Source organism: Furipterus horrens, unplaced genomic scaffold (genome assembly GCF_987537825.1).
Source record: "Furipterus horrens unplaced genomic scaffold, mFurHor1.1.pri manual_scaffold_2, whole genome shotgun sequence".
NCBI classification, from domain to species: domain Eukaryota; kingdom Metazoa; phylum Chordata; class Mammalia; order Chiroptera; family Furipteridae; genus Furipterus; species Furipterus horrens.
In genome coordinates this window covers 63352085-63424173 of record NW_028327172.1, presented here as the reverse complement: position 1 = coordinate 63424173, position 72089 = coordinate 63352085, and the positions used below count along the sequence as shown (strand labels likewise).

Genomic DNA, 72089 nt, shown 5'->3' with positions numbered 1-72089 from the left:
GGTTGTTTCTGTGTCTCTCCATGTTAGATGCTTCTTCTTGTTTGTTTTTGTTTCTTAGATTTGTCTGCTTTGATTTCCCACCTTCATGGTATGAGATTCTATATAGGAAATCTGGGGTTTTGATGGTGCAGTCTGTTTGATCTCCTAAGCTAGATGCTCTTGGGATGCCCTTTACACTGTTTGTTTAAGCTGTCTGGTTGTATTTCAGTTACTCTTTGGTGGAAATTTCCCTCTGGCTAGTTGATTGAGGGTCACTCTGCCCACCTTGTCTTGAGTTCTTTTGTGGAGGTGCTATTAAAACATAAACACACAACCCAGACAAGAAACTCAGACCCTCTAAAATATCCCCCACTCACAATCCAATCACACTATCAGCAGCAAATGAGCCAGTATTAATATAGATGTAAAGAGGTTAAGACTATTATACTATATAAAAAACAGATAAGAGTTATTTTAACTGAAAGATGGTTTTTGAGAGGGAAGATGGTAGAATAATAATAGTAGCAAGTAGGGTCAAGGCTATGCAAGACAATAAGTAACATTTACATTTTATGTTGAAAAGGGAGAGAAGAATGAAGAATGAAGTGAGAAAGTGGAAGTGTATAGTATTAGGATTATATAGCAGTTATAAGTTATATATTTAGTGTGAGAGGGAGGATAAACAAAACAGAATAACAAAAAATTAAAGAAGAAGAATAGGAGGGAGAGAAGGTAGGAAACAGATTAATGAAAGAGCTCTTCCCCAGTACAACCTTTGAGCACTGTCTTTTTTTTTTTCTGGATCCTCCCCTGGGCAAAATTCCATGGGTTTCAAATCTTATTTTTTAGCTGGATATCTGTGAAGAGATCTAGCTGGATTCTGAAGCTGCTATTCTCTCACTCATGGGCCTGCCACAGCTCTCTTCTGTGAGCCACACTGAGTTGAGTCCACCCAACTGGTCCTGCGGCACCCTCCAGTACTCCTCAGGCTTGTCTAGTAATGTTATTCTGCTGGTGAGCCAGTGCGCATGCCCATAATCCCTACCCATCCTTGGGCCCTGTCTCTGCTCCTCCTCCAAAAAAGTTTCTGTGTTGCCTCCAAGCTGCAGCACTGGCCTACGTCCCTGCCTGGCAGAGCCTTGTTGTGTGCCTGCGTGTATAGAGTTGCCTGCCTGGGGTCCCTACCAAGTGTGGGGTTCTGCCACAGCTTTCCCATATGGGCCCCTCTCCATGGCTCAGTTCCACATTTTTGTTTGGTGGAGCCTTGGAGCGTGCGCCCCCAGGATGCAGGGTTGCCAGCTCAGGGGGTCCCCACCAAGACTCAATTCACACAGTTTCTCACAGTCTGGGCTGTTCTCTGTCTTCCCACACTTCCAGCTGTTTCAACCAAACCTTCTCGCTGACTCCCTTTGGGACTTTGCTGGTCAGGGCGCCTAAGGCAGGGGGAAGTTTCCAAGCAGATCCCACCTCATGAGCTGATCAGGAGCTGCCTCTTTCAGGTGCAGTGAGGCAGAAGTGCCAGTCAGAAAAGCCCATTGACTCCACTTGGAGAGCGTGGGCTGAGCTTTCTGCCCTCTTTCACACTGCTCCCACACTCCTGTCCCTATTCACCCTATCTGAAATCCGCACTCACTCACTCCTCTCCGTGTTTGTACTCCAAGTCCTTCCACAATGGGAGCAAGCAGACAGCACTGCTTTCTACTCTGCCACCATCTTTTTTCCTCCCATATTACTTTTATGATACTGTTTTTCACATTTAAATATTTGCATCCTCTGGAATTTATTTTAAATGAAGTTAGTAGGGATTCAAGTGCTTTTTTCTCCCAGATGGTTACCTAATATATTTTATTGAATATGAGATAACAGATGAATTTCATAATTCTGAGTATAATACTTATGATTTATCACAGTGCCTACAAGTGTAGCAAATGCACAGTGGTATAATAATAATAGGACCAATAAAAATAATAATGGCAATAATACTGACTCTAGTTGCATGGTGTTTAGTATATGCCAAATACAATTCTAAGCATTTGACACAGATACTACTGGATAATTTTTTCTATTCTTAAGAATTGGTCAGATTCACTAAAATGATTAATGCAATAAGCCAGGTTCTTCCTGCACTTCAGGATGACCTGGTTAAGATATGAATAAAAGCAAAGAGAATGAAATTGCTCAACTTGACAGTGGAGTTGGGAGAGCCCCCGGAATTAAAATAATTTATTCATTTAAGCAAATAAATAAATAAATAGTTCAGTTGGTATTTGCTGATTACAAGGCTTTGCACTAGGAAAATGGGATAAAGACTGGATATGGTCAGTCGAGGCACCACAATTAGAGAAGTCACAATTAGAGTTTGCATGTGTCCAGGACCACAGATGTTCAGCCAGTACACACACACCAGAACAACAGCATCAGCTGCCTTTATCCTGATGGCCACGTATATCTATCCTGATTGGCTAATGACAGAGCTATCTTGTTAAATATTTTGAGTATAACCATAATGTTGGGTGCTATGGTAATTCTCCTTCTCCCTAAGTCACCACATGTAATCATTTGAACACATGTCTATTTTATCATCCATATATTTTCTTATTCTGTTCTTTCCTCACTTTCTCCACTGCTACTGCCTTAATTCTTGTCCTCATTATCTCTAATAGAGACAACAATAAGAGTTCCTCAGCTAGTCTCTCTGATTCCAGTCAACCCTTTTTCTAACCCAGCATTTCCAACTGGTGTGCTGCAAGAAATTTTAAAACATGCAATACCTGACTATTTAGTCAGGGATACTGACCTCTTTTCCCTTAGATTGTCAAATTTAAAAAATGACAACGTCCAACACAACAATAGCCATCTGGTGTGAATGAATGAAAATTATACCTATTTTTTGTCAGGTCAAAGAAATGAAGTATCTGTGTCTAAGAACTCTTTAAAACCCCCTTTAATTCACCATTTAGTGAATTCTGTATGTGTCAAACATTATGCTAGCTTCCAATAAGATAAATTCCTGGCGTCAAAGCTTTTACACAACAGTTAGGAATAACATGTGCTCTTTTTCTCCCATGGGAGAAGGTGTGAATTCCAAAAAGAGCAGATATGAAGATGTGTTAAGAGTCTCAGCTCAGCTTATCACAGGAGAGTAAATGAGGAGACATTAATGATTTCCTGTTTGCTACACAGCATTGCTCTTCCCTGAAAATTACTTTGTCATTACAATTGGTAGTTGAGGTATGAATCAGAGTGGAGAACCAAAGGCTCTGTGAAGACAAAATTTTTTCACCTAAATAGGAGCATGGCTTATACTTTGTTCTTTTCACTTTGGAGTGAACATTAATGATCTTTTTCTACTGCTTACTGGGAACCTAATTATAATTTGCTCTAAACTGTTGTAAAATTGTAAAGTGAAGATTATTAAAGGGAGTGGAGAGATTTGAATGACTTTGTAGAAAATGAGTAAATGCATTCCTACTTTCAAATGGAAGAACTCAGCTCCAGGTACAGCAATGACTTTATTTTCTCTACCTTCTGAGGGGAAATTTCAGGCTAAGGTAATCAGCCAAATTAATGAAACATTTCTTTCTTTCCTTCTTTCTTTCTCTCTTTCTTTCTTTCTTTCTTTCTTTCTTTCTTTCTTTCTTTTTTTAAATCCTCACCTGGGGATATGTTTATTGATTTTTGAGAGAGAGGGAGACAGAGAAAGAGAGAGAGAGAGAAACATTGGTGATCAGTTACCTCCAGTACATGTGCCAGTTGGGGATCAAACCCACAACCTAGGTATATTCCCTGACCAGGAGTCAAACACTCAACCTTTTGGTGTATGGGATGAGGCTCCAATCAACCAAGCCACCTGGCCAGGGCTCAACAAAACATTTCTTCAACATATATGATGTTTTCAATAGCAAGTCCAAAAAGTTGCCAGGAAGTTAGTTCAGAATCTGAATTTACTGTGAATCTCACTTTATCGTATAACATTTACAGTTGGTCTTTTGAGATGTCTACATAGTTTTTCTTCAGACAGTGTCTCTTCCTCCCTGAAATACTAATTGAACCACTCCTACTTAATGACCATAATGATACCTAAGCAAATTTCTAAATTTCTTTTTTTTTTTTTTTGGTATTGGTAATATTTTTTATAAGTTAAATTTCATTCATCCACTATACATTTTTAATTTATTAGCATTATGCATCTTCATGCCTCTAAATTTCTCTTACTTTTCTGATCTCAATTAGGAAATGCCATACAAGCCAATAGCTTTTAGAGACCAGTGGCAGGGAAATATATTATGCCCTATCTCCTTGGCAGAAGAATGCCTGAAAATTCAAAGTACACTAGAAATTTGCCTAAAATGAAATATTAAGTTCACCTAGGGCTGCCTTGCTTTTACTGACATCCTGTTAGTTTAAGGACAGATCCAACCTGATTGTTTTCTAATTGCTCCATGGTTATTGGAGCCAGATAAATCAGACATTAATTATATGACATACTAATGTGATATGATGTTAATTCAAGAACTTGCATTTGACTTATAAGTTTAGCCTCTATAGTGAGATTCTGAGCTTCATGAAGGCAAGAATTATTTTAAATGTTCTGTGATTGATCCCCTCTCTGGAGTAACTAGCAAGGAATTAGTACTTAAAAGAATACTTAGGGTCATAGAATTGAGGAGCTAAGAGGGACCTTGTATATCATCAAGGGCAGTGTTGTTCAATAGAAATAAAACATAATCTACAATGAGAATCACATATGTAATTCCAAGTTTTTACATTTTAAAAATCCAATAAAAGTGAAACTAATTTTGATAACATTTTATCCAAGCCAATATATCCAAATATTATCATTTTAATACATATTCTGTTGGGGACCCCCGACCCACAGAAATCCCCTGGTGTTGCGGACGAAATGAAGACTTCACAGGCAGCTTGTGCTAGGGGAGAGAAGACCAGCAAATGTCTGAGTGACAAATGCCTCGACTGCACTCCAAGGTTTTTTATTGAGTGCAGGAAGCTTAAGGGCATATAGCATGCACATAAAGCTCATCAACCAGTGTTAAACAGTTCATTTGAGTTAAAGTTAAAACCTCTGCTCCTGGTACAATAAAGCGATCAAGTGAGATAAAAGAACAGGGCAAGCTTCAAAGGCCATAAATCATTTTCTCATGGCCCGATTCCCACCAGGGCCCACTGGCTATAGCATCAAAGCACATATGCACCCAGCTTTCCTGGTTTTCCGGTCAGGTCTTACAGGCTTCATTTCCTTCACCTGGTCTGTGCAGGGCTCCAAGTCTCAATACTTTCCCAGGGCGACCCTGACAATATTCAATAGAAATTATGAAGAAAGTATTTTACATTCTTTTTTTGTACTAACTCTTCAAAATCCAGCACCTGTTTTGTACCTACAGCACCTCTCAATTTAGACTAGCCATATTTCAAATGCTCCATAGTCACATGTAGTGAGTGGATTTCATAGTGGGCAGCACAGGTCTAGAGTCTAATCCCTGTACTTTACAGATGAGACAACAGAGATTCAGAGAGGTGAAGTGACCAGTCAGTTGATGAGCTAAAGAGAAACACCAGAGATGAGATTGCATAACCCGAAATAATAGGATTTCCCTACTGGGAAAGTTGTAACTTTTCCCACTTACTAAGACCACACAACACCTCTCTTTTCTCCCTTCCCATCAGATACCCTAACCCAGGGATCTGGATAATGATGATAAAGTCTCTAACTTCAAGTATAAGCAAGCAATGTTTTCCCAGGAACTGACTGTTTTGCCCTACTCCACACACAGATAAGATAGGGTCATTTACTAATGAGCAGGTTGCCCTAACCATTTTCCAGATACGCATTCTTTGATATACTGACTAGTTTGTTTTTGAAGGTAAATATAATTTCAAAACATTCTTTATATTAAGGTTTCTCTTGCTGCACAAAGACAAAAGTTCATGTGTTCCTCTTCACTGTCTTGCTCCTCAGCCAGTCAAAATTAGGGAAGTCAATAGTCAGAAAAGTAAGTGAGAAAGTTTCCAAGAGGTCAAAATGGAAAGGGCAGGGTGGAGGTGAGAGGTGGGTCTTGCATTTTAAAATTTATTTATGCAGAGCCAACACTTGTCAGGGGCAGAAGAAGCACCATTATTTCTTCTTCTTCTCTTTCTCCTCCTCCTCCTCCTTCTTCTTCTTGTGACGGGAAATATTGCTTCATGTAACACATCTATGGTTACAAAGAACTTTTGTTCACGTGATCTCATTTTACTTTCAGACAATTGTAAAGTGGAACTTTTGTCACATTTCACAAGGAGCTGCTGCTCAGAAACAATGCTATCACCTTTGGCCATGTTTCTAGTACCAGACCCGAATTAGGGGACTCCCCTTCTTCAGTTACTGCATTGCTCGCGAGAGAATTCAAGTGAGAGACCACATATTGGGGAAATAAGATAGCAAGTTTATTTATGAAATACACTTGAGCATGAAGCTGTAAGTGGGCACCCAGCTAGTCTGAGTACACTGACTATTGGGATTTTAGGGGTTTTATGCTTGTAGCCAGCTACTAGTTTCCTCTTCCTCCTCCCTTTTCCAGACTGTGGGATTAATACACAGTTTCAAAGGTTTTCTTTCCCAGATAGTGGAAATGATACATACAGAACCTCAAGGGTTCCCCTCCTCCTGTTCTATCATGATTTTTCTTGTGATTTTCAGAACACCTAACAATCTTATCAGACCCGACTCAGGACTGCTGAATTAATTGGTGAGATATCTCTCCTTTTGTTTCTAGCCTCCTGTTTCAAGTTCATTGTTACCTTGCATGGGGTGGGGGCTCTGTTTTATTTCCCCTCTGGATGCTCATTCCTAACTATTACCTAACACTTTCATTGTTGGTTTTTGAGGGACTATGTTCTTTATCCTCCTCCCCCCATTATTCCTTCTCAAGAAAGGCTTTTCCTCTTTATTTCTCTTTAAATACAGCTGTCATGGGCCTCTCCCTTTCTCCTCATTAGATGCTATACCCTCATTAGATAACCTCCTCTACTCATGGTTTTGGCCATCACAAATAAACTGACATCTGCCAGTTCTGTTTGCACCTGATCTATATACACACACTCCTGCCTAAAACCTCAGGTTCACCAAGCATGTCCCAAATGAGGAGCACTACTAGCAGTCCCAGGTCCAGAGAGAGGCCAGCAGGGACTGCTCGAGGGAGGAAGCCAGGGTGCAGCAGACAGGACTGGCAAAAGCCACTGGAGTACAGAGGTATGTGAATCCTAAACACTCAGTTTTATTTTTCAATATTTTTATTTTTTTTGATTCCTATTTTAAATCTTTTTATATGTGGTCTCAATTTCAAGTTCCTTCAAATTTTTCTTTGACAGCAAGAGATGTTTAAAATATAATTCTGTATGATGATCACAAGAATTCTCTGTGGTAGACAAGCCAAGTATTATTAGTCTAACTTTACAATTCAGTGACTCATTCACTGATTTGTTCAAACACTTATTGAGCCCTTTTTATTTGCCAAGGCTCTGGATATCACAATGATTAACGCAAATTCCCTCAAGGAGCTCACAGTCTAATGGTAAACTACAGAGTGAACTGAGGCACAGGGTGGTAAATGATTTACCCAGTGATGTAGAATTAGCTAAGCACTTGGAAATGAGAGCTGGAGAGAGGGCAGGATACAACAAACATGTAAGTAAACTGCTTTAGTTGAAGAGCAGGACTACACACAGAAACACGTTGCAGAATCTACTGTCAAGAAAGGTTAAAATAGTTTCCAAGTGCCACTGCAATTTGGTTCATGTCTTATAATCAATTAAGCTACTACCTGATGGCATTTATACACTTATCCCTAAAGGCATGGGCATGCCATCAGTCTACTCAGACACAATAACTATAGGTAGCTTGAAACCCAATTCCAACACTGGGGATCATACTGAAATTCTTTAATTAAACCCATGGACTTTAAATGTATACCACATTTATGATAGTTCTACATGTAGAAGTTTGGAAAAAAACTCTCCTAATCCTCATTCAGAGGATTCTCATAAGTTACAGATACCACAGAAATTAAGAGAATTTGTCTGTTAATTTCCACATGTACATAATTCTGGTTATACAATGGTGAAAAGATTAACTTGGACACATATAAGTAATCTTAACGTTATACAGGTAAATACAAAGACATCATATTTAGATGGCTGTGCACGCTCATCTAATGTATAGCAGCTAATTGCAGACATGAACTCGTGGAAGGCATGTGCTTTTGTGACAAAAACATGTGACCCTTGAAGGAAGGAGAAGAGTCCACAAAGGACTGTCCATTTCAGGCCTGACTGTCCACTTTAGTGATACTATTTGTGATGAAGTTATTTCAGTAGGCAGGATATCTATTTTACTAACAAAAAGCAGTGAATAATTATAAAGAGTTGTTTTCAAATGTGGAAACCATAAAATCCAGTAATCTAAGCAGTGAACTTCTCAAAGCCACACTGGCCTTAATACTGCTCCTGGCTGAGAATAGGGGAACTTCGTGGGTGATTTGTTGCTCTGAGAATCAAACCTGATGCATAATCATCCACATGGGATGTCCCCAAAACAATACATGAATTCTCAAATCCTATCAGTTGTTCACTTCAAGCAATTCTCCACTTTGCTATGGAGGATTTTCTTCTTTATCAGGGTTTTCTGGGTATTTGCTTTTAGATGAAGGTCCTAAACCTTCAGACACTTAACTACTTCAGTGATCTCCTTCCACTTCACACAAATAGAACCATCAATGGGCCTTTTGTTGCTCCCTATGTGCACCATGATAGAGTCTTCCCTGGAGCTGGAACATCCAGTCTGCTTCTGCTGGAGCTTTAACTGCAATAACTGTCTGTTCATTGATGGCTTGAATGCTATGAACACCTTGGTATATCACATATGCTAGTTAGTCTTTCATTTTCTTTGTTATCTGTTAACTCAAACAACTGCTGAGCACAATCCTTCATTAAGTCACCCAGAGCACCCTTCCATGGATGGTATGTCAGAAAGTTCCTCTTGCAGTTTCTTCTGCTGGGGCACTGCTCCAAAATTACTGAGGTCAGATCCTATCCATCAAATGCTGTTCTTAGATTTTTTTTCAACCAGGTCTATCCCAACTAAGACATTTGTGATGTTACATACTCTTTGTTTCTGTACTCCCAGGTTTGTGGCAGTCTTAAGTCAAGAATGCGCCCAGGAGCGTTTCTGACAAGATCCATAAATTTCTAAGTTAAATAAGCCAGTGATACCACAAAACAAAGTCTCCTCACTTTTCTTTTTCTCATGCACATCTATTGTGCATTGTTTTCAAAATTAAACTTTATTTTCAATGGCAGCAAGCCCTCCACATTGATGGAGTCATGGCACCAACAGTACCCTGCCTCCTCTGCTGGGTCCACGAGCAGGCTGAGCAGTTTCCCTGCTGGCCTCTGCTGACTCCTGAGCCCCAGCCAGCCGTCCCGCAACCTCACGCCCAGCCAGCTCTCCCGCCTTCTCCTGGTCGGGTTGGACACCCTCACCACGTCCCAGGGCCAAGCACAAACAAAGCTCACGGTATTCTCGGAGGTGCACCCCACTGGGCCAGCCGCGGCGGAACATGCCACTGCCCACCGTTCCAAGAGTTATAACGTAGACTGAAGGAAAGCAGAGTGACCCACAACTCTCAGGACACTTTGGCCACCAGCTTCACGCAGGCGCAGAGGAGGCATCTTAAGAGAGCCACCCTAGGGTTGACCTGTCCCTGGCATTAATGATATCAAGTAACGGTGTGGGTGTGATAAGTGGAGAGCTCAGGCACCCAAACCAGGATAATTACCATTTGGAACTGAGAAGAGCAACCTTTCTAGAGGATAATTTGTGAATATATTGCCAATAAGATTAAGATATGAGATTTTATTGAGAAACTGTACATTCAAACTATCAATAGATGCTAAGGCATGATTTTGGGCATTATAAAATAATGACAGACCATTCTGATGACTAGTGAGGAAACTAGGAAATAAGACTATGTCCACATTCTTGGTGTTTCTCTGGCAGTGATGGCACAACAAATCTGGTTACAGCCCTTGATGGTAGTACCACCTATTGCCCTCGACACACACACACAAAATATAAAGCCAGATCCCTAGGAACTTTTTCCTAAGGTTTCAAATTCTAAATTCACAAGTGAACCTAGTTTAAACATACCTTTTCTTGGAAGCCTCTCCATCTTCACCAGAACACAGGTGAGGACTCAGTCTTTTGCGCCCCACAGCCATCTGTCCTAGCTACGTTACTGCAATGGACTTTCCATCCTCCCTGTCCGTGGGTTACAGTCAACTGGTGAACTTTTCAAACTTATTAAAGCAAAAACCCCTAGACCAGTGATTCTCAACCTTCCTAATGCTGTGACCATTTAATACAGTTCCTCATGTTGTGGTGACCCCCAACCATAAAATTATTTTCATTGCTATTTCATAACTGTAATTTTGCTACTGTTATGAATCGTAATGTAAATATCTGATATGCAGGATGTATTTTCATTGTTACAAATTGAATGTAATTAAAGCATAGTGATTTATCACAAAAACAATATGTAATTATATACTTGTTTTCTGATGGTCTTAGGTGAACCCTATGAAAGGGTTATTCGAACCCCAAAGGGGTTGTGATCCACAGGTTGAGAACCGCTGCCCTGGACTAATTAAAACAAAATCTCTGTGGGTAGAACCTTCCTTGTCTTTGGTACTTTACTAAAAACAGAGATTAAGTCAAAATTTACATTCTGAACAATGAACTATATAGGCCTCTCTGTCTACCTTACTACTCACCATTACCCTCAGCTCTAGGAACTCTGGCAATCGGGCTCATGCCCTCAGAGAAGCCCAAGAGGTAAGACCCACAGATACTGATATTTGAAGGGCAGGAAGGGGCAGAGGCAAAAAAAAAAAAAAGTAGCTGCCTCAGCACCCTGTGGGCCACCAATCAACCCTGTTCACACACAGAGTTTCCAATCAGCTTCTTAGTGTCTCTTAAAAAAGAATGCACAGCCAAGAATTTCCCAACATTTAAGAAAAGAGTCTAATGTGAAAGCTAGGTGCCAAAACTTACAAACCACAAGAAAAGTAGAGGAAACAGAAAATGCAGAATGAAACTTGAAAAAAATTATAATGAAAATATTAAAGTCCTCAGAAATGAAGTATTCTTGTGTTCAAGAAACAAGGAGTGGGTGTTAAGAAAAAAAAAAGCACTAAGAAAAAAATATAAAGAGATAAACACATGCTAAAGTAGATATTTAAAAATCATAGAAAATTGGAGAGATAAAATTTGAGGACATTTTCTAGGAAATAAAACAAAAAAGATCATAGAGGAAAGATTAGAAAATTATTGGATCAATCCAAGAGATCTGATAACTAAATAATAACAGTTCTAGGGGAAGAACAATGGAGGGGGAAAAATTATCAAAGAAATAATACAGGGAAATGTTTTAGAACAAAAAGATTTGAACAACCAAGCATAAAGCTGATATGGAGTAGGTAGACACACCTCACCTCCTTGCACAATCATAAGAAGGATCACAACTAATCACAAAACAAAAAAAACAACTGGAACAGCAAGAATATAGAACTGTGTGGAAGTCTGACAATCAAGGACTTAAAGACAATATACATCCATACAGGTAGGAGGGGCAGAGACAGGGAGCTGAGGTGGAGAGGACATGTATGTGGCAGTGGCAAGATGGCAGTTGCAAGGTAGAGGCAGTGGCTGGCAGAATTGGTGGTCCCACATTTACATGTGGCAGATAAAAGCCAGGAGCAACACCTGGGGAGTGACTCCAGTGCAAGGCTAGACCATGCAGCCCAAGGTTCCAGTGCCAGTAAAATAAAGCCTAATAGCTTCTGACTGTGAAAACCAGTGGGGGTTGGGCAGTGGAAGAAACTGCCAGTCTCTCAGGAGAGTTTATTTAGAGGACGCCCACAGTCCTACAATGTACGCAAGCCCACTCACTCTGGGAACCACCACCAGGGAAGCAGGTGGAGGGGGGACCAGTCGCATGGAGGAAGCAAGTAAGTGACTGGAAAAGGGGCCAGTGCCAAGCAAGTGACATTGTTCCCTCTCTGACCTCTCTACCACATACTGTGCCACAAAGTGGTGAAATGGGTCACCCCACAGTGACAAATACCTAAGGCTCCACCCCTTACAATGTAACAGGTGCACCCAGACAGGGAGTCAAAGCAGTTCTATCTAATATACAGAAACAAACACAGGGAGGCTGCCAAAATGAGGAGACAAAGAAATATGGCCCAAATGAAAGAACAGAGCAAAACTCTAGGAAAAAAAAACTAAACAAAATGGAGATAAACAATCTATAAGATGCAGTTCAAAACACTGATTATTAGGATGCTCAAGGAACTCATTGGGTACTTCAACAATGTAGAAAAGACTGAGACAGAAATGAAGGCTACACTAAGTGAAATAAAGAAAAATTTACAGGGAACCAACAGCACAGTGGATGAAGCTAAGAATCATATAAGAAATATAAGGAAGAAAAAAGCATTTGATTAGAAAGCAATAAGGAAAAAAGAATCCAAAAAACAAGCATAGGCTAAGGAACCTCTGGGACAACTTGAAATATACCAACACTCTAATCATAGGAGTGCCAGAGGAGAAGAGAAATAGGAAGAAATCAAAAACTTATTTGAAAAGACAGTGAAAGAAAACTTTCATAATTTGGTGAAGAAAATAGACATACAAGTCCAGGAAGCACAGAGTGTCCCAAACAAGTTGAACCCAAAGAGGACCACACCAAGACACATTGTAATTAAAATGCCAAAGGTGAAAGATAAAGAGAGAATCTTAAAAGCAGCAAGAGAAAAGCAGAGAGTTACTTACAAAGGAGTTCCCATAAGACTGTCAGCTGATTTCTCAAAAGAAGCTTTGCAGGCTAGAAGAGACTGGCAAGAAGTATCCAAAAGGATGAAAAGCAAGGACCTACAGTCTAGATTACTCTATCTAGCAAAGCTATCATTTAGAATGGAAGGGCAGATAAAGTGCTTCCCAGACAAGGTAAAGCTAAAGAGTTCATCATCACCAAGCCCTTATTATATGAAATGTTAAAGGGACACATTTAAGAAAAAGAAGATCAACCTATGAACATTAAAATGGCATTAAGTTCAGAACTATTCTAACTGGTATAATTTCTACAGGGATTCTATCCATTGCACTTCACAGTTAGGTGAAATCAGAGAAAATTTCTTGAACTGTAGCAGTCTGCCACTGCCCGGTGAGGATGACTCTGTCCCGCAGAAGTCTCCAGATCGTGGTTGAAAGAAATAATCTGTCCCAGATACAGTCTTTTGTCTGGGAGGGGAAGGGAAGTGGAAATTTTCTCAAGAGGAGAAGAACTCTGAACTCCCTTTCCTCTTGCTTTTTATTATGTGGGTATACAGTCAGTATATTATGTGGGTATACCAACTAGGCTCAAACACTTCAGTTACTATCAACTTCTATGGATTACAGATATCAACGAAGGAACACAGTGATTGCTTTAAGTTAAAGTCTGCTGGACACTCTAGCATCAGATGATCACCAGGTGCAGATTTTCATAATTTTTTCTGTCTGATATTTTGGACATTTTGTTTATAATAAGCATGAGATATACAGAGCAGAGCAAGCTTCAAAGCATAATATACATTCTTTAAGCCTGATTTCCCACGGGAACCCTCAGTGCAATTATTGGGTCATGCCTGCCTCCAGCTTTCCCGGTTTTCTGGTTGAGACTTATAGGTCTTTTGCAAGGCCTAATTCACCGCGAGGCTACAATTCCTGACACCATACAAAGTGCTCCCCTACATTGAACAAGTTGTTTAGAAAGATGATGAATACAGATTTAAGCAAAGGGAGTAAAGATCTTCTCACTAGGGTAAATGGCTAAAGCATACAGATGTAATGAGAAAGCCAAGTGAGGGACAAGGGCTAAAGGGGATAAATAGAATGTAGGTAAGTTTTCTTTTAATAAGCCTGAAAACTAATGACTTAATGTTTAAACTTTATGTATGACTCTTGAGAACATTTCATTTAAAGTATAACATATTGAGAAAATGATTATCCACTAATCAAATGACAAAATCCAAGAAAAGTATTGCTATATTCAAAGAAATTTGTTAAATCTTTATTAATCTGCCTTGTGTTCTTATAAAATCTAAATGTTCTCACAGCATTTTTTTGGAAGTGTTATTAGAGCTAACATTTATTGGGTTCTTGCTATATTCCACACACTATTCTATATACTCACATATATTTCAGGTAATTTTTGCAACTATTCTATAAGATAAATCTTAATCACCCTTTTCATAGTTCAGGAAATGAGGCACAGAGAAAATAATTAAACTGCTTCAAGGTCACACGACAGGTCAGGATTTTAATCCAAGCTGAGTCTGTCTTTCCTATGCTATGTGGCACCTCTCCTTCAAAATAGTAATGGCAGTCAGACCAACTTTCCCTGTCAATAGACTCATTTGGTGGGAACAAACTTATGCACCAAAAGTGGCAGACACAGAAGGAAGGAGAAAAATGAGGTAGGGAAAATGGTATATTCCTTTAAAATATATAATTACTGGGAAAGTTTTATTAAATAAAAAGGATACTGCTTATGGTAACATCAGATAATTCACTATAAATATCATGTATATACAAGATCTGTCTAGAAGGTATACAGCCATTTAATATGAAAAATAGAGACAGTTATTGAGGAAGACACAAGATACAAGAAACATTGTACATAGGAAATGATGCCTCAGTCCTTTTCAAAGTAGGCACCTTGGAACCTCAAATAGTTCTCCCAATTGCCATCAGCTGCCCCATCATATTTTCCTGAATCTCATCAATGATCTGAAATCTCTTCCCTTTCAAAGGTGATTTTAGTTTTGGGAAAAGCCAGAAGTCACAGGGCGCCAAATCTGGGCTGTAGGGGGGCTGAGTCACCTGGGTGATTTGATGTTTTGCCAAAAAACTCTGCAGGAGACGTGATGCATGAGAGGGCGCATTGTTGTGATGAAGTTGCCAATCATCAGTTGCCCATTCCTGCAGCTTTCTGAATAATCCAAATTGTTTCCACAGAGGAGTGTTCAAGCTTAATACAAAATCTGATGTAGATTTATTGCTCTTCTCACTCAGTCATTTTGAATGCTATGGCCACACGATACACATGCTGACTAGTACAGTGAAGTCATCATTGTTCATGCACATTCCAGTCCACTCTCCTTGGCTGCCAGGTTACATTGATGTCATGTACACCATTCTCCTTATATTAACACTGGCTAGACTTTTCTCTGGACAGACATTGTATGTACATGAAAAAAAGGTGAAAGGGGCTTTGCTCAAGAGAAAAACTATTAGCAAAAGAGTGAAAAGTAACACACCTGCAGTAATACTCTGTTAAATTTAACTGTTTACCCAGAAAAAAACATTTAGCAAAGGAAGACATGTGCAACATTGAGAGCACAGAAAGCCTTAACTCAACAGAGAATTGTGGTGTTATTTTGGCAGAACTGCTTTGAATCTTGCCTCTGCCACTTATCTGTGTGATTTTAGGCAAGACAGTTAACTTTTCTGAGCACTATTTTTTTCTCATCTCCTAAATGCATTTAATGCCATTTCCCTCCTGGAGTTACTGAGGATTAAATGGGATGACCCATATAAAGTCTTCAGTGCAACGTTGGGCATAAGTAGGAGTACAGTAGTGTTAGTTGACCCTTCACCTTTGTAAGCTGATTTATAGGAAGCTGGGTTAAGGTGATACAAAATAAATAAATAAATAAACTAAAAGTAGACTTGCAACTTACGGGTAAATGCAGACAATGTGAAAATAGAAGGGGTTAAGGGCATTCATAGATCTAAGTGAAATACTGGCTAGTGGTTGACATATAGATTTCAAATTCCTTTCAATTTGCTCTTGCTACACCCTCCTACTCCTGCTCTCCCCGTTGAACCTTGACTACTAATCACACTTTTTAGATCTTCCCAAAGAGGGAAGAAAAAAGGGAATTCCAAACAATAGGGACTCGCATGCTTGTCTTAATTGAAATTTGGTGATATGATTCTAAGGTCATCTAAGGACTTTGAAGATTTTTTCCAACCTTGAAAATATAATACGGACCCTGGCTGGTGTGGCTCAATGGATTAGGTGCCAGCTTGTGAACCAAAGGATCGCTGGTTCAATTCAGGGCACATGCCTGGGTTGCAGGCCAGGTCCCCAGTTGCAGGTGGGCATGAGGCAACCACACATTGGTGCTTATCTCCCTCTCTTTTTCCCTCTCTTCCCATTTCTCTAAAAATAAACAAATAAATAAAATATATTTTTAAAAGAAAAAATACAACACTTATGTAAAAACCAATGCTGACTGTGTGCATTTTAACCCCCACAACTATGGTTTTGCTACTAGAGCCTTTGATGCATTTCAATATGGCAGAGCAGTTATTGGGGGGGGGGGCGATTTTAAATTTTAACCCATTTTCCACAACCTTCCTACCTAGTTTTTCTCCCCTCACAATATTTATTTCTTTTTTGTATTGTCAACATAAAGAAAACATCCAAACCTGAAATAATTTTTATGAGTTTACTTGAGTCAAACTGATTATAATTGCTGGGAAGCAAAATGTCAACAGATTCAGAAAGTGCTCTGTAAAATGGCAGTTTTGCACTTTAAAAAAAGTAAGTTACAATCAAAAGAGGAGGCATTAAGTGGGTTATATGAAATCCATTGGTGATAGATTAGAGAGGTGGGAGAAAGCAAAGCAGAGAAACTTCTGGGACTGAATAAAAAAAATAAAATTATAGACATTTACTTCTTTTACACTGGTAGATACCAGATAGTTAGCAATCAATTATTAACATAACAATAACAATGAGGGGATTTGTGGTCTCCTTCTCTGGTGCAGTGCCTGTGCTTTGAGAAGTCCAGAAAAAGGAAATTTGACATTCCAAAGGTATGTTATCATAGATGCAAAAAGACAACAGATAGGTTCAGTTAAGGTAAAGATTGACTTTTGTCAGGGAAGAGCTGAGCCTAGGACATGACTATGTGCTATGACCTGCTTTTAGTTAGAATGTTTTTTTAACTTCAGACCATCCTGTGTGGTTACCCTAGGTCTCAGGCCATCAGGTAGGCCTCAGGTAGGCCTCAGGCCCTTGAGCTTGTCAGGCTTAGCTTGTGGCCCCTTTTCATCCACAGTAGCTTCCTACTAATGTTATGGTTTCATTCATTCATTCATTCATTTAAAAAATACTAGGTGCCCACTAAATTCCAGGTACTCTTCTAGGCACAGGGGACTCAGTAATGAGTAAAATTGAGCCGCTGCTTCCATGGAGACAAAGAAAGGAGACAGAATAAACAAATAGATACATAAAAATATAATTACTGGTAATGGTAAGTGCTACAGAAAACAATAATAGTAATAATAATAATAATAGTAATAATAATAATAAAGCAAGTGGTAGAGAGTCATGGGAGACAGCTACATGCTTTAGCTTCATTTGCATACACTCCCAGATGCCCCAGGCTACAAGATTGTTCCAAGTTTTCTTGTCCTATCCTAGCCACCACTTATAGAGACTGCAGCCAAGATGTGCAAATGCAAGGTATGATGCCCCTACTATCCAGTGCCACTCGATCTTAATTAATCCCATAATCTGATACAAAGGGTGGAAACTTGACAAGAAATGAACATGTGTTAGGTTTGTAATCAAAAGAAAAAAAATCAAGCTTATATAAAAATATCAGAATTTATTACATCAAGATCTAAGAGAGAGTGTTCTCATGCTTTTGATGCTAAAATGCTCTCAATGACTGATGATAAAAGGAGACAGGCATTATTTGGATAAAAAGACAAATGGATAACACAAACTCTGAATACAGATAAAATTTGAGACACGTCTGCATTAAGTCACTCATAGGAGCATCACACATAGAACAAAATTTCCATACTAGGCAAATTCTACAACAGGCTGCAGAGGGAAACAAAGGGAAAGGTCTAGATAATCCACAAAAGTAGATAATTGGCAACCAAATAATTGGTTTTAAATCAACTAATAACTGCTTAACTGAGAATTGAGGCAGTATGAAGTGAAAAGCATGAGTCTCAAAGACAAATCAAGGTTCAAATTCCATCTCTACCCTTTAATGGTTGAGTGACCATGAACAAGTTATTTAATCTTTCTGAGTCTCACTTCCCATATTTCTGAAGTTAAAATATAATGATGCCTACTTGATAGGGTTACTGAAAGGATATATAGAGAATTTTGCTGTATCTGGAACATCGTAACTGTTAAATGAATAGTAGCAATTATTATTAAAAGTTTTCAGCCTCATGACTTCAGTTCAACTTTACTAGTCTTTTAAGATAATGTTAACATTAATATGCTACATAATATAATTTTTTCATTTATGGCCATTCTGACTGGTGTGAGGTGGTAACTCATTGTGGCTTTAATTTGTATCTCTCTGATTGCTAGTGAATGTTGAACATCCTTTCATATGTCTATGGGCCCTCTGTATGTCCTCTTTGGACAACTGTCTGTTCAGGTCCTTTGCCCATTTTTTTAAATTGGATTGTCTGTCTCCCTGATGTTGAGTAGTATGAGTTCTTCATATATTTTGGAGATCAAACCCTTGTCCAAAGTATCATTGGCAAGTATGTTTTCCCATACAATTGGTTACTTTTTCATTATGATGATGTTTTCTTTATCTGTGCACACCTTTTCAGTTTGATGTAGTCACATTTGTTTATTCTTTCCTTTATTTCCCTTGCCCTAGAAGATACATCGATGAAAATATTGCTGCATGGGATATCTGAAATTTTGCTACCTATGTCTCCTCTAGGACTTTTATGATGTTATGGCTTATATTTAAGTCTTTTTTCCACCTTGAGTTTATTCTCTATGGTATAAGTTGGTAGTCTAGTTTCATTTTTTGCATATACCTATCCAGATCTTCCAATACCATTTATTGAAAAGGCTATTTTCTACTCAATTTTATGCTCCTGCCCCCTTTGTCAAATATTAGTTGACCATATAGACCTGGGTTTATTTCTGGGCTCTATTCTGTTCCATTGACCTATGTCTGTTCTTATGCCAGCACCAGACTATTTTGATTACAGTGGCCTTGCAGTATAATTCGATATTAGGTATTGTGATCCCTTCTACTTTGTTCTTCCTTCTCAAGACTGCTGAGGCTATATGGGGTCATTTTTGGTTCCACATAAATTTTTGAAATATTTGTTCTAGATTTGGGAAATATGCCATTGGTATTTTAATAGGGATTGCGTTGAATCTGTAGATTGCTTTTGGTAGTATGGACATTTTAATGATGTTAATTCTTCCAACCCATGAGCATGGTATATGCTTCCACTTATTTGTATCTTCCTTAATTTCATCCTTCAGTGTTCTGTAGTCTTTGAGTACAGGTCTTTTACCTCCTTGGTTTAAGTTCATTCGTAAGTACTTTATTTTTCTTATTGCTATAGTAAATGGGATTTTTTTCCTAGCTTCTGTTCGTGCTGTTTCATTGTCGATGTACAAAAATGCCTTTGGGACTTCTGGCCAAGATGGAGGTCTAGACAGACATGCTGTGTCTCCCTCCACAACTAAGAAGGAATACAACTACCTCAAAACTAGAGACAACCAGAAGTTCCAAAAAAATCAAGCTGCATGGAAGTCCAACAAACAAACATATAGAGAAGAAATACTCATCCAGACAGGTGGGGGGTGGGGGGAGCCCGGGCAGAGAGGATGCGGTGTGGTGGCAGCAGCGGCAGCAGTGGCAGGCCAGTGTAAAGCCAAGTTACACATTTTAAAAAGTGGGGAGGGACGCCTGGGGAGTGTTCCCAGTTCCTGACCAGACCGCGCAGCTCATGCTCATAGTGCCAGGGAAAATCAAGCCTCATTGCTTCTGACTGTGCAAACCAGTGGGGGTTGGGGTGGAGGAAGAAACTGCCGGTCTCTCAAAAGAGTCTGCTTGTTTAAAGGGCCCCCACAGTCCTAGAACGACCACAGACCCACTCACTCTGGGAACAACAGCCAGGGCAACAACTAGAGAGGTGCCAGTCCCATACAGAAGTGAGAGAAGTTCCTGGAAAAGGAGCAACTCCTGAGCAAGCGGCATTGTTCCCTGTGACCCCTCTCCCACATACAGTGCCACAACGTGGTGGAATGGGTCGCCCTGTACTGATGGATACCTAAGGCCCTTACAACATAACAGGAGTGACAATTCCACCTCAGACACAGAGTCAAACAAACACAGGAGTCTGTCAAGGTGAGGAGACAGAGAGGTATGGCCCAAAAAGGGGAACGGATCAAGGTTCCAATGATAGAACTTAACAACAAGAAGATAGCCAACCTAACAGATGAGGAGATAGCCTACCTAACAGGTGCAGAATTCAAAACACTGGTGATAAAGATGCTCACAGGCTTGACAGATATGCTTGAGTACAGCAACGCATCAGGGAAGAAGTGAAGGCTATGCTAATTGAAACGAAACCAATGGTGAAGGGAAGGAAACCAAGGTTCAAATAAATGACTTGGAACATAAGGAAGAAAAAAAACAGTAAACCAGTACAGAAAGAGGAAACAAGAATTGAAAAAAATGAAGAGAGGTTTAGGAACCTCTGGGACAACTTTAAACATGCCAACATCTGAATCATAGGGGTGCCAGAAGGAGAAGAGGAAGAGCAAGAAATGGAAAGCTTATGTGAAAAAATAATGACAGAAAACTTCCCAAATTTGGTGAAGGAAATAGACATACAAGTCCAAGAAGCACAGAGAGTTCCAAACAAGCTAGACTCAAAGAGGGCCACACCAAGACACATCATAATTAAAATGCCAAAGTTTCAAGATAAAGAGAGAATCTTAAAAGCAGAAAGAGAAAAGCAGAGAGTTACCTACAAAGGGGTGCCTATAAGACTGTCAGCTGATTTCTCAAAGAAACTTTAAAGGCAAGAAGGGACTGGCAAGAAGTATTCAATGTGATGAAAAGCAAGGACCAACAACCAAGATTACTCCATCCAGCAAAGCTATCATTTAGAATGGAAGTGCAGATGAAGTGCTTCCCAGACAAGGTAAATCTAAAAGAGTTCATTATCACCAAGCCATTATTGTATGAAATGTTAAAGGGATTTATTTAAAAAAAAGATCAAAACTATGAACACTAAAATGACAACAAACTCACAATTATCAACAACTGAATCTAAAAAGTAAAAACAAAATCCAACTAAGCAAACCAGAATAGGAACAGAATCATTGGTATAGGGATCATTTGGGGGGTTATCAGCTGGGAGTGGGAAGGGAGAGAAATGGGGAAATGATGCAGGGATTAAGAAGCATAATTGGTTGGTACAAAATAGACAGGGGGAAGTTAAGAATAATATAGGAAGGGGTGAATCCAAAGAACTTATATGTACGACCCATGGACATGAACTAAGGGGGGGGGTGGATTGCTGGGAGAAGGGTGGTACTGGGCAGAGGGTAGCAAAGGGGATAAAATTGGGACTACTGTAAGAACATAATTAATAAAATATACTTTAAAAAATACATTTGATTTCTGAATATTGACTTTGTATCCCACTAATTTTCAAATTCACTTATTAGGTTGAGTGGTTTTTTGAGGAGACTATAGGGTTTTCTATGTACACTATCATGTCATTTGCAAATAATGACAGCTTTACCTCCTTCTTTCCTACTTGAATGCCTTTGATTTCTTTTTCTTGTCTGATCGCTGTGGCTAGAACTTCCAATACTAGTGGTGAAAGCGGACACCCTTGTCTTGTTCCTGATTTTAAGGGGAAAACTTTTAGGTTTTGCCCATTGAATATGATGTTGGCTTTAGGTTTCTCATACATGGCCTTTATTATGTTGTGGTATGCTCCCTCTATTCCCACTTTGCTGAGTGTTTTTATCATAAATGGGTACTGTACTTTATCAAATGCTTTTTAAGAAAAGTAGTGTCAGCTCACTTAAAAGATATTATGATATCCAGATAAATCATAATGTTAGAAATCATAATCTTACATCTTAGAAACAAGTAATTACATATACATAGTGTGTGTATATGTACATATATATGTCTTTTAGATCTTTTTATAAATCAACTTATAAAAATGACATCATACTAGTCATACTGTATTATAATTCACTTTGACTTTTTTTAATCCTCATGTATGGATATGTTTATTGAATTAGATAGAGAGGAAGGGGGAGAGAGAGAAAGATCAATATGAGGGATAAATTTCAATTGGTTGCCTCCTGTACACACTTTGGCCAGGAATCAAACCCACAGCCTTGACCAGGAATCAAACCTGAAATCTTTTTGGTATACGGACAGTGCTCCAACCAACTGAGCCACCTGGCCAGGACTGTAATTTACTTTTTAAATTTAATAATGTACAATGACGATCTTCCCAAAACTATTCATCTAAAGGATTGTTTTGAATGGTTGAATTGTATTCCACTGTATAAAGAAACAACTCATATATCCAGTGCCCTATTGGTGAGGATTTAAAATTTCTACAAATTACTAGATGCATGAAAAATATCGTAGGTAATTTTGGTGCACACATTTAATGTTTTTAATATAATTTAATATTTAACAAAATTTTATGTAAAATTTCTTGCCAAAACGATTGTAAAATTTCAAGGTCTTATAATCATATTGCTAAATTACCTGTAGAAAGGAGGTATCAGCTGTCAGGTTATACTCTTATCAGCAGTGTGTGAGTGCTCTTTCCCTACACTCACAATCATGAATTATTATTATCTATAACCTTTGTTAATTTGATAGGTAGAAATATGTTGTTTGAATTCAGTCTTATGTTGATTGGCTACTTGTATTTTTTTTCCCCCTGTAAATTGTTAGTTTAAATCCTTTATATAATTATAAACTGGAGTTTTCATCTTTTTCTTATATATAAAAATTTTTATATATTAAATAACCTTTGTCTATCTCACATGTTACAATTACTTTGCCCAATTTGTCATTCACTTTTTTAAAATTCTTTTATCATATTTTAAAATCAGGTTGAGATATAATTTAGAAAAAGTGAAATTTCTCCTTTTCTATGGATTTTAACAAAAGCATACCATCACCACAACTAAAATAGTTTCAGCACCTTCAAGAAGTACCCTCTTGCGCCCTCTTCTCCCAACTCTTCTCCCTTGTAACCAGTGATTTGTCTCCTGTCCCTATCATCTTGCCCTGTCCAAAATTATACATATGTAGCCTTTTGAATCTTGCTTCGTTCACTTAGCATGATGTATTTAAGATTCATCCATGTATCCGTAATTATTTTCTCATTATTGCTGAATAGTTTTCATTCTATGCATGTCCTCAGTTTTCTATCCACATACAAATTGATGTACATTTTGACTATTTCCAGTTTTCAGTGATTACGAATTTTTTTTAAAATCTCCATAAAAATTAACATAGACATTTTTATGTAGACACATTTTCATTTCCTGTTATTAAACATCTAGGAGCATGGTAAATGTGTATGAAACTTTGTAAGAAATGCCAAACTGTTTTCCAAAGTGCCTGTGTTCAATTTTGCATTCCCATCAGAGTTCTAGTTGAGTATGAGAATTCTGCTTGTTCCACGTTCTTGACAGTATTTGATATTGTCAATTTTGTTTTCTTTTTCCTTTCTTTTTTCTTCATTTTAGCCATTCTAATAAGTATGTAGTGGTATCTCATTGTGGCTTAATTTGCACTTCTCTAATAAATAAGGATGGTGGACATTTTTTCATGTCTTTATTTGTCTTTCTTATATCTCCTTTGGTAGTGTTTTAATCTTTTGCCTATTTTAAAAATGAGGTTGTTTGTTTTCTTATTGTTAAATTATGAATGTCTTTACATATTCTACATGCCAGTTCTTTATCAGATATTTGCTTTACAAATATTTTTTCCCAATCTGTGGCTTATCTTTTCATTCTCCTAACCATATCTTTTTGGAGAACTTAAGTCTTTAATTTTCATTAGGTCAGATTTAAAAGTGGTTTCTTTTATGATTCATACATTTTGTGTTTTACCTAAGAAATATTCTCCTAACCCAATGTTGCAAAGATTTTTTTCCTATATTTTCTTCCAGAAGTTTTATGACTTCAGGTTTCACATTTAGGTGTATAATCCCCTTTCATTTATTTTTGCCTATGGTATAAGTTATGGTCAAGACAATTTTGGGGGGTTGCAAGGGGAGGCATCTGGATGTCCAATTGTTCAAGACTATTTTTTTGAAATAGACTATCTTCTCTAAGTTGAATTTCCTTAGTACCTTTGTAAAAAAATCAGTTAACTATACATGTGTGGATATATTTCTGTACTATATTTCTCCATTTACCTCTGGGTTTATCCATTTGCCAGTACTATATTGCTCTGATTGCTCTCCATTTATAATGTCTTAAAATCAAGTTATGGAAATTCTTCACCCTTGTTCATTTTCAAAATTGTTTTGATTCTCCTAGTGTTTTTGCCTTTTCACATAAAATTTAGAATCAACTTGTAAATTTCTACAAAAATAGCATGCTAGGATCTTATTTGGAACTGTAGAATCTATAACTCAATCTGGGGAGAATATTCATCCTAACAAAATTGTCTTCCAATCTGAGGACATAGTATATCTCTCCATTTACGTAGGTTTTTATTTTTCTCTAATCAGTGTTTGGTAGTTTTCAGCACATATTTTTTACCTTTTTCATGTAGGTATTTCATATTTGTTGGTGCTATTATAAAAGATACTTTGCTTCCTATGTTTATAGTATTTTTACCCTCATATATTTACTTACATATTTTATAAGTAAAAAGCAGTGCTTCATCTGTCCTATATTTTATCACTATTTTTGCCTTTTACCTTTTAATTAAGTTTAGAGCAAAATATTTAAATCTCTTCATTCTTAGTTTCATCTTTTGTATAAATTCTTTATATTTCAAATTATTTTCATCTATTATTTCATTTTATCTTTATGATAACAAAATAACTACAAAAAGGACACGGTTATTCCTCTTCTGTAGCTTATTACAGTGACATCAGAAGGGTGGTTTCTCAAGGTTACACAGTTTGTTTGTGGTATTGTTTAAACTAGAATCTTTAGGTACTTTGGTCCTCTTATAGATTTTACACACCTGGCACTCAAGCAGCACACAGTCTAATAGGAAAAGCATAAATAAATGAAATTAATAAAGCTTCAGTGGTAGCCTAGGAGAAGTACAGTACAGTACTTACCATGTGAGGTGTAGTCAGGTTAGCACTAATTGGGATTCTAAGAGTGTGCCTAGTAGTAGATGTAGTCCATACATCACATGTTAATTTAGTTCCTGATTGAGGCAGAACTTATAAGACTGCATTTTAAGGCTTCTTTTCTGGACTTTCTGATTCTTTTTTCTTTCTTTCTATTAATTGAAGACTCAGAGATTACATGTTGTCATATGACGACTATCAGATGGGATAAGCTGATATTCTATGTGTAAATTCATATATTTCTTAAGTGAAAAATGAAAAACTTCACTGAAAATAACACAAATATAAAATATATTATCATCATGGACAAACTTTTCAAAAAGCTGGCATGTATCAAAATGTAATATACTATTAATTGTACCTATGGAATTCCCAGGAAAGACTATTGGTAAAAATGTATGAATATATATAGAGAGAAATGCAGCTACTATTTACTGTCAGATTGAAATCAGATTAAGCCTTTAAGGAAATGACACATATTTTCCAACCCAGAAAATACTACTATTTATCAAAAGACAGGAAGTAGCAGAGGATTGTGTATCCAGTTTCAGTAAACAAGAGGATATTTCCTCAAGCTAAACACAAATGCTGATCAATGGCCTCATTTAACTTTTCCCAGAATGCCAGTCTAAGGCAAACCTGCCTTCTCTATGACAAAACCTAAACTGTGACTCAAGAGCTAAATGTCGATGGTAAATAAGTCAGAGCTCACAACGATTTAACACAATATTCGTAGTCTTCTGAGGGAAATAGAACTAGCCTTATAAAATATCACAAATCCTATTTTTTCAGAAGATTCTTCCTTGGACCTTTGTTGACCACCCAAAGTGCAAGAAGTCCTCCAGAAAAAAAGGCTTTCCATCTGAGAACTACTGGACCATTCATACATCAACAATTTTAAACAAAATGTAACTGAATTCATTTCAGAGATTTTTAGTTTTGTTTAGGTAGAGAGAAAATATCTTTCTTTCCACTTTTTATAAAAAATAAAATCTAGGAACACGAATTTTATTTAACACACTGTATTTATTCAACTTTGGTCCAAAGAAGGGAAGAATCCAGGTAGAAAAGGAAAGGGATAAAATGGGATAACGAAAGACAAAAAGGAGCCTATTCTCAATAATACATTAAAAAAACTGTTTAACTTGAAACGATTGATTGAGCTGACAAAGGAGCAAAAATGGGGAGAAAGGAAGGTGTTGGAGAAGAGAATATTTGCATGTATGTACAGCCCACAGGGAGGTACACATGGTAATTAGGTAAGGAGACGATAAAGCATAAGTCTAGAAAAAAGTAAAAAGATATGTGAATACGTAGGAAAGAAATAGGTGTTATATATAAATAAGTATGGATGAGTTCACTAGAATCATGTCATATTAGTGGATCCAATTTCCTTCTATAAGAGGGTTATAAAATAATTAGATCAAGGGAATACTTCCATTGATTTGGGATATATCTGACCAACTCCTACTACTTTTAAGAGTTAAAAAAACAAAAATGTAAGTTGGACGTTGGCCAAGGTAGATGGCTGAATAGCTAGTTGAATAACCATACCCAAAGCATATTACTTAACAGATTAATGTCTATTCATTCATTCATTCATTCTCCAATTATAAACTCAGTGAGCAGCTACTATGTTAAGCCTGAGAGATACTAAGAAGACCAATATATGGTCTCACAATCTATGAAAGGAGAAACAGTTCTATCACAAATAACTGTTCAGTAGCTATGAGAGTAATCGACATTAGAGGAAAATCTTTAATGAGAAAACACAGTGCTCTTTGAAAGATTTACCTTACCCAACATTTTTACCAATAATATATCTAATGCTAGAAAAAACTTGTTTATCACTTTAGCAGATATCATAAAACTTAGTAGAGGTGAGGTAACTTCACTGGTAGGTAAAAATAAGAAGTCAAGGCCTGGCTCAGTTGATTGGAGCATCATGCCATACACCAAAAGGTTGCGGGTTCGATCCCCAGTTAGGGCGCAAACAGGAGGCAACAAGTTAGGGTGCTACAGGAAGCAACCAACTGATGTTTCTCTCTCTCTTTCCAACCTCATCTCTCTCTCCCTCCCTTCCTTCCTTCTTCCTCTTTCCGTCTCTCCATCTTCTTCTTTCTCTAAAATCAATAAATGTATCCTCAGGTGAGGTTTTTTTTAAAAAGAGGTCAATAAATTGCAGTGGCTTGAATTATGGGGCTAAAGATAAGGTGAATTAAATATAAACAAGTTCAGAGAGCTATTATACATTTAGTTTAAAAAAAACAACCACATAAATACAGGACCCAGAAGACCTCGCTTGATAGCAGCTAATGTGAAAAGAAGCTGACTCTTAGTCAAACACAAAATGGACTTAGCTTAGCTATAAAATGTAATAAATGAAAACACTTTTGTAATTTGAGGTTGTATTATCAAAGTATTATATCCAAGCCAGGGAGTGTTATGATACTACATTCTGTGCTGGCAACAATGATTCTGCAGTATGGCATGAGGAAACCAGGAGGGATTTTTATATGAAACCCATCCATTTTACATTTTTTTTAATGTAAGAAAGTTACATGTAATGAGGTATGTAATTTTAACAATGAATAGAACAGTGTTATGAAGTCCCAGAGGGTAAAATGGAAGCTAACTTTTCTGTTGGGATTTTATTCTTTGCATAGTACTACCTTATACATTATAATTTATACATTATACATTATAATCTTATTATGATCCTGAGAGTTAGGCAATGCAGGCAAAACCAACTACTACCATTTTATAGGTGAGGAAAGAGGTTCGGAAAGGATGGGGCTTGCCTGAAGTGAAACCAGGAATCAAATTCCAGTTTTCTAACTCCAGACCTGTGCTTTCCACATAATACCATATTCCACCTAGAAGCTTATTTCATCCCAGTATAAGGAAAGCCCTTCTAATAATAAGGGCCAAGAAGAAAAAAAAGACTGCCTCAAAAATTAATGACCTTTCTTTCCCAGAAAAAGGCACACAAGGGCTGGAGGACTTTGTGTTAAGAACGTTTTAGAGGTGACTCATTGAGGAGGTAATTCCCAAATCCACTCCAACACATGTTACCATGGGAAAAGGAAGGAAGGAAGGAGGGAGGAAAGAAGGGAGAAAGAGGGAGAGGGAGTGAGGAAAGGAGGGCAGTTTTGAGATATCCAAGGCATCCATGGAATCCATTCATTCAGCAAAGGTTCACTGACCACTTAATATGTGGTACTAGATTCTGAAACACTTATTAGAACACCAGACTTAAAATAGAAACCTTGGTATTTAGTTCACTCAGTTATCATCCGTGTCCCTTTTTGAGTATAAATATTCCCATATGTTGACTGAGGATTACAAAATCCATCTCAACAATTGTAAGGATTGGATGAGATAATATTTCCAAAATACTAAGCACCTAGTAGGAGCTCAATAAATATTAGTTCCTTTTTCCCCTTTAAGTATGAGACGTGCCTGAAATTCCTTGGAGATAGTTTGTATGAATTGAATATGACAATCAGACAAGATCTAGATATAGAGAAAGAAGAGGGCAAGCAGAACATCTCTTGGTGTTCACGTGATTTAACAGAGGATGACCACACAGGCTTTAGTGTGTAAGAATAGGATGATGTTTTAATTCACAAGCCTGAAGTATGACACTCTCTGAAACTTTATTTCAGCTTGAATTTTCAATCTCAAGTTTGTGTCTTTTCATTGATGTTGCTACATTGTGGAGCAAATTGTGATAGTTTCTTAGTCGCAGATAGAATTGGAGAAAAAGAGATACTTGTCTGCTGGATGTTCTTACAGATAAAAGGGACACATGAATCTTGCTTTATAATAACTTATGCATCCAAAACATTATCCATCTTAGCATACTTATAATCAGAGATAAATAAATCATTTGCCAAAAAATAAGGAATTTTCCACTTAGAAGATTTACCAGCTACACATTTCTATTTTAGATAATTTTGCCAACTTCATGTTCTGGACAGAATTAAAAAACATCAGGAGACAATGGCTCAGCTGATTATGAAAGGTTTTTGGTTTGTACATGAGCTCACCCAGCTATGGAAACAAAGTTTGTAAACAAAAACTTATTCAGCCTTGCTGAGCTGTCTTGCAGAAATAAGACTGAGTAAAGGCTTGTTTTATTTTTTCCTGTTTTGCTTTAATATACAAATTAAATATTTGCCCCATTGTCACTTTAAATCATTAATAAAAACTGAATTCTTATTAAATACAACCTGGTTTACTCACATTCATCTCCTACTATGTACCCACAATAGTAAAAGATACCAAAGAAATGTAAGGAAATCTATGCTGAGATATTTTCCCATGTTAAAAATATATATTTAATATACATAGACAAACATTGTCAAACAGAGACAAACTTGGAGTTAGTGGTATAATGTAAGACAGGTTTCATTAACATTTAGAATATAAAACTATCAGCTGGCTATGGCAAGATGAAATTGTGTAATTGTGTGTCTGTGTATACACACACAGAAGTTTCCAGCCTTCAGAAAAAGCTCTTATTGAGCCATGCAATATCCTACCCAAATAGCTTAAAAATCACATAACGCAAGTTTAACAAGAAATGCAAAAATAGGAATTCACTTTCTAACATACTAAGAACCAAAACAATAATTTTCAACTCTCAAATACCTAGGATTTACATGGGAACATGTTTCTTCCATCACAGACTTCAAAGTCTTAAAACTCCTTGAACAACAACAAAAAAAAAATCAATTCCTTTAAAAATCTCTAAGCAATAACTGCTTAAAAAACTCAAAATAATTAACCACAATCACTGCCACATTTCTTACTTTCATTTTATCCAGATAATGACATTAAATGCAAAAATAATGAATTAGGATGATTTCTAAGGCAAACTTTCTGACAAAAGAGTATAATTTGGACATTAGAATATATTATATATTAGAAAAGAGAGCCTTTTTTTCCCCTGGTATAATTAGGTTATCACTACATGATATCAAAACAACCATCCGAATTAGGTAAGGTGATCTACTCGCTGAGAATTTCCTAATGAGAACCTATAACCCTACAGTAGATACTTGATGGCACTGGGGAGAGGAGAGGAGATGGGGTTATTGCCTGAGTGAAGTCTAAGCCATTGAGAAACCTAAAACATCACCTTAGAGAATATACAAAACACATAAAACATACGCAAAGGGAGCAATAAATGTATGGTCTAAGCATTGGGTTAGTTTAACAAAACAATGTGCTCTGGAATGATCTAGGAAAAGAGCAAGAGTTGGAGCATGGAGAATAGATAGAATTTGGATTACTAGAGACAAAAGCACAGCACACTATTTTGTCTCCCAGGCTGCTAACAAGTGGCTAGGTTCAACTGAGCTGTTATTTTGGTGTTACCAAACCATAGCTTTAGTTTTTCAACAATAAAAACTAGTGAAAAAAGGAGGAGAGAGCAAGGAGAATAAGATATAGAAAAATAAAGGGGAAAATAAATTTCCAGTTAGAAAGGATAATTTGTTAGGCAGACAAAGTATTTCCTCACTAAATGCCCCGGGGTTTATTTAAAGTAATCATCAGAAGAAAATAGCAAACATTTATTAAGCATTTATAACATACCAGACACTATATTATTCCAAGCACTTACATGTATTAATCCTCTAAGAACACTGGGACATAGGAACTCCTTTCACCTACCACCAGGGTTTCTAACAGCCCATGACTCTCTTTACCAGGAACTTTAAATCAGAGATTAATTCCATTCAGTCATATTCAATACTTCCTGTTTTTCTGTATCAAAGAAGTTTGCTTTAGGAAAATAGCCCTGAGCAGATGGCGGAGACTATGTGAAGAGCAGCAGTGACTGAGCTACCTGGTAAAGCTGTGTCCTAGAGTAGTGGTTCTCAACCTCCCTAATGCGGCAACCCTTTAATACAGTTCCTCATGTTATGGTGACCCCCAACCATAAAATTATTTTCATTGTTACTTCATAACTGTAATTTTGCTACTGTTATGAATTGTAATGTAAATATCTGATATGCAGGATGTATTTTCATTGTTACAAATTGAACATAATTAAAGCATAGTGATTAATCACAAAAACAATATGTAATTATGTATGTGTTTTCCTATGGTCTTAGGCAACCCCTGTGAAAGGGTCGTTCGACCCCCAAAGGGGTCGTGACATACAGGTTGAGAACCGCTGTCCTAGAGGCATTGGGGACAGTAAAACCCGGTGACCATGCAGGTGGCAGCCAGGCTGAGAGGTGGACAGGGTAAAGGTAGGGGCCGCAGGAGCGCTGAGATGGTTTCTAGTCCCAGATACAGGTGCGGTGAAAGCTTTCCTCACTGTTGTCCTTTTGATGTTCCAGCGTCTCTGAAGCCAAGCTCGATGTTCCAGGCTGAGAAAGACATAGAGTATGATGATGATGACGCGGCCAGATTTGAGGATGTCACAGAAGATGCTGTTACTGAACCTTTTCAGTGGGTGATTACCACAGAAGATGGTGAAGACGAGACCACTATGGAGTTCGGAGGGTAGGTTGAAAACTAAAAAGGAGATTTTTAAGATGCAGATACCCAGGAAGGAGATAGGGAGTGAGCCATACAATGATGAAGAATTTCAAGGTTATGAAGACAGATACCTCTTCTATATAAAATTAAAGACCCAGTAACAATTGTTGATGTTCCTGCACACTTTCAGAACAGTTGAGAGTTATGTTACCCAGAAATTTTGATGGTGACTGCTCTGCTTCCCTATATCATTGAAAAGAATAAATCAATCGCCTTGCTCAGGCCTAGCTTAACATTCATAGAGAGCTTTTGGAGAGCAGCTTTACCTTAGCAGAAGCCACAAGCACAGGAAAGTTGAATCAGGAGGAGCATATCTACAACCTGGGGTATTCTGGTCAAGTGCACTGAGAGGGGATGCTTATCCAGCTCAGGTTCCTCAAGACAGAACTTACTGACTATCCTGGCCCAGATGGTGAGGACTGTGAGTGATCAAGTGCAACTAAAAGTAACCATGAATGATGAGGACGGGGTATTGGAAAACCTTGGTGAGACCGCAGGGAGAGATGTAAGAGTGAGTTTTGTAGTGGCCACCTTAAGTCTTGAGCAAAGTATGAACTGCCAGACTCCTTGGCCATCCTGTCAGAGATGGAAGATGTCATAGAAGGGACAATGGATACAAAGAACGTTCACTTTCTCGTACAATATGCTGACAAGACTGAATCTGTTAATTTTCAGACCAGTTCTTGGGTACAAAAATTATGCAAGAGGAAGGTGAGCCCTTAAAGTACCTGACACTAAGAGGGCACTACTGTTTATATTTAATGTGCCTGGCTCAGGTGACATTTACCCAAAAGATATGGAGGCTTTGCTACCTCTGATGGACATTGTGGTTTATTCTATTGACAAAGCCCAGAAGTCTCTCAACAGAAAGCAAACAAGAAAACAGATAAGAACAGAGCTCAAGTCAAAGAGAATTTCTTCAAGCTGACGCATGTGCAAAGATAGGAAGTAGCAGTCTCGAGTGAGAAGAAAAGAGCAGAGAAGGAGCAAATCATAAATGAGGAAGATCCTGAGAAACAGCATAGGCTGCAGGGAGCTACCTTGAGGCATGAGCAAAGAAATTGGGAAAGGGGCAAATGAAAATGAAACATATCAAGGTGTAAGCCATGTAGTTATCCAGAGATCTGAGTCCTAATGCCACCTGTAAGCTCTAATTTCACAAAAAACAAAAATATCAGCCATTTCTCAACTTAAAGTTTCAAACACTCCCAATGACTGAGAAATCCTTATTTCATTATCTATTTCTTGTTTGGAGTATTACAGAAGTTATATATAGATACATTGGCAGGACTCTGCTTTAGTAATTTTCTGCCAGATAAGCAAATTGTTTTGATCATTTTATGAAAGGAATGATATATTAAACCCTGTGTAGTTTTTAAATGTTTTTTAAAATATAATGAGTCGTCAGTGCTTTTAGTGTTGTGATATTTGAGGATTGCTTTTTGTTTAAAACTAGGCAGTTGAAATGGCTATAAAAAAATGACTCTAAACCAAGATTCCACAAATAACTCTTGGAACTTCACAATAAACATTGCTTAGTGTTTGTTTGTTTTTTAAGAAAGAAAACAGCTCTTGTTTTCCATGAACAGTATATTCAATCAGTTGAAATGGAAACTTTGTCACAATTAGGAAATTTCCACTGAGTGTCCAATACAAACTTTACATATATATATATATATGCCTTATATATACCTTTAAAAAATATTAGCATTAGAAACAAAGTGTATAAACTTAAAGCTCAGTCTAAGAGACTGGAACAGAGGAAGCACAGAGAGCAATATCAGAAGAAAGCCACTCAAGAATTTAATAAACAAGGCCAATCAGAGTGAGCTAGTGACCTAATGCAAAAATGTATCTCACCAATTCAAAAGAACTTATGCACCCCTATGTTCATTGCAGCACTGTTTACAATAGCTAAGTGCTGGAAACAACCTAAGTGCCCATCTGTAGATGAGTGGGTCAAAAAACTGTGGTACATTTACACAATGGAATTCTATGTAGCGGAGAGAAAGAAGGAACTCCTGCCATTTGCAACAACATGGATGGAACTAGAGAGAATTATGCTTAGTGAAATAAGCCAGGCAAAGAAAGAAAAATACCATATGATATCACCTAATACAGGAAACTAAAGAACAACACAAACAAAAGAACTAAATAGACAAAGAGCAGAATAGCAGTCAATGGGGGGGGGGGGAGAAGGGGTATAAGTAAGGGAGGGGTTTAGTCAAGGAAAGTGTATAAATGACTCATGGATATGGACAGCGGGGAGGGATATGGTTGCGGGAGGGGGGATGGGCTGAGTGGGGTAGAGAAATGGGGGGAAAATGGGACAACTGTAATTGAAAAACCAAAAATAAAAAATAAATAAAAAACAAAAATGTATCTACTGTAATCTTGCATTTATGGTAATAGATTGGATCTATCAGTAATGAGTCAAGTGGGTTAAGGAATTATAGCTTCTATTATTTAAACTTCCTAGCAATTCAGAAAGTCAACATATACCTTATGTATCTATTTTTTGCAATTGAATTTTTTGGTGACTCTTGTGGATACTTACAATTCCAAACATTTCTGAATTCTCCCAAATTTACTAAGCAAAAATTAATGGCTTATTTCACCCTTGGTTAGTAATTACAAGAAAACACCCAATTAGACAGCAAAAAGGAAAAAGAATTTTAAAAAATAAGGATAGTATAAGGGGGCTCTGGGACAACTTCAAGCATACCAACATTCATATCATGGGGTGCTAGGAGAAGAAGAGAGCAAGAAATTGAAAACCTATTTGAAAAAATAATGATGGAAAACTTCTCTAACTTGGTGAGGGACGTAGACATACAAGACCAGGAAGCACAGAATTCCAAACAAGATGAACCCAGAGAGACCCACACCAAGACACACCATAACTAAAATGCCAAAGGTTAACAACAAAGTATCTTAAAAGCAGCAAGAGAAAAGCAGGCAGTTGCTTACAAGGGAGGTCCCATAAGACTGTTAGCTGATTTCTCAACAGAAACATTGCAGACCAGAAGGAAGTGGCAAGAAAACTCAAAGTGATAAAAAGTAAGGACCTCAACCAAAATTACTCTATCCAGCAAAGCTATCATTTAGACTCAAAGGACATAATAAAGAGTTTCCCGGACAAGAAAAAGATAAAGGAGTTCATCAGCACCAAACCAGTATTACACGAAACTTTCAAGGGTCTTCTTTAAGAAGAAAAAAATTATCAAAAATATGAACAATAAAATGGCAATACATATATATCAACAATTGGATCTACAAAATAAGTAAACAAGTAGAACAAAATAAGAATACAAGAATAAACTGTTTCACATACTCACAATTGTAAATGTACTTTTGCCCACCCATATATATCTCTGTATTGTGATTATACCTAGTATTATATTTACTTTGGGACACTCCTTGAAACATTGCCATTTGATGAAGATCACCTATTGTTACAGAAGTATAAGAATATGGTCAATCTAATCTCCTTGGGTGTGTTGTTGGTTATTCCTATCTCCTCCCCTATTACATTGTTGTAATTATTTAAAAAATTAAAAAATAAAGACACTGTGCTGGGTTATGTGAGAATATTCTGGTACCGCTGAAACTTAAGTTCCACAAACATTTTTGACAACCTACTATGAGTCAGGCACTATGTTAAGAGCCAAAGACATGGTTTCTTCCTTTAAGAATCTTAGTCAAATAGGCACAAGTAGGTTTACAGTTGATTGTATGGAAAACAATACAATAATTGAATAGTAATACAAGAGTAAATTGTGTTTTTGTACCCAGGCTGTAAGCCTTTTTTCCCACCTTGTATATAAATTTTTATGTACATATGTATACATGGTTTTTCATTCATTTGTTGCTTAAGCAAGCAAACTCTGATTTACTGGCCATGTGCTGCCACTGGGTACTAAAAAGATACATGGAACATGCTCTGTCTTTAAAGTAACTTGCAGTTTAGGAGAGATGACAGACTTGTAAATGTTTTCATTCATTCAACAAACATCTGTTAAACCTTTGTGGTAGGCAGTGGGGGAACAAATGACTAACATGATCCCTGCTCACAGGGCTGTTTCCCCTTTGAGGATTATATTCCCTCAAAGACAGAGACTAGAAACTAGACTCTTATCCTATAAGGGGTACAGTAAAGCCTCCATTCACATTAATTCATTCATTTATTCATTCATTTGTTCTTATATCTACTCCAAATCTCTCTTGGACAGTTCTTTCATATCACCCTTTTAGACCAATTCTAGATAATAAACCTAAAATAGAATTATCATAAACTTTATATAGTTCTAGTATGAACATCTAGAATGGTTTGAAATATATCTTGTCTCATACATCCTAAAATGTCAGCTGTTTTTGGCTTTTATACAGAGAATAAAAGACATTTCTTCTCCATTTACTTGGTTCGCATGTTTGGCAGGGCAAGGTGCAAATTTGAATGCACTGGTTTTCAAAATGTGCTAGTTAGAGAGCTAGGGGCTTCCTCGAGGATTCTCAGAAGTAACAGTAGCAATGAGGGTGGTGAGTAGGGAGGACTTGGAACTTCCTACTTTAAACAGAGTGTGTCAGTGATCTGTTTCTAAGTAAAACTTCTTTTGGTATTTAAAAGAAATTTAACAACAGATTTAAGAGAATCAAACAATATGATAAGATATTACATTATTTTTGGCCTTATAATTTTTAATATTTGTCCTTTTAAAACAATAGACTTCTTCTTATGAGGTCAAATTGATCCACTTTTAAAGACAACTCTAGCAGTTAATGTTAGTGAGTAATTACTACTTGGTGCAAGCGCACTCTAAATTGACCATCTCATTTAGTTATTTAATATTCCTTTGAAGAACCATTTCCCTATACTACCCCACATTAATGGAGCAAATAAAACAAATTTTCTGTCATTGACATTGATTTTCCAAGAGATTTGCAATTCTAAATGTATTTGCTTTAGTGAACCACTTATTTTGCCATTTGTTTGATTTTACTATGTAAAAACACTTAGTGAATATAAATCTACCCTACAAAGTCCTGTTGATCTATTTTTTCTAGAGATCAGTGTAGCTAATAATGGTTAATGCATGATTTGATTTCTTCAAAACAATTTTATGAGGTGAGGACCACTATTCTCATGTTATAGGTAAGGAAACTGAGGAAGTATCATGTAGAAGTAGGGACCCTAAAAGGACTATGGAGCAGAAGAACCATGTGTGGGCAAAGTTTCTGGGTGAAAATTGGGAAAAAGAAGAGTGCCTTCACCCCATCAAGCTTGATTTCACTTTGAACCTTTCAAATTGATGTTAGCCAGAGGAAGAGTTGTCCATCTTGCATATTTATCTTTCTCTTCCACTCCAGTGACCATAAAAGGCTATACCATCCACTCTCTGGATGCCAATAGGTTATTTCTATTAAGTGTTCTTGATTATGGAGATAAAGACTCTTAAAAAGATGAGTGGGAATGAAGATGGAGGGTTTTCATCATTTTCATAACTATTTTTAAAGGATGCTTGCAAAGGCCCCAATTCCCTGTTATTTTCTTCTTCCTTTTTTTTCCCCCCTTTGGTCACTTATTCATGCATTATAAACTAACCTAAGTACCAGGCACTATGATGGGCACTAGGAGGTACCAAAGATAAATGTTAGGATTTCTATTATTGAAGGAACAACACACTTAAATAGATACAGCACAAAATACATAAGTGCTGTAAGATGCTGCACCAAAGCCTACTTAGGCAGGGACTATATTTTATTCATCTTTGAAGCCCCCAACTCTTATTGCAATTGACAGTTCAAAGTTCACAACTCTATATGTTTCCTGAATAAATGTTTTCGTGTCCAGGGTTTTTGGCAGGCTTTAAATTCTCTTACGTGCATGTCTTTGTATCAGATCTTAGTATAATTGTAGTTACACTTGAGTTTCCCTGGACCTCATATGCAAATGTATATCAACCACCAGTCCTAGATATACTAAAATCAACCAGTAGCCTTATTTTATGCTTTCCTAGCAACAGGAAAATATTGTAGATAGTAAAATTGTCACTTGAGAAACAAGTGCATTCATTAAATGGGACTAAATATATGTGCTACTTTGGGCTATAAATCCATTCACTGCTCTTGCTTCTAGAAGCAAGCCTGCCCTCTAGTGCTAAAACTGTCTAATTGAAACAAAAGTAACTTCCAACTACCACAAAAAGACCTAGCACTTCAAATATATTCTTAAAATGTAAAACTGTATTATCTCAAAACAAAATGGCATTCCCCCTTTAAATTTCCCATATGCTTATATTATCAACCTTGCTTTTTAAAGCAATTGATGCTTCCATAACATTAGAGAAAGCATTAATTTTTGTGTCAAAAATGTTAACATTGCATTGAAAAGCCATCAGTCCTCAATTTCATTCATACATCTCTAATTTAGTTCTAGCTCCTGACTTGAGGTATACAAGTACATGAATGACTTACACACACACACACCGAGCTCAGACATCTCCCCTGAACTCGACTCAAATATTCAACTGCCTACTTTATTATTTCCTTTTGTACATCTAATAATGGGCCTAATTAATTAACATGTTCAAAACTAAGCTCTTGAACTACCCTCACCCCAAGCTTGCTCCATCTTAGTTAATGTTGCCTCACTCTTGGAATTGTTCAAACCAAAAATCTTGGGATAATTCTTGATTATTCTTCCTCATACTCCACATCCAATCTATTAGCACATAATATTGGTTCTATCAAAACATTAAGAATGACCACCCATTTTCATTACCCTCATTCTCATTCAAACCATACCATTTCTCATCTGGACTACTACAAATATTACCCTACTCATACTACCCACTTCTAACCTTGCTTTGATCAGAACCCTAATAGCTTCCCAATTCAATGAAGGTCTGAATCTTTAGAAAGGCCTACAATGTCCTGCATGATTACCTACAAGCATGTATGATCATCAGTCTCAATCTCTCTAACCTCAATTGCTAATTCTGGCAATACTCTTCTTGCTCATTAGTCACAATGACCTCGCTGTTTCTTGAAAACACCAAGCACACTACCAACTTAGGGACTTAGCATGTACTAGTCCTCCTGCCTGGAAAGCTCTTCTCCCAGATATGCATATGGCTCAATTGTTCCCTTCATCAGTTCACTGCTTTTTAAAATAGCAATATCATACTTATATACCTTCCAGACCCCTTCAACTTTTTTCCTTAATAACCTTGTTACCATATAATAAACTATGTATTTTACTTATCAATTAAAATGAAAATCCCATAAGGATCAGAAATAATTGTCTATTCTGTGCCTGTAACACTTCCTGTCATATAATACATACCTGGGACTTACTGAAATATTTAGTCCAAGAGGAATATAAGTCTGATTATAAAAATAAATTGTAGAATAAAACAGGATATACAAGATATTTCAGTTTATACATAATAGAAAAACTTGTTGAAAAAAACAATTTTACCTAATTGTTTTTAATTCAAATATTAAGATGTATTCATTTAACATTTACTAAGTATTGTGGATACAGTCCTATTTGAACTTCGTAACAATATGGTAGGTATTATCACCGTTTTACAGAAGATGAAAGTGAAGATGACAGAGGTCAAGTGACATGTCTAAACAGTCACATAACGAGGATGTTGCAAAGAGGAAACTAACTTATGTTTCTCTGATATTACTTCTACAAACTCTCTTAATATTCAAAGTACTTTCAAGGCATAATATAAATCCAAAACAGGTAAGAATTCTATACTTGCAGATAAAAATATTGTGAATTTGCTATACTGTTTCATTTGCATGATAGGATAATACAGGTAAAATACTAGGTAAACAAACTTAATTCAATATTCATAAGGATTAATTTTCTAAGTTTAATAAGTTAATAATACTAAGCCTCAAATCTTAAGTTGTTCAAGTACCTATTAGTCTCTTATCTACATGGAAAAATGAGTTATGGGTAATACTCAGTAATCTTCAATTTATACACACACACACACACACACACACACACACAGAGTTTGGGATAAATCTGGCTTTATACATATCCATTTGGCTTATTTTTGTTATCTTTTAAAAATAAGTATGGTCATTTGAATATTTCATAATGTCCACAATTTTACCTTAATACTTAAAACAATCCATGAAGTGTGTAGAACAATATTAATACTTCAAAGCTGTGAAAGCCAAAATGCAGGATAAGGTTTCTTTAAAATGGTATTATAATTTGAGTAGAAAAATAAATTTTTAGTAAGACAATTTTGTAACTCATCCATTTATGGACCATATTTCCATAAAATAAGTACAACAAAGCTCCAATACTAGCATTGTAAGACAAGATTCATATTTATATTAAAGTTTAATCTTGTTACTGGATATATTTTAAAGAATAGTTAACGCATGGTAAACTAGAACCCAAGCGAAAATGAGCTATAATATAAAAGGTTCTAATAAATTGCAAAGCACACAAAACTAAAAATAAATAAATAAAGGGGGGGGGCATGTGCGCTCTGAGCAAACCCATACCTATCCCCTTCACCTTCCTCCAGGTGTGCCTTTTATTTGTCTTTCTTTCTCCTAAGCTCCAAAGGCCCTTCTTTTGCCTCTGTTATTTTGCTTCCTGAGTCGTCACAGCCCAGCTGGCTCACTTCTATCTATGTCTTTCTAAATAAACTTTTGCTTGTATTTGAAATTTAAAAAACTAGTCAAATCATATCAACTAGGAAAGGAGAAAAGGAAGTACTACCTACACAGGATACAAAAGACTGTAGGGTGGGCAGAGCAAATTTATGATTTTTATTAAGACTGGTGTTTGGAAAAAGGTAAATAAATTGTGCTTTGAAAGCTCCAAAGATTTGCTCCAGTGACGTAAAAGTTCACTAGAACAATCTATACAATTAAGAGTGAATTAGTGATAATTCACCTAAGGCTTGGACAGAAATTCATCTTTCTATAAGCTATATAAATTTACCATAGAAGTTAAGACTGTCTTTTTTTTTTTTTTTGGCTTCCACAGTACTACTTATGGGCAACTAGGTCTTGTTAACAAAAAGACCAAGTCTTAGAAGCAATCTTTTTTTTTTTTGGTCTGGCTGTTACCAAATATCTATGGAAGTAATAAAACTATATTCATTAAAAAATTATATGATCCCAAATATTTAGTAATTCAGACTAGCCTTCCCTATTGAGGAAATCAATGAGATTCTGCTGTTATTTCTCTTTTCTCCTGAAGAGAAAATGAGCCTTTCTTGAAAAATGTTCCCTTGTAATGATTTCCAATATCACTCAAGATGTAGAAGGGAGAATTCCTCTTTAAAAATAAGAATTCTTTTTAGGAATAAGATTAAGAGATTTTGCCTTTCTCTTAGTCTAACAAATGCATTTAAATCATTAAAATGGATTATAATGTTCCCAATTTATATGATGCTTTAGGCATTTGGTAAGCACAAGAGATGTGCTACAAAACTTTAGACTATAGGAGCCTTAACAGCCCAAAAAAACTTTATCAGACTATGAGTTCTTATCACAACAGTTTTAAGTACACTTCTATGAGAGCAGTAAAATTAAGTCAACATTCTATTTGCTTCTCAAGCTGAGCACAAAATATATTCCAATACTTTCATATTTTTACATTAACAATTAGGTAGAAAGAACACATCCTGTTGAAGAAACACTTAGTTCAAACTAAATGTTTCACTGCTAATACACTTCATGCAATATAGCGTGTATGCTTTAAGAACTCTAGTTACCTTAAAATTCTACTCTCTTCCTTTCCTCACCACACAAAGCGATGACAAATATTGTTAAAGATATTTTTTTGTTTACATGGTGAAAAGGCATTTGTACTTAGGAGAAATACTCCTGAGTCAGTCTAACAATCTCAGGGAAAGCCCTCAAATTACAATTTAGGAAACACTAGTCCAGAGTACTTTAGTAGAATAAAACCCAAATCAACAAAGCCTAGACATTATACACAAAAATACTACCAATGCCGAAATGGTTTTATCAAGAATTTTACTTGCAGCATTTAAAAAACAAGAAATCATTAGACAACAGAAGACAAACATTGTAACACAGACAGTTCAGCATACAACCATACACCATTTCTTATGGTTGTTTAAGGTAACACTATGTTACCTGAATTCTTCGCAATTACCTAAGACTACCAGGCCTTGTTCAAACTACTAACTCCGAGGGGTAGGGGGGAAACTCCTCCATCCTCTCACAGCTGAGAATAAACACCTGACTCTACTTTCTTTAAGTAGTGTTATTACATTTGCATGCTATTTTATAAGCAGCAAGTTGTTTCCAATTATAAAGCACCATTGAGTATTATATCCCCTACAAAGAAATCCTAAAAATTTTACAACAGGAGTCCTGGAAACTCACTTTAAGCTAATTAAACAAGATCCAGAACATTTAGAAGACTTCTTTTTTATACCACAGGCTCCTTAATCCCGCCCTCTTTAAGTTTCCCAATAAATTAAATGCTGCTCAAATATAAAATAAGAAAGTTATGACAAGAAGAGACAAGCACACATCCTGACTGATAAATGAGGCAAAGTAATTTTGCTTCCAAAGTGAATGTTATAACTCTAAGGAGTCTAAGAGAACAAGGAGCAAGAGAGTAAAAGCAAGCATGGCCTGGGTAGGATTAGGCTCTTGACTTAAGGGAAAAAACTAAGTTTCATTTTAGTTTTCAGATTCAAAAAGTCTTAAAGTTATCTCTAGATAAGTAAGTGAGTAGTTTCATATTTTTTAAAAGGTCACCTATATAAGTCTTAAGTGTTTTTGTTGTTGTTGTTGTTGGTTTTAACTCAGATAGTGAAGATGACAAAGACAAAAACATTACGATTAGTTCAGGCTATAAAATGACAACTTGTAAGATTTCACTTAAATTATATGTTCTGGAATTAAGCAAAAACGGGCAACATTCTTCAAGTTCAGCAGTTGTGCCTTGGAGAGAAGAATCAAATTATAAAGATTCAAATGTTTACAAATCTAAATGCTTTACTTATAATAAAGTTGATATTAAAATATCAATTATAATGCTAAATCATAACACTGTTGGTATGCTCAGTCCTAGTAATTCAGTGATTCTAACACTTAAAAAGTTGTTTTCCACTATAACATCAATGTTTAACAAAGTAATTTCATTAAGAAGGCAAGTAAAACAGCAATAATTTTCTTCCAGCTTATCAACCAAAAAGCAAACAAATCATAAAAAATCTTTAAAATGCTATTCTCCCTTAAGTGATCAATACTGAAAATCACTTATTAAATTCACCATCAAAAATTAACCTTCACCCTAACTGGTGTGGCCCAGTGGATTGAGTGCTGGCCTCTGAACCAAAGGGTCACTGGTTCAATTCCCAGTCAGGGCACATGCCTGGATTGCAGGCCAGGTCCCTAATTGAAGGCACACGAGAGGCAACCACACAGTGATGTTTCTCTTCATCTCATCTCTTTTCCTTGCCTTCCCCTCTCTCTAAGAATAAACAAAATCTTAGCACCCCCCCCCAAAAAAAACCCAGCAAATCAACAAAACCCTGACATTTTATCTCTGAAATATATATTTTTTAATATCAACCTCCACCTTAAATTCCAACAGAAATAGCCTTATGGAAAAGTATTCTATTTACTTCTCTCCACTCATACAATGAAACTAGAAATGTTATTGAGGTTGTGACTGGACTATTAAATGTGGGCAGTTTTCTTAACTGGGATATTGGATGGTTTGAAAGGAATGCACATACAACAACCCTGCTGCTAGTCCAAAAAAGGGTTTTTATGTGAATTAGAAAAAGCTGTCCTTTCCTCAAAACATTTAATTGCCAAAAGTCAGGAAACTGTGATAATTAGCAATACCGTGATTGTAAAAATGTAAACAGTACCCTTGAGTTGTGTGTAATTATGTTGAGTTCTCTCACAGTTCCTTATTCTATTGCCTTCTTTTCCTATATATATATATATATATCTTAATTAAATCCACAAAATCAGATCTAAAGTTCTTTTAAGGGGGAGAAAAGAAAAAGAGCCCTTAACACAACTCCCTATAATCACAAAATGACAGTTAAAGGGATACATATGCCACTAATAACAATAATGATGATATAACTTCAATATTGACCTTCATTCTCTCATAAGGCTGTCTGACTTGTCTGATTCTGAGACCATTAATATATGAGCCTTGCTCTTTCAAATATAAAAGATTCTTTTAAAATGATGGAATAGAGAAAACTAAAAATTCACATTAAGAATATACATGGAATGCTGATTTATGCTTATTGATAATACTAGTTAAAGGTTGGAAAACAAAATGATTGGACCATTTTTTCAATTCTAAACTTATAGAGTATGTGCATCAATCCTTGGCAGCTTTCACAGAAAACCAGAACTAAAAGTTGGAACACTTCCAATGTCCAAAAATGTACTAACTGCTTCAGAATATTGTCCCAGAAGTCAAGGTAAATAAATATTCTTCCTAACTGAGCAGAGATGAAGACATTAAGCCGTACCATCAGCAGACTACATTGCCAAATAAAATTCCACAAATTAATGGTGGAATTAAGAATTAAAACATACAAAAATAAATACCACTCTGACACTCAAGGGACATCTTCACATTAAGGCCTTTATCACAAATCTCAATCTTTATTGTTCTGAAATAAATGTAGTAAACATAACTCAAAACAAAAACTGCAACATTCAGTCTCAGAAGAGGTGTGGTACAAGGCCCATCACATGTAACAAGAAAACTTCCCTTAAAAAAATTGGAAAAAAAAAAAAAAGTACTATGAGAAGTCTTTCATATGAATAAAAATGCACCCTTTGGATTCTTTCTTCATCATCTCATTTAGCTTGTATACACATAGGAATCAAAAGGTTTGCACTTTCTTCACAATAGTTCCTGCTATGATGTTTGACGAACTTTTTGCCATTCAACAAATTCATCAAGAAGAACAGGCCCTAGAAATAAAGAAACAATCTTTGTTAGAATTCAGTGACCTCTTCTCTCTGTAAGACAAACTCCTCATGAGCTCTGTGATGACAATAAGGAACTGACCCTTCCCTTTTTCACATGTTGTGCTTCCACCCTCCCTCTTCTACTTAATGGTGCTGTCTTAGCTTTTTCTTTCTTTCTTTTTTTTTTGATATGAGACTTTTTGCATAATGGGTATCTGTAGCAACTTCTTTCTCAAGTTTTAAGTGTTTCATGAACTCTCCAATAACTAAATCAATATTAACCTTTCCCTTTTTCCAGCTGCCCATAGAATTTGCCATTTAATTATTAAACAATATGGAAAGTGTTAAATGTAGTATTTCTATGTTACTTCACCAAGAAGTATGCGAGCTTATTGAAAGGGTAACCATATTAGAGACTTACACAGTTCCAGTAACAGGACCTAGTATAAATCTAAACACAAAGCAAGTGCCTAATAAATACCTGATATAAGAACTAAAGACATTTTTATAACTCAGGGGGCTCAAACTCATTTACCTACAGAAGCCAACCAGACAGGCAATTTAAACAAGCTCACTCTGTAGTTTTTAAAAAATTTTATTTGATTTTATTTTTATTGTTGACACTATTACAGATATCCTCCATTTCTGCCCTCTTCACCCAGCACTTCCCCCGCAAGGCTTCACCACACTGTTGTCTGTGTCCATAGGCTAAGCATATATGTTCTTTGGCTAATCTCTTCCAGTTCTGCCCCACCCTCTCCCTTCTGAGATCTGTAAGTCTGTTCTATGGACCCATGCCTCTGGTTTTATTTTGTTTGAAAACTCATTGCCACAAAGAAATGTGACTGACCTATTTTTCTTAAAATGAACCACTATGTGGTAGTCTCTATTTTCCTCCTGCTTTTGATAGACTGTAAAATAAACAGCAAACAGGCACAATAATAAATGGCAACTGAAAAGCAACCTAGTTTTAGAATAGGAGCAAAATGGAAAGCAAGTCCAACATAAGCCAATACTTGGAACTAGCCACTAATCCTATGACAAAATACAGGTACAGTTTCGTGAGGTTTTTTAAAAAGCTTTCAAGTTAATATAAGCTTTTTCTATTACAGCTGATGTTTTGTTTTCCTATTTTTTAAATACATGAATATACTTTTCTTCCATAGAAAAATGCCAAGAAAGGCAGAAATGAAGAGTTTTAGTTTCTAGATACAGAAATAATTTAAATTAAGCTTTAAAATGCTGTTACTAAGAAATCAAAAATATTTCATTCATCAGCACAGACTTTATAATATTGCTCAATCTAAGCTCTCTGCCTATCTTCTACACCTGCCTCCCTCCCTACACTTCCCACATGATTGAATAATAAAAGTTACTGTTACAAAGTTTAAATCCCTTATGGCAATGTTACACAAATGCATATTCTCATTTAATAGTTTAAAATTTTTTATTTTCATAGGGAAACATACTTACAAGCACCGTCTTCATCATAGTTACTAAGATCAGCATGGACTGTTCTGCTGAATTCTAATACATTGTACCACTGATCTTTGTTCATAACACGATACTTTGATTGCTGAGGAAAATAATAACAAATATTTGGGTTATAGAACAAGCGTTATTTATTAGGGCTTGACTTCAATAAATTTAATTATAATATATTTTGTAATTTTGTCATTCCTAAAACATTTATTCCTCTTTTAAATTATTTGTGTATCTAAGAGAATCCTCAGGGGGCATTTACATTTTAATGCCACAAATTTATTTTTTCCTTTATCTTTCTTTCATTTTTGAAGAATAACAAGAGCATCAGGGTACTAATGAAGTTTTTACCTGTGTATATACTTGTGTGACCACAAATGAGATCAAGATCCACTATTTCCTACATCCAGTAAGTTCCCTTCTGCTGTCTCCCAGTAAGTTATTTCTTTGAATGAGATTTACTGTTTAGAAACATTTTGAAGTTGGCATCCTTGGAAGCAATGGAAAGACTACAGGCATGGGTTCAAATCTCACTTTTGACACTTAAATAAGTGACCTTAGGAAAGTTACTTAACAGAAGCCATCTCCTCATTTGCTAATGGGGATTAAGTTTAATTCAAAATGGTGTTCTAAAGATTTAAAAAGATAGTATGTCAAGCACCCTCCACTGGATAACAAGTATTTCAAAACATTTAGTCCTCTCAGTTCCTTTTAGAAATGAATATTTCTATATTCAGTTATATTTATTTTTGCAAAAACTACTAACAGGAGGAAGGTTGATAACATCCATTAAAAACATCTACTTCGTTAGGCTGAAAGATTTAAACGTGCACAAACCACTCACATAAGATCTTTTCATACCTTTGTCTCCTATCACAAGCTTTAAACAACATACTCTGGAGAACTTGCTATGATAAACAATCAGCTTTTTTAGAGATTATTTTCAAAGGAAAAGTAGAAGGGTGTGTAATTCAAAAGCTGGTGAGAACTATACAAAGTCAAAAAATTAAAAACAAAAGACACTGAAACTTAAAGGGCACAAAACCAGATAGAAAATGAAAGAAAGCAATGGAAAAAAAGAACAGTATCTTTTTACAACCACTGCCTATAGTAGATAAACCTTTTAAAAGAATACTTTCTTCATAAATTCAGCATACATTTTTAGTAAGCAGTACATTTAAGTACACCATACAGCCACCCTCATGTTTGTGGGCGTCAAATATTAAAAGCTTTATTCGAATTCTTTAGATTGAGTCTAAGTGAACAGTTCTATTACTATAACTGGTTCTTACACGGATTTCAGTCTAAGACCCTGTGCAACACAAAGATACCTGATTTAAAAGCTTGAGATTTGTGTACTCTCATCAATTTTCTCCTGCCAAAAGCCTAAGAAACTACTATTGTATGAAGACTGTGTGAAAATTATTTCTTGAAGGTTTTTTTTTAAAACAGATGGCAGGGGGCATACAAGAGATAGAATTAAAATAACTATCAATGGGGGAAAAAGTGGGATAACCGTAATAGAAAAACAGTAACTTTAAAAAAATAATAACTATGTCAATAAAAATGAAAAATAACTATGTACAGAATATATTACTGAACATAAACTTGTGTCTAAATATGACAGCAGGTATGTACATATCTTAAAAGAAATTTTCTACTAAAACAGATTTTTTTGAAGCGCAGTATTAAAAATCTATTTGTTTTTTTCTCAATTAAAGGTATATTGTCAATCAGATTAAATTTTAAAGTAACACTTTGAAAGTAAAAAACAAAAATACGTACCTCCAGATACTGATAAAATACTGAAAACAGTGGCCATGTCCTCCCAAGCAGAAGAGCTAACATAGATTTAGCAGTATCAATATCTAGGCTTCTCTGATCTTTATCCTAAAATATTAAGTAAAAATATTTTCCTAAGTGTGGCCTCAAGATTAAAAAAATATTAACATTACAAAACATGGATACTTCACTTACCCTTGCAAAATCAAAGGCATATCTGTAGATATTCTTAAACGAAGAAATATCATTCAAATGTGAGCGCAAAAAGTCAAATTTGTTCTGTAACTTTTCTGTGCAGTCACACCTTAAATTTAAAAATCAAACAGATTACATAATCAAAAACATTAAATAAAAGCACCTTTAGAAACTCTGAAGGAATGCATTAAGAAAAAAAAGTGAGAGCAATATAGTTGTTTAGATTTTAAATTCTGATTCAAAATTCAGTGCAACAAACCTGTTGCCTTATATATACTAATGCAATAAAAGAGAAAAATAAAAACAAAAACAAAAACCCAAGAAACCAATTAAAAGTTCATGCCACTATTCTTAAAAAAAAAAAAAACAACAAAAAAACTCAATCTAAAACTCCAATAAGTTAAAAATGTCTCTTAAAAAGAGATGTATTAAAATGTGCTTTTTACCACATAAAGTTAGCAAATGATAGAACAAATGAAATTAATCAGGCCTCTGTCACAAATTTTATTGGAAAGTTCTTAGTCACTAGCTTGGTGAGAGATAAGCAATGGGTAGTTTTAAAAGTTTAAGATATTGCACTGAGGAAATTATTACATTATATTAGTGGTTCAGTCATAAATTCAGATTCCTATATTTTTAGTGAACAAAAAAGTTAATGAAAATCAGTGGCAGCACCTGACTTCAAATAAGTTACTTATATATGGCAAAAGAATGCAAATAAATTATACATGTTACTTCTAAAGATAAGACATTAAATACAAGAAGCTAAATAAATGGAATGCTCAAAATCTTTACTGACTCTCTCACTGGGTTGACATATTCCACTAATAGCAAGAAGCAAAGTAGACAAAGCCTTTCACAATTGGCCCAAATATCCTGTCGCATCTCCTGCCAGGTCCCAATATCTTTACGGTGCTATAGTTATACATCACCATACCCAAATGCCAGAACGATTGCTTTAGTACATATTACCTGTCCTCCACCTGAAATGCTGTTCCAATGTTTTCACTAAATATTACTCATCAAAACCTCACATTTTGTCATCTCTGTTACACAATCTGACTCCCTTCAATCAAATTAGTTCTGCCATCTACTGTGATCCACATTTATTTCACTCAAAATTGAATTTTAGTACTCATCATGTAGTACAGACACCCTGCATTTTCAGTTTTAACTAAGATTTTCACTATTCCAAATCAATAATGTGATGTGTGGCAACTTATTATGGTATTAAGGTGTAAAAATTTTGAATAAATTTCTAATGTTGTTTAAATCTTGCATTCCTAGAGTAAGCCAAATTTGATGGTGTTACCAGTTAACCCACTGCTAGATTTTTTTTGCTATGTTCCTAAGGGAGACTGGCTTGTAAATTTCATTCTATCACACTCTACCTGCTAGTTTTGATAACGAACTTGTAACATAAGCCTCAGAAAAATAAAATAAATATTATCCTTTCTTTCGAAAAAGTTTACTGAACACTGGAAATAGCATTTGTCTAAATTCTGGTGAAAAACCACCTGAGCCTTTTCATTGGGGGAAGAAGCCTTTTAACCACTAAGTCAACCTTTTTAATGGTTATTGGACCATTCAGATTTTCCAGTTCTTTTTCAATCACTTGTGGTCATATTTATATACTTTCTGATACTTCATTTCCCACAATTTTATTTAAATGTTGATTAAAATAATTTATAATAACTTCTAATATGCATTGCATTTTTCATGGGAATGTAAACTAATATAGCAACCATGGAAAACACTACGGAGGTTCCTCAAAAACTCAAGAACACAGTTACCATATGATCCAACACCCCTCTTCTGATACACAAAAATTTGAAAACATTTATTCCAAAAGATGCATGTATCCCTATGTTCATTGCAGCATTATTCACGGTGGCAAAGACATGAAAACAATTTTAGTATACGGTAGATGATTAGATAAAGAATGTGTTATCATACATACAATGGAATACTAACCAGTCACAAAAAAAGATGAAATATTGCCATTTGAGGATCAAAACACAAGCTACAGGGTGGGAAAAATTATTTGCAAGCCACATATTCAATGAAGAGCTTGTATCTTGCATACAGAGAAAACTTCCAAAAATTATCAGTGAAAAAATTATCCACTGTCTCAGCCTCTCTTTCCTATTTTCCTCAGATACTGTAGGTCACTGATTCTTACCTCCTTTATATTTATCTCTACTGTAGCTCATTCATTGAATTTTAAATCTTTCATATTATTCACTTTTAGAAATTTAACTATTTGATATCTGATCATCTGAGACCATTCCTCTTCATACTTTAAGCCCATTAAAAGTAGTTATTTTATACTGACATTGTCATTATTCAAACTACTAATCTTAAAAGAATCTGTCTGAAGTTTAAGATCTTTTTCCCAAATGTTCAGTGATTTTTTTTTTAAATTGTTGTTAAATAATCACTGAATCTTTTTCTGCAGACATTGAGGCTTCTGATTAAAATGCATTCTTCTAGCCAAGATGGAGGCGTAGACAGACATGCTGCATCTCCCTCCACAACTAAAAAGGAATACAACTACCTCAAAACTAGAAACAACCAGAAGTTCTAGAAAATCAGACTGCATGGAAGTCCTGCAAACAAAGATATAAAGAAGAAATATTCATCCAGACAGGTAGGAGGGGCGGAAAGGACACGGTGTGGTGGCAGCAGCAGGCCGGCAGAAAGCGCAGTCAGGTATTTTAAAGTCAGGAGGGACACCTGCGGAGCGTTACCAGCTCCTCACCGGACCTCGCAGCTCACTGTCCCAGCACCTGGGAAAATCAAGCCTCATTGCTTCTGATGTGCAGACCAGTGGGTGGAGGCAGAAACTGCCAGTCGCTCAACAGCGTCCGCTTGTTTAAAAGGTCCTCATAGTCCTAGAACATCCGCAGGCCCACCCACTCTGGGAACAACGGCCAGGGCAACAGCTAGAGGGGTGCCAGTCCGGTGCAGAAGTGGGAGAGGTGCCTGGAAAAGGGGCAAGTGCTGGTCAGGCGGCACTGTTCCCTCTCGGACCCCTCTCCCGCATACAGCGCCACAACGTGGTGAAACAGGCCGCCCTGTACTGATGAATCCCTAAGGATACACCCCTTACAACGTCACAGGAGTGACAGCTCTACCTGGGACACGGAGGCAAACAAACACAGGAGCCTGTCAGAATGAGGAGACAAAGAAGTATTGCCCAAAAGCGGGAACGAAATCAAGATTCCAGTGGGAGAACTAGGTGACAAGGAGATAGCCAACCTAACAGATGAGGAGATTGACAACCTAAGAGACGAAGAATTCAAAACACTGGTGATAAAGATGCTCACAGGCTTGACAGATATGTTTGAGTATGGCAAACGCATAAGAGAAAAAGTGAAGGCTATGCTAAGTGAAACAAAGGAAAATCCACACCAAACCAATGGTGAAGGGAAGGAAACTGGGGTTCAAATCAGTGATTTGGAACATAAGGAAGAAAAAAACAGTCAACCAGTGCAGAATAAGGAAGCAAGAATTGAAAAAAATGAGGAAAACTTCTCAAATTTTGTGAAGGAGATGGACATACAGGTCCGGGAAGCACGGAGGATTCCGGGCAAGCTCGACCCAGAGGGGACCACACCAGGACGAATCATGATTGAGATGCCAAAGGTGAAAGATAAAGAGAGAGGCGGAGAGTTGCCTACAGGTAGGTGCCTATAGGACTATCAGTTGATTTCTCAGAGGACACTTTGCAGGCAGGAAGGGACTGGCAAGCAGTATTCAATGTGATGAAAGGCAACCTGCAACCAGGACTACTGTATCCAGCAAGGGTATCTTTTAGAATAGAAGGGCAGATGAAGTGCTTCACAGACAAGGTGAAGCTAAAGGAGTTCACCACCACCAAGTCATTATTATACGAAATGTCAAAGGGACTTACTTAAGAAAGAAAAAAGAAGATTAAAACTATGAACATTAAAATGAAAACAAAGTCACAACTATCAACAACTGAATCTAAAAAATAAAACCAAAATCCAACAAAGCAAACCAGAATAGGAACAGAATCCTAGGTATGGGGGTCATTTGAAGGGTTATCAGATGGGAGGGGAAAGGGGGAGAAATGGAGATATGCTGCAGGGATTAAGAAGCATAATCTATTGGTACAAAATAGACAGGGGGAAGTTAAGAATAATATAGGAAAGGGTGACACCAAAAAACTTTCATGCTCAACCATGGACATGAACTAAGGGGGATGGGATTGCTGAAGGGAAGGGGGGTACTGGGCAGAGGAGAGGAAAGGGGAAAAATACTAGAACTACTGTAACAACATAATCAATAAAATACTTTTAAAAAAATGCATTCTTATACAGAACTACTTCCATTACACATATAGGACTACTACCTACCTGGGATAATTCTAAAATACATCTTTACTTGTGTCATACAAATAATGAATTTCATTCCTAAACCTGTGAGACGAAGACCTTTTGACTAGTAATTCTCTCAAGTTGAAGCTCTTCTAACTGTACGCGAAACCAAGCCAAAGCAACCAAGCTATCAACTGGGGAGGTTTAGCATTAATAATCTAATGTGCGAATTTCTGTTCTGATTCCAATCCACTCAGAACGTGCAATTTGTCTCCTATTCTCAACATGCAAGACAAAAAGTTCATAGCCAGACCCTGACTAGGAACAGGTGTATCCTCAGAGAAAATGCCAGTTCCATAGATCTCTATGAAATCATCACCTCTCGTCATTTATGGCCTGATTATTTGCCTTCATTTTCAGTCAAGTCCAGGTATACTTTTTAAAAGATGTTTTAATATTTCATCCAACATTTAAGTGTTTCACATGAGAAATGGTCTCTGCACATTTAGACTGCTATACTGCCAAAAACGGAAATCAAAATTTGGGTAAGTTAACTTTTGTGTAAGGCCTAGGTCCTTACATATTGATGAATGTACAATGTGTTTCATGCAGAAACAAGAAAGATTCTTATTATTTATTAAAAATTCATACTATTTCAATAAGTGGCTTCTACTAGTGTAAAAATTCTTCATTAAGGGAAAAATAAAGCTTTAATGGAAGTGTAAATGCAGTTTTAGCTTGTACCAGAAGGATATGCAAAAGAAACAAATTCTCAGGTTATATGCTACTATAACCCTGTTTGAAAATTTGCACATGAAGTCTTCTAGATCTCCAGAGTTATCAGTTGAGAATTACATTTTCATCAATTAGTTAGACGTACTCCCTTCCTTGTTATGATCTATCTTAAGAAGGAGATTCACTGTCTTTGTAGCTTCTTGAAGCAGTGCTTTTCACACTTTTTTAGTAATGTGGTTCATATTTTCACGCAAAATCTCAAGCATAATTTTATTAGACTTGAAATTCAGGGGGGCAAAAACTATAAAGGATGCCTCCTCTCATTACCACCAGTTTAAAAATCATTCTCCTACCATAACACAGAGCCTGGCATAAAGAAGCATTCAAAAAATATTTGTTAAATAAAAATATGAATACCAAAAACAAACCACGAAGTATATAATTTATTTATCTGATTATAAGGAGTTTCAAAATTCCTACCTGCGGCAAGTTTAGTGAATAATTGTAGTTCAAACAAAATTGTAAAGTGAATAAAGTGTAGCAGGCAAGTCACTAAGGAGGTAAGAATCCAAGAAATCACAATCTTTTCCAAGTATTTTACATTCCATAGGTATATAAGGAAATGGTATTACTTAGGATGTGATCATAAGCTTAAGACAGAGATAAAAGTGAAGAACAAATTTTTAAGTCAAAGAGTGTTTAAAATTCTAACTTCTCCACTTGCAGCCAAGTGGTTTTGGGCAAACTACTTAATCTTTTTCAGTCTCAGTTTCCTCATTAAAAACAGTATGTTAATAGGCAATCCATAAGATTAAATGAGCACACATATGTTAAATGTTTAGCACAGTTCTGAGTGTGATAAGCTCCCTTTCAGGAAATATGGTGGCTCTCTTCAAACTATTTCATACCATTCCTCATGATCTATCTAAATCTTAAGCAGTAAATGAATCTAATAGAATAACTTACAATTAATGTTTTATACTTGAAGAGTGAAAAACTAGGAGCACAAACGTCCACATCTGTAACCAACATCATAGAGACAATGAACAGACCTAGCAAAACCAGTGGACATACCCAAGCAGTCACTACCACAATCCTTACATTTAATCTAGCCTGAAATAAACTCAAAAGAATTAATGTCAATACAGCAGCCCCTTGCTATATCGCAGCCTCACTTTATCGCGGGATTTTTAAAAATATCATATTTAATTATTTATTGCATATTTTTCGCTATATTGCGGGATTTTGCGGTACTGTATACGTATGTTGTTAAAGGTATGTAGGTTGAAGAGTGTAGAATAAATGTAAGGTTCCTACTTCGTGGGGGGGTCTGGAACGTAATACCTGCGATAAGGGAGGGAATACTATATCTCATAACTTGGTTAAGTTTAGAAAGAATATTTCCCCTGAACTGAAAAGAAATAATGAGTACTTAACTATTATGTCATGGAAAGCAAAAAATAATTTTCCTGAATAACAAAAAACCACACAGATTTTAGGGAACACAAGCACAATATGTTAGCACTCCACAGGCTACTAAGGCTACGGCAGTTAAGAGTAACCGAAGATGGGTTTAAATTTCAACATTAGGACCTGGAAATCGATTTCCTGAGCACAGGTATCCCCGCCTTTCGAAAGTTTTCATTATGCCACTTTGCTTTTCTGAAAGACCTACACAGTACTATTTGTTTTCAATAACCGAAAGAAATACAAAGGGGATTTTTGCTTTTAAGAATTAGCCAGTATTTGCTTCGCAGCGATACTTTACAGAGCTAGCATGCACCCCAAGCACCGCCACCAAGCTCCTTCCCCAGGAATTACACTTACTCAGTATTAGATTGCCATCGTGCGTATGTGACTTGACCACTTATTTGTGCTTTATCTTGACTTAATTTGTGCACCCACCCTTAGGAAGATGTGCTAAGGTATCAGAAAAGTCTAAAAGAGTTCATACAGTGTTAATGCTTAGCATAAAACTCGACATAAATAAATGTATTTGGTGTGACTTGGTAGGTTATTTAGGGGAACTAGAAATGCTCAAAAACTTTTCCATATAAATTAATGGTAACTGCTTCTTTACTTTATGCCATTTTGACTTCCAAAAGGTTTCACAGGAATGCTTTACTTTTGGATAGCAGAGTAACTTGTATTGAGAGGCTTTCAAATTTCTGCTTCATTAGAGACCATCAAAAGAAATTCTCACTTATGTATTAGATCTAAGTGAGGTTCTCTTTCTTAATCAGTAAGTCCCAATAAGTACACTCTGACAGTGATGTGTGAAAGGAAAAATTTTATTCACAAAGTTCTGAATTTAGAACTTTCTCTGAATCAGGTCTATTGACCAGAAGAATACAATTCACCTCTGGGGGAGAAGGGTATTTGGAATTGTGGAGGGAGTGCATTTTACAATTGTTATGATGATCCTGGGGGAGAGCAGAAAGAAAGCATACCAATGGCAATGAGTAGTTAGACCCAAAACCCTCAACGAATGATAGTTACATACCACACATACCATAGCATCCCACATACCTCACTCTTCCACACCCACCAAAAAAATCATATAAATGTTCCCTAGTCCTCACTCCCATCAAGAAAGTCAAGCTAGACCATGACCTTTAATCTCAATTTCCGGAGCTCAATATGGAGACCATATGGTATACAGCTTGAAACCTACTGAAAGGCAGCTTAGTTACTAACCATTCTGGTCAGATGCTATCTTCTTCCCTCTTTAATCAAGTACAGACTTTGCAAAGTTCTATGCTCAGTTTTCTCCATCATGGTATTTCACCCTTCTTCCAACACCAAAGCTAGCAGATACGAGAAAAGTTCTCCACTCTTAATTTGCAAGTATCCGTGGAATATTGAATCCATAAATGCAAAGAGAAAAAGATCTATATACAATATTTTGTGTATAGCAAGCAGCATATATGCAATTATGGGGATAAGGACCACAGTTTTCATAAAGTTCTCAAAAGAATCTATGACCTTAAAACATTAAAACAACTGCTCTATTGAAAACTATCAAAAATTTCTGATGGTTTCCCAAAATTTGTAACATATGCTTTAAACTCTCAACATGTTAGCCAAAGCCATCCATAATATAACCATTACCCAACTATCTGAAATTTAAACCCATTCCATCAATTTTCTTCATTTATCATTTGATTTTAACAACCAGACTATTTCCTTCAAACATGTTTTCCTTTCTCAAAGCTCTGATCACAATTTCCTCTTCAGAAACAGTATCTTCCTATATTCTCAACCATCAAAATCCTAATCATCTTCAAGGTCCAGTTCAAATGCCAAACTAACAGGTTCTGTCTATTCAGCTAAAATTAACTTTATGAGCAGTTCTGCTTTTATAGTATTTGGTATTTTTAATCTAGCACTTATCACATTCTACCTGCAATTATGGTTATAGTATTGTAATGCCCTCCTTGCCCTACTAGAATGTAACTAGAGGGCATGAGCCATATTTATGCCTCGGCGAAATCACCAGTAAGTGGTCCAGTATCTTATACATAATACAGGTGTTTAATATAAACATCTACTAAATTAAACCCAATTTGAAGAGAACTTTGAATATTATTAAACAATGATGAAAACTACAAAGAGCAAAATACTTAGAAAGAATATGGCAATTACATTCCCCTAAGCCATTCTAGTCTAATTATATACCAACTGAACCATAAATTCTTTCACACACAAGAGAACGACTATTTAGTTTTGAAAAGTTTGCATAAACAGGCTTAAAATAAATGAATGTAAAAAGAGTATTCTAAAAATTGTTAAGCATTATACAATTAGATTTCAATTAATCATGATTACTATAGTCCACTATCCTTGACCACAGTATATGTTTTAACTACCAGACTGTTTCTGTTCTTTAGCAGAGCTCTAGTAAAGTTTTTCTAAGGGTTAAAATTAATTAATTTGAAACAGCTGATAACTATACTGTATTCACATAATTTAGGAACCATCAAATAACTATGCCCAGGTTAAGTTAAATTCTAAAAATATAAGAAACCTATCAATGGAATCAAGTCTGTGAAGTTTTATATTTCATGATTATATGAAAACCAAATATACTAGACAATTATACATTTAAAAACTTAAACTTACATAGACTGCTTTGTCTCTCTTAAATTTTAAACTATTTTATTTCTAGCAAGTTTTTTTCTTTTTTCTTTTACAAGATTCAGGAAGTAATAAGACTTAGCCAGTCGACCCTGGAAAATATGGACTTGAACTGTGCAAGTCCACTTAGATACAAATTTTCTTCAATAAATATGTTGGAAACATTTTTGGAGATTTACTTACTACTATGAAGCAATTACATAGATTATACAAGGCTACCATAAAGCAATCATAATACTGCTTCTGTGTTATCAATACATAAATTATTATACCTGTAAATAAATATGAATTTTTCCCATTATCTTTTCGTTTCTGATATCTAGTGTAAGTAATACACATAAGATCCAGTGTTTTGTATCATATAAGACAGTTGACAAAGGTAGGACAGACAATTCATCTTACAAACCAACAACATAGTGTACGGTATGGAGAAATACAGTAATGTACAGTAAAGCCATTTTTTCTTCTTTTCTGTAGCTTTATTGTAAGAATATAGTATATAACTGACAAAATATGTATTAATCAACTGGGTAAGTTATCAATAAGGCTCCCAGTCAAAAGTAGGCTATTAATCAAGCTTTGGGGGAGTCACAGATTTTCAACTGCCTAACCCCTATGGTGTTCAAGAGCCAACTATATTTCATATAGCAATCTAGATCACAGGGTAAAAACAACTATTTTTGCAGTCAAGTGTGCTTACCTAATTTGTGTAGCTTTAAAGCTATACAACAAAGGGTTCTAGGCAGATGAACAGGAAATAATAAATGAATGAAACAGAAACCTCTAACACAATTTTAGGTGCTATACATTTGCTTTTATTTTGTATGGCTTGTTAACTGCCTATAGAAAAGATCTGCTAATAAAAGTATGTTCATGGGTTAGTCAAGGCCACATGCTGGTAATTATTCAGGAATAAATATTAGAAGTACTCTGTTTACATATTTCTGTTATACAAAGCTGATATATATTACATCAGGTTATGAAAAAACATAAAAAAATTTTTGTTTTGAAAATATACAAAGAATGTTAGCTGGAATATTAGCTGGACACCTTAATAACTGACAGAATTCAGCCTTGGTTATAAATATAAATACTATGATTTAAAAAGTTAATAATGGCTTTCCATTTTATAAAGAATGCTAACACCTATGCAAAAGAATGTACAAATGAAAGTACAGTCTGATAGAATGGTAATCGTGAAATTTAAATTCAGGTCCCAGCTCTGCCATAAAGGAGCTATGTAAACTTTAGCAAATATTTTCTTTACCTCTCTGAATCTCACCTATACATAATGGAAGAAAGAGGATTGATTTTATTTGGTTACATGAGCAAGGTTTTTACCTAAATATAATCTGTATATTAATGCTGGTTAAATTGGAGAATTACAAAGCATTAGACACTAAAAATTCAAATAGAAAAATTTAAGATTTTTATGAACACTTACAAATATTCACGTACTTCAAAATTTAAAGATGGGCAAACAAGGAGTAAAAAATAGTTAAATGCATTAATAAAAGCATAATCGGAACAGGGAAACATGACTAATAAATCTCCAGCTTTGGGACCAAAAATATAATCAATGATTCCTCTATTTTAGAATGTTGATAATTAGTAACCTCCTGCATGAACATTAGAAGCATGATACAAAATTACCACATATATTGCTGATTCTGAAACTAAGCCTTAATCAAATTATTTTTATAAAGAAGCAATTCTATAGCTTATGAATGTATATAAAGGCAGAATCCTAAAACTACTGTAAAATAGCTAAAAGTTGCAGAGGAGCCACACAGCATTAGTTTTGTTCTTTATGAGATTAATTTGGCAAAAAAGAATTAAATAAAGTGCCATACAACTCTTATCTTCAAATTTCATTTTTAGATCAAGTATAAAATTGAAGAGGAGAGAGGAAGCTCCAGAGTTCAGCAATGCCCAAAGAACAAACTCCTTATATAGCAGAATTCTATATTCAGAGAAGAAAATCCTTTATTGCTCAAACAACCTGTGAGTAAATCACTTTCATCATGGACCTCTAATTCATCCACCAAGAGTCAATAAATTTTAATAGGGCTGAACTGAGGTTCTTTCTTAGACAATATGAAAAACTGGGTAACTTCCATTTGCCAAACCAAAATACAATTTTGTCAATCCTAATGTAATAGATCACACAAATTTGATTATATAAAATGAAACCTTACTCCTGAAAATTACAAAGCACAAAGTATCAATTAAGATCTTCAAATAGCCCATCAAATTTGTTTTTTAAAAAAATATCTTACTGTAATGAAGTCATTCCCTTTAACCATTCTTCCTTGGTAAAAAATCCCATGCTTTCAGCCTCCAATTTCCACGCTAAAACTAACATAATAATCTGGAAAGAACAGAACATAAAGGATAGGGGGAAAGTCAGCATAGAGATAATCATGTCTATATTTATCACGGAGAGCATTTTTATACAACTATTTCCTTCTTTCAAATATTAGAGTACAATCTTTGGAATTATTAACTATAAAGAAATTTAGATGGACCAATTTCTTAAAAGTAAAAAGTTTGAACAGTTTCTGAATATAGAAATCACCCTCACTCTACTACAAATGACATTTGCATCAAGAAAGAAAACTCGTGCCCAATTTAAATTGATTTAAAATATCCTGAATAAAAATCTACAATAATAAACATGAAGACACAAAATCTTCATATAAAATTGAAAGTGTCCCAATTTTTAGAAATTTATGAATATGCCATATCCCACCTCTATCCCATTCTACTTAGAAATAAAACATACATTTTCAGGTTCAACACCAATGTCTTCACAAAATTTTTCCATTCCTTCTGGCCCTACAACTTCATCAGGACCTTCAAAGACAAAAATAATTTATATTTCTTATTGTTGTAATTTAGTATCAACATAAAACATAAGCCACTGTGCTAAAGGCGTCTGTGAATATACCATAACAATTCCACAAATAACTGAATTTCAATTTTGACATATTTTTGATAAAGTATATATTTTTACTACAGATTAAAATTTAAAAATTTTGAAATGTTCTTTAAATACATTGCAAAATAAAAGAAAATAAAAAATGAAGTAGCATTAATATCCATTATAAAATATTTATTGAGAGCCTTCTGTACAGAAAAATTTTGGCAATGCATAAACATATAGAAACATAAGAAGGCTTTAAGCTTCTTAGTCTATTAGAATGTGCCACTACCAAGCCACAATTTAAGATAATAATCAGAGAATATCTGTTTAATTACTGAAACAGAAGGCTATCCATTACCCTTTTGAAATATACCCAAATAAAATACTTTAATAAAAAGATAATACATATTATTAAAATAGTGACCTAGGAAATAACTACTTTCAATTCTAGAATAAGGTATTTTTCTTATTATCCTGCATCTCAAGCAGACAGTGCATCAGTTACGTCACTTAAATGTAGAAACAAAAGTTTAATCCTTCAATTAGCTTGTCTATTATTTGTCCAAAAATTAACTTTTTAATTTTTCTTTTAGTAATACTAAATATAAATCAATACATCAATTCTCATATTTTTGTGTTATCAGATTCCCAAAATATAGTAATTACATTATTGTTAGGTCTTTTTTGTGACTGGGTAAGATTAAAACAAATTTGTGACAACATGGATGGACCATGAGGGCATTATGCTACGTGAAGTAAGTCAGAGAGAAAAAGATAAATACCATATGATTGATGAACTTATATGTGAACTATATATACATTAAACACACACACACACACACACACACACACACAAACCCCAAAACCGAACTGACAAATACAGAGAACAGATTGGTGGTTGCCAGAGGAAAGAGTGCAGGATAGGGAACATGGGTGAAGGTGGTCAAAGGTACAAGCTTCCAGTTATAAAATAAGTCCTGGGATGTACTGCATAGGATAGTAACTACAGTTAATAATACTGTATTGTATACTTGAAAGTCATTAAAAATGTAGATTTTATAAGTTCTCATCATAAAGAAAAAATTTTTATAACTATGTGATGGATATTAACTAGAATTATTTTGTGATCAGTTTGCAATATACACATATATTGAATCATTATGCTGTACAACTGAAACTAATTTGTATTTCAATTTAAAAAGATTAAATCAATATGAAATGTGATAGAAATATGCTTACCACATTTGGCTTTAAAAACAGTTTTTAAATATTATTGTTGAACTAGCCAAGAGAAACTTGTTTTCCTTTCTTAAGGACTAAAACTACTCCAGCTTTATAAATTCTAGACTAAACCAAGGCTGCTCAGGTTGCATTTTACATCACCACCATTAGTTCACAAGAGCAGCATGAAGTTAATGTCCTTAGGTTTTTCTTAAAAGAAGAATGTAGCCAGCCAGTACGTGGCCACCATACTCTTGCAGTTTCCAAAGAGACACAGACTGCTAAGATAATGCGGTCTGAACCAAAACCCTTTTTAAAATTTTTTGGTATAAATAATTACTGCACTTATTTACGCAGTGAGGTGTTAGAAGATGAAGGGGCATGACAATTATAGAAAGCCTTCAATTCCTACTATATACCCAGAGGATTTTTTTTTTAATGAGAATGTGTTAAGTAATTTAAAAAGCACATAAATACAATAAAGCTGTTAAAAATATATCTGAATATGCATCCTTATATGTGGTTTCGATGAAAGTAAACATCAGATAAATTTATTAGAAGAAAACAAAGGGTTTTTTTGTTAGGGCACAATAGAAATATATTCTAAATTTTTCTATGCAACAAGAAAGCTGGCTTGCTCTTGAAGCTGCCATCATTAGTAATTAGAAGAGAAAGATGAAAAGTTATGTCCAGAAATATGAGTTACTTGTATGAAATAAAGCCTCCCTAGATACTGTGAGATTAGTGATTAAAATTAGAATAGAATCAAGTTAAATTATGTTATACTAGAATATATAACATACATATAAGACCTTTGTGTAAATGTTTAGTGGCTTTCCCAAAGTAATGCAAATATTAACAGATTTAAACCTAAAACAGGGTCATTACCAATGTTCTTTTCCCAGGTTGCATAATGTTAATTATTCTTCTTAAAACATACTTTTCCAATAAAACTACTCCCAGGGAGCTGAATTTTCTAACTTTCAGACCAAAACCGGGTTTCCAATCAATTTAAGAAGCTATGAAAATGATTTAGTTTACCAGCTGGGTACTTTATTTTCATTTTCTATGCTTTTGTTCAGTAATAGGCCCAGAACATCACTGAATTTTTGCTAATTTAAGTATCAGTCAAGATGAGAGGTCTTGTGAAAGGACAAAACCATCAGGCTTATCACATATGACCTATTATTATATTAACAAGGTTAGTGGTAAAATATTTTAAAACTAAAAAAAAAAAATCAGACGACTGATTTTTAATAAATAGAAAGAAATGTTCCCAGTTATGACTGCAGAGCCTAAAACCATGCCAGCCATAGTAGATAACCAGGAAATAAACTAATCTACATGAATGACACAGCACCTTCAACATGAGCTATACAGGTGCTATACTGGTAATTTTGAAACAGTACACAACCAGTAAATCTGATGCTGTAATACTATTACTCTTTTAATATTAGCTAACAGTTATTGAGTTCTGATTATATACTATGTACTGTGCTAAGTGTTTTATATGTGTGTTAAGCAAATTTAATCTAAGCATCAATTGTCTCATCTACACAACAGGGATAGGGATAACACTGCCTACTTAACAAAATGGTCATTAGGAAAAAGTTATATAATTAGCATAATTTTAAAAATAAGATAGCAATTATTATGCTGGCTATTACAAAAATGCTAGTATAGGAAACAAATGTTTAACTAATTATATTCTTATGCTACCCAAGAAAGTCCCTAAGAAGTTAAACAAGTATGCATAAATGGAAAAAAGAAAAAGACTAATTTTATGATATCTAGTAATCTTTTTAAGTAAAATAACATGAGTGACCTTTTGATTTTATATCATGCATAACAATAAAACTGGCATTTTGAATAATGGGTCAACATTTTAAATGGAGGTCAGTAATAAAATGAATTCCCTTCATTTAAATTCAGGTTAGTAGTTGTCTTGGGATGCCAGTAACAGCAGTTTTTCTGGTCTAGAAAGAATCTGTTCTGTTACTAAACAATTTTTAAATTATACTTTTGGGATCCCAACAGTTTACAGTTAGCCTAAACTTACATCTCAAGTTCAGAGTACACGTGAAACCTTAACTTGATTACACTACATAGAATACAATGACTGCATATACACTGTTTTATTTTAAACAAACACTGAGAATGATTATGATAAGAGGGGAAACACAGAGAGGTCGGTAAGAGGAAGGAAACAAGGCGAGAACAAAGAGCTTTAAAATCAATAATTTCAAAAGACCAAAAACATTCTAATGGAAAATTTCAGATATGCTTATGAAAAAGTTAGTAATAAATGGGAAACAAGTGCTCTGTTTCCTATTACTTGCCTAACACTTCAGCTTCATTCCTGCCTTAGATTTTCACCTCACCCTAGGCCAAAAGCTTTACTTACATCTACCACTTACAGGGTTTAGTTTGTTAGCTTCTTCAAGAAGCTTCCCCTGATTCTTTCAAGGTTGGGATACACAGTCCTCCTAAGAAATTTCATAGTGTATCTTCCTAATACAACTTTTATCGCATTGTATTACTATCATTCTATTTTTCATTTATTATTACATCTCTCAGAGAACTCAATGCCTAAATAGCAACACTTAAAGGGGGTGTTGTGCGATTATATGCCTGAGTTTTAAATCTTTTACTATGTCTCCTAAAAGTTTCAGAAAATGTCAGTTCCTGGTACAAAAACTTTCAAAAGAATATTGAAAAGAAAAATAAGAACTCTCTATAATATAAAATGTGTTTTATCACATACTATATGTTTTCCAGAATACCAACTCTACTTTAGCCAATAAACGTAAACCAAAAAGTGAATCTGTTTACAAACTGTATTAATAGTAAATGAGTTTCACCCCTCTCACTAAATAGATTCTGAATTATATATTTAAAGACCAAGCCCAAAAGGGCACCAAATTCTTAGCCTACCCACAATCCTCAGTCTTGACCCTGATCCCAGTGCATAGCACTAACACATAGCAGGCCTGAAATAAATAATTTGTTAAATAAACAAACCAAAAAAAAGGTTTTAAAGCATGTGACTGATATCTTCTTATATTATTTTCATTACCTGCATACTCATAAAACCAAGCCAGGCACTTCTTGCTTGAAAAATGTTCCTCTCCACTTATTAGTCTAGCAGGGGGTTGGGATCTGCAATAGCTTAGAAAACACACAAATGCCTAAGAATTTATCGTCTCAACTTTTAGTGAAAAGCTAAGTTCAATATGAACTATATGTCCATTCGAACTAAACCAAATTTTCATTATTTATTTAGCAGCTGGAGTTTCGGGGGGAAAAAGTGGAGTTAAGTATTTGCAATTTGATACAGTAGTCTATACATAAAAAGCTGTGGCGAACAAAAGCCAAATTCTACTTTGCTGTCAAATTACAAAAATTATTTCTCCAGATTTCGAAAGACCACACAGAATCCAACCTATTGGTCTTAATGCTGGACTGGTAATTGGGAAAGCATAAATCTTTATCAGGATTCTTCTGAATTACATGTAATTTATACCTGTATGTAATAGATATACATTTGAAAACAAAATTTTACAAAGTTTATTTTGATAATCTATATTTCAAAATAAAAGTACATATTCAGAGTTTTTATCATCTACCAAGATTAAATAGATATTTAAAGATGAAGGATGATTCAAGACCTAAGGGTATAATTAAATTCCACCAATTAAAAAACAACAGAAATTCTAAAAGTTAACATTAGTACAAATAACTGGGCCAAGCTATTTAATCCAATTCTACTTATCTTTTCCACAGTCATTTAAAGCTGGGAAGTTCATAAACTGCCTTTAGAATATTATGAACTTCAGAGAATCTTTTCTCCAGGAGCTCAAATAGTTACATTATACCACAATAACACAGAAATGCTATAACTTCTGCTATTGAGTAATGTGATGTAAAATACAGGTACCATATTTAAAAGTTTAAGTTGACAGAGCAAAGCATCACCTGATTCTAAGGACTGCTCAGCTAGTTTAAAGTGTTTAATTTAAATAATTTTGATACATTACATGCTTAAGGTATCTAGAATACAAAACTAATCTGCATGTTCCATAAAATTTTGAGCTAATGGAGTAACCATGTCAAATTCTAGAAATATATTTATTCCTAAACAGCATAATGATGGGGGAGGGAGGACCTGGATCAATTACAAAAAGGAAGATGCAGACTAAATAAATTACCTACCTCACATTTTAAACAAATCTCTAAGGAAGTTCTAGCATTATTTCCCCTTTATAACGCTGGCTACAGTCTTCTTTTAAAGGTAGCATCTGAAGTTGTCACACCAAGTGCCAACCACAGATACAATCGTCCAAGGGCACTCCATAAAGAGATTTCAAAAATCCACTTCTCACACCCAAATTGCAGTAATTTTCTGCAGCATACAATGATTGCTGTGATGCCTCAGTGACATGCTACAATGGGATCAAAGAGCTCTATCTACAGCTCTGCTTTGTTTTCTTTTTCTCCAAGAGGACAGAGTACAACAGCTCTCAATTATTAATATTTATATTGAGAGCAATTAGCATCCTGAATACTAGGAAGAAAATAATACGCATGGAGGGCCTTCCCAATTCGGCACATAGGGACGTGGCGCAGCCAGAGGCACTGTATTTCCAAAAAGGGGGGCTCCTGCGATTTAAAACACCTGCTGGGACCCTTCGGGTTAGGCTACTACATTTGGAGGCCAACTGCAACACGCGGAGCTTTCTTTTCTATCTCCCATGGAGGCTGTAAGGTCAAGATATCTCACGTTCTGCTCCTTTCTTCACTCTACAAAGAAATTCTGAAAGTGACCCTTTCGCAGATCTGTGCGGAGAGAAGGCGGAGGAGGGGTTAAGGGAGTAGGGGTAGGGGAAAGAGCGCGATTTACGTACGGGTTCCCGTTTCCCCACCCTCCAGGGCACGTAGACTCCCCCGCCAGGCGGCTGGGCTTGTCCCTCCACAGGCGCCAGAAAGCACACGCACCGAACACGAGGTGGAGTCCGGCGCAGGGCACCCGCGCGGTTCTGTGCCTACCACGTAGATTTATGGGGGTGCGGGGTAGCCACCTCTCTCCAGCTCGAGCCTCGGGGACGCCCGCCGTCTGCCTCCTCCTCTAGCCGTACAGAAAAGTTGGAAAAACTGAAGGGTGGGGGAAGGAGGTACCTGGATATTTTACACTTTTTGAGGCCTCCGTCGTCCGCTACTGCCGCTGCCACCCCAGAGGATTTTCTCTTCTTCTTCACCGGCATCTTCCGCCCTCCCCTGCAGGGCGGGCAAGGAAGCCGGGGAAGGGGGTTGCCGTCCTCTGAAGACTCCTCAGTGCTGGCACCGGGTTCCCACAGACAGCAGCAAGCGTAGGAACAAAGTCTCCAGCCCGTATCGCAGAGGCCCAGCCCGGCGTCCAGCCGCTTTTAGGTCTCCTCGCTTTTCTCTGCTTGGGACAGTGGAGGTCACTTCTAACTGGTGGACACTGCGGCTTGGTTACACCGCGAATGGAGAAAGCGGACAGCTCGCGACACCTCAACCAGACTCGAGAGCTAGAGGTTCAGCTTGAACCGGATGCGCCCCGCCAAGGGTCGGAAGTGACGCAGTGCCGAGCTGGTCGCCGGGAGGGGCGTGGCTCTGGTTGCAACCTACTAGCCGGCTCCTAGACAGAGCGATACTTGTACCTGCTGGGAGCGGGGGAAAGCGGGTTTTGTTGGACATTTGACCACCTTTGGTGGACATTTGACCACCTTTGGTGGTCCAGGTTATCTCGGCCTTTCTCAGGAAACTTCCACCCTGCCCTAATGCTGGTAAGTTACCTCCAAGAAATGTTTTATGAAACCACTAGTAGTCTGCAGTTGGCCTTAACAATAACCGGGTACAGTAAATCAAATTAAACTTCTGAGCTTTTCCATTCGTTAATCTCAAGGTAATTGTTACCACCCCTTAAAAATGCACATTTTCTTTGTGGGCCACGATCAGCCTTCCAGTCTTACACCCCTTCCTCGTCATCCTTGACCTCTTTCCCTTGTTAAAACTTAGCTTTACCATTTCTCACCTCAGACAAGAGACAGGTGGTCGCTGACCTAGTAAAAAGACATTTGGTGAACATCTGAGAGGCCTTCCTCCAAACTTTATTACCAAAAACACTTGTTAATCACTCCACCTTCACTTCTGTGAAAATACTTTTTATAAAGAAAGGTTGTTGCATCTAAAAATTAATATAGTAGAAAGTCGCTTTAGTCAATATTTATGTAAAGTAAGTTCACATCTGTAAACCAAAGTGTGAATTCAGTAAAAGTCCACGTGGTTCTAGTTAGATGACCTCCACCTTGGCACTCTCGTTTAACAACAAGGATTTCCTATTTCTTTAGTGCCATTAATTACTTGACAACACATATGATCCACACCAGGCGGATCAGTGCCAGTGACATGAAACTGAACCATCAGGAAACAATTTATTTTCTATGGACTTGAACCTGAGAGGATGTGGAGAATGAAGCCAAAACTCAGAAGAGACCAGAATCAAGCAGAAAGGCAGAAAAAACTACTTTATTTTTATGATAGAGGGCCTGAATCCATGATAGGCCCTGAAAATGTCAGTTACATAAACCATTAAACTATTTTGCTTATGCAGTTCTCTGTTACTTACCACTGAAACAATGTTGTGTAATTCTTCAACACAATTAAAAAACGCATGATGCCAAAACATCAAATCTGAAGAAGATCAAGTCTCTAAAAAGTGCCATCTATAAATAGGAACAGAAGATCTAAACTGTCTGAAAACCTTCAAGAAAAATGACCCAGATTATGCAACAAATTAGAGAGAAATTTTATATCAATCATTTTCCATATGTGACTCTTATGTGAATCTTGAACCCAACAATTTAAACTATATTATGACATTTATAGGACAGTTGGAAATTTGAACACTAGATTAATATTTGATGAAATTCTAGAAGTTACCTTTAAGACAGCATATTAGCAATGCCTGGGGCCTGGGATGGGATGGTAATTGAGAGGCCAAGACTGCAAAGAGACACAAGGGAACTATTTTGAATAATAGATATATTCTATGTCTTGATTGAGGTGGTGTATATACTTGTCAAAGCTTATTGAACTGTACAATTAAAATATATGCCCTCATATGAATATTATTCCTCAGTAATATTGATATAAAAAGTGCAACCCCCCCCAAAAAATAACCCACAAAAATGATAGGACAGTATTAGAAATAACAAGGCTTACTTCTTCAAGAAGTGAGCTATAAAAGCTAAGTATCCTGTTTCACAAACAGAACAAAAGAAATGGAATAAAAATCTAAATGATGAAGGCAAAGACTTCAGAGGACAGTGTTCAAGGGACATCCTTCCAGAGAGCAGAATTAAGGCTGAATCAAGGGGTCAGGATCCTTCATAATGCCTAGCAGGATACCAGCACTATTATGGCCCATTCTTTTCTAAATAGGAATATTTATTTCTGTCCCTTCTCCACTGCTAATGATATGAGAGTGGAGAGCTGATAATTGTCTCTTCATTTACAGGCCACCGGACCATGAAGAACCACTTCTAGACATAAGGAAGAAGACCCTACCACACGACCACACGTGGAGATTCTGGATATTCAGCTGAATGCAGTGACTGGGTAAGAGCCTACCTTGCATGCATAGAATTGTCTGGAAAAAAGGTAAAAGGCTTGGTCTCTGTATGGTATTCATTCTTTCAGTGTGTTATTCAAAGAATATTTAATGATCACTTAAACTGGGAACTGTTTTTGTTTAGGGATATAAAAAGCAAACATGACACCTGCATTCATGAATTTTACCATCTGGAGAGGGAAGTATATGCAGCCCATTTGCATTTGGGAGAACTTTATGAACAAAGAATAGGATCAATAATCTATGCTTGTTAATGATAATAAAGGGATGGTGGTTTCCGGAGTCATGTAGATCATTTTCTTATTGCTTTCTCTGATCAATACCTACTGCTATCACCATACCTTCATTTTCAAAATGGAGCATTCCATTATCACAATTACTGTCACAGGAGCATCACTGCCTCTGAGCAGTATAGAAATGCCTAGTTACATGGTTTTAATCTTATGTGCTGCTCATCAACACGTTGATAGTACATTATTTTCTATCAAGAAGACACCTATAATGGAAAAAGAAACTATGACAGAATACTGTAGTTTCTGTTGAAATTGGGAGGCGGGGGACAGTAATGAGAAAGAAAGGAAGGGATGAAGCATTTACCTTAAACAGAAACTCATGTTCTGGTTTCAGATACTCATTGACCTTAGGTAACACACTTCCTTTAGGTAAGATAACTTACTTTATCCTCCATCTTATCCTACTATTACAAAGATGGACATAGAAAAAGCAATTAAATAATATCTGTCTGTAATGGCAGCAGACATACATTTATGCCAAACAGAGCAGAAGGCAGAAGGACTGAGACTAAGCCATAGTTTTGTCATTTATTTGACATGAAGCTTTGAAAAAGATCTTTTAAAATAGTTGTATCTGTATCAAGGTAGCCAAATACAGGGCCCTAAAATATGTTGATTGATACAGTCTATACAGTTTATATTTTCTTAACATCTCTTTAAAATAAGGCATTTCCACTTGCCAGAAAAACAAGGAGCACAGAAATTTCAGTGATTATGAAGTGCCATATGTTATTGTTGTACCCAGACTGAGGGAGGGGCCACTCTCCATAACATTATTTGTTATGATAAAGGGAAAGGAAAACATAATGAACCCTATGCTGGCTATTAAAGGTTCTGTCCTGAAATGATGTAATATCACTTTTATTTAAGTCATACACCTGAGGGTCCACCTGAGTTTCTCAGGATAAGAATGCATAATTCCTCAGCAGAGAGAGGCACTAAAAAGATACAGGATTGGAATGAAATTTAATTCAAGATCCAGGAAAGAATGAATTCACAGAGCAGTTTTAAAGGGGCAATAGGAAAAATTATAAGATTGATTTCTGCTTATACCTCACATTGACATATTGTATTTTCTAAAGATGGACACAGTGATATCTCTCAACCCACTTGCTCTTCTAGAACCTTACCACTCCTTCCCAATAAGTGGAGTAAATAATCATCATCTTCATAATCATCCTTTATCATTGATATTGGTTCATTAATCATGAAAAATGTACCATATACAGTATTCCCTCACTTATCATGGGTATTATGTTCTAGATACCCCCCCCCCACAAAGTAGGAACCTTACATTTATTCTACACTCTTAAACCTACGTAACTTTAACATCGTACGTATACAGTACCACAAAATCCCATGATATAGTGAAAAAGCTGCGATAAATAATTAAATATAATACTTTTTAAAATCCTGCGATACAGTGAGGCTGCGATAAGTGAACCGCGATATAGAGAGGGACTACTGTAATATAAGATGTTAATAATAGGGAAAGCTGGGTGTGAAATATATGGGAACTTTCTGTATCATCATTACAACTTTTCTGTAAAACTAAAATTCTTCTAAAATAAAGTTTATTTTTAACAAGTCAAAGTGAACAGAAATACATAAAAATTTTAAAATAGTAGAGTACAGAAAGAAAACGGCTAATAACTTGAGAAAGCTACCTTGGTTGGGTGCCCTAGGAAAAGTCAGAATTCATAAAATTCTGGATATGGGATCATAGGTAGGAAGCACTATCTATCAAGTGGCCAAAAACAAAACAGTTAAAACTTGAGACCTTTCTGGGAGGACTAAGAATTAATGTTCAAGGGGAAATTAGTGCCGGACACCTGATTTGCCCTCCAGTATAGAATGTGTATCCCAAATGAAGAAAAATAGTTCACAAAATCAAATTACTACTGGCAGAGAGTGCATTGTATTGATGACTCGGTGCAGGGAAGAACTCTTTTTGGAGGAGTGGTAGAGAAGACCAAAAGTGAGTATAGACAGGTTGTGTCTAGGTGTGTTCTTACAAGCATTTTCATAGTTTTGAGCTTAGACAGGTGGTGTTTTTGTCATACTTTCTGTAACAATATGGGAAAGATGGCATAGTGGATTTAAATGCTTTATTGATTATGCTGTTACAGTTGTCCCAATTTCTTTTTCCTTTGTTCCCTTCCACCCAGTGATCCCCCTCTCTCCAGTTGTCCTCTCCCCTTAGTCCATGCCCATTGGTTGTGCATATAGTTCTTCTCAACATCATCCTATCTACTCAACTCCCTCCTATCATGCTTCTTAATTCCTGTTCCATCTCCCTCCCTTTCCCTGCTTCCCCCTCCAGGCTGGCCTCTCCCCAATATGTTCCCCACACCTATAAATCTTTTCCCATTCTCGTTGCCTACTTAGTTTGCCTTTGTTCTCCCTGGGTCCAGTTTTTTTTGGAACTCTCTGTTCTTCCTGGACCTGTGAGTCTATTTACTTCCCCAAGTTAGGGAAGTTCTGCTTCATTATTTTTTCACATAATTTTTCAATTTCTAATTCTTCT

At 36.0% G+C, this 72089-nt stretch overlaps 1 protein-coding gene and 2 pseudogenes across 3 annotated transcripts; 1 reads left to right on the top strand and 2 right to left on the bottom strand.

The window, feature by feature from the left end:
• Nucleotides 1-8594: 8594 nt before the first annotated feature.
• LOC150018703 (transcription factor E2F6 pseudogene) lies at nt 8595-9216 on the bottom strand (annotated as a pseudogene).
• A 2747-nt stretch (nt 9217-11963) lies between these two features.
• LOC150018702 (PAT complex subunit CCDC47 pseudogene) lies at nt 11964-32925 on the top strand (annotated as a pseudogene).
• An 8900-nt stretch (nt 32926-41825) lies between these two features.
• DCUN1D5 (defective in cullin neddylation 1 domain containing 5) lies at nt 41826-67185 on the bottom strand. 3 transcript variants are annotated; one of them, XM_090265808.1, is made up of 8 exons: nt 66791-67185; nt 64692-64783; nt 60254-60324; nt 59748-59839; nt 48254-48362; nt 48062-48166; nt 46268-46370; nt 41826-44797 (listed from the first exon to the last, which is right to left on the bottom strand). In XM_090265808.1, exons 1-8 carry the CDS (start codon nt 66874-66876, stop codon nt 44742-44744), a joined length of 714 nt encoding a protein of 237 aa, XP_090121934.1. In that variant the 5' UTR covers nt 66877-67185; the 3' UTR covers nt 41826-44741. The 3 variants fall into 3 exon arrangements, with proteins under 3 accessions (XP_090121934.1, XP_090121935.1, XP_090121936.1); XM_090265809.1 differs by lacking the exon at nt 64692-64783 and having other exon boundaries at nt 66791-66854; XM_090265810.1 differs by lacking the exons at nt 59748-59839; nt 60254-60324; nt 64692-64783.
• Between the last annotated feature and the right edge of the window lie 4904 nt (nt 67186-72089).

What these genes read in the sequence shown, in the direction of transcription:
- DCUN1D5 (XM_090265808.1), bottom strand. Translation starts at nt 66,876, where the DNA reads ATGCCGGTGAAGAAGAAGAGAAAATCCTCTGGGGTGGCAGCGGCAGTA. An exon ending in AAAAAGTGTAAAATATCCAG is followed by an intron (nt 64,784 to 66,790) that starts GTACCTCCTTCC and finishes GTGTTTTCTAAG; the next exon opens with CTATTGCAGATCCCAACCCC. An exon ending in TTGGTGTTGAACCTGAAAAT is followed by an intron (nt 59,840 to 60,253) that starts GTATGTTTTATT and finishes TGTTCTTTCCAG; the next exon opens with ATTATTATGTTAGTTTTAGC.